General features: G+C 37.8%; 2 protein-coding genes across 4 annotated transcripts; one reads left to right on the top strand and one right to left on the bottom strand.

Annotated features, from left to right (window-relative positions):
• Positions 1-3,715: 3,715 nt before the first annotated feature.
• Positions 3,716-25,136, bottom strand: LOC117402569 (presenilin-2-like). Of its 3 annotated transcripts, none has more exons than XM_034003861.3 (11): positions 25,040-25,136; positions 19,692-19,864; positions 17,794-18,011; positions 17,427-17,568; positions 16,716-16,783; positions 14,666-14,886; positions 14,190-14,288; positions 12,916-12,990; positions 12,370-12,492; positions 6,066-6,184; positions 3,716-5,598 (listed from the first exon to the last, which is right to left on the bottom strand). In XM_034003861.3, the coding sequence occupies exons 2-11, from the start codon at positions 19,821-19,823 to the stop codon at positions 5,443-5,445; spliced, it is 1,353 nt and encodes a 450-aa protein (XP_033859752.1). In that variant the 5' UTR covers positions 19,824-19,864; positions 25,040-25,136; the 3' UTR covers positions 3,716-5,442. The 3 variants fall into 3 exon arrangements, with proteins under 3 accessions (XP_033859752.1, XP_058880391.1, XP_033859751.1); XM_059024408.1 differs by lacking the exon at positions 25,040-25,136 and adding an exon at positions 21,008-21,082 and having other exon boundaries at positions 12,370-12,486; XM_034003860.3 differs by lacking the exon at positions 25,040-25,136 and adding an exon at positions 21,008-21,082.
• A 186-nt stretch (positions 25,137-25,322) lies between these two features.
• On the top strand, positions 25,323-57,158 carry LOC117402265 (protein MEMO1). Its single transcript, XM_034003239.2, has 9 exons — positions 25,323-25,680; positions 37,939-38,020; positions 40,739-40,807; positions 44,923-45,035; positions 45,680-45,791; positions 46,000-46,142; positions 48,426-48,502; positions 49,439-49,543; positions 56,369-57,158. Exons 1-9 carry the CDS (start codon positions 25,620-25,622, stop codon positions 56,498-56,500), a joined length of 894 nt encoding a protein of 297 aa, XP_033859130.1. The 5' UTR covers positions 25,323-25,619; the 3' UTR covers positions 56,501-57,158.
• The last annotated feature ends 5,507 nt before the right edge of the window (positions 57,159-62,665 follow it).

Here is a 62,665-nt window from a genome sequence, read left to right on the forward strand (position 1 = left end):
CAGATGAGGCTTGGTCATGGAAGTTTGTAAATAGGTTTTAACCAAACTTAAAACAGAAAACATATGCTCATTCTCGCAGTGGTTGATGACTTTTAGTAATTTCAGAGTATGCAAGTTGTAATGGTCGCAAAACTTCGTACAAATTTTAAGAAGTCTCCTGTATCATGATCCCGTTCTGAAATTGCTTTCAGAAGAGGCATATTCTCAGAAAAGCGCCTATCAAATTCTGAAAGAAACCTATCTACTATTTCAAAGTATTCTATTTTGGCCTTCAATTCAAAAGAAAGAGATGTGCTGCTAGAACTCTCCACATTATTCTTCCCAATTGTGGTGTCTGTGAGAAACTGCTCCAGTCGTGATGATGCCTTCTGAACTCGTCTAGACCGCCCTTGACCTTTAGTCACATTAATTTCTAAAGCTGTCTCGATATCATAAGACTGCAAAAGACTTGGCTGCATCAAAAAGGCTAGAAAAAAAAGTATCAGATCGCATGCTTTGTAATTCATTCCTGGTTGACTCGATGAGCAAGCATGCTTTTGAAATCAAAACATCACTAGACTGAAGCTGATCTGATAGGCTGTTGGTGGCATGGAGAACTTGCTCTACAATATGGAGAACAACAACAAATCTAAAGGACTCAAGTTTGTCTCGCAATCATAGCTTCAGCTGCTGCATCCCTGTCAGAACCTTCTGACAGTACACCTAAAACTGCAAGCAAACTTCCATAGCGAAGTTTAACTTGAAACTGAACCATACCAGTAAGCCCACCTGGTTACAGCAGTTCTCTCAGGTGCTAGGACTTGAAGATCCTCAGCTTTTTGAGCCTCAATAAAAAGCTGATACCTGGTGTTGCTATTGGTAATGAATGTAAAGTGACTTAAATGTTTAACAATTACCGAAATGAAATTGTTTTGGTACTGGGGAATAATGGCCATACAAATGTTCAGTCTTTTGTTTTGAGAGTGGAATTTGACTCTGCGATAAGATGAAGCACTTCAATGAAATTTCCAGCATTTGAAGCACTATCATCTTCAGAGTGACCATGACATGCTAGACCTTGCCTGCTCAAAAGTGCTGCAACTTTAAGAAGCTTACATGTTCTCTGTTTTCCTCAATTTCTTGCTGTCTCACTGAGGACAAACAAGATGCAACTGACTGATGAGAGCCAGACTGAATATCCTTGAAATGAGACCATGCTCTTAATATCCCGCTCACTAGCTTGATGTTGTTTAAGCAAAGCAGATATAGCTTTCCATTTCCAAGCTCCAACGCTTACCAATCTTTTCACCTTTTCTACTGAAAACTGAATTTCTCAAAATAACCCACATAATTTTAGATTCGTAATCCAGAAAATACAATTTCTCAAAAGAATGGAGTTAACACATCCACAGTAGTAAATTTAATCTGAAAGTCAATAAGACTAGATATACTAACATGATTTAATTGCTAAGAAGTGGTGGATAATGACTTCAATTTCTTTGGTATTGTGAAATTAGAAATGCATTACCGGTGAGTGGGATCAAATATAGCGGCGTTCACATGGATTAGCAATACCTAGTGTTACATTAGGTAAGGCATTACAAGACCAGTACTATAACCAGGGTCTGTAAAAACCAGCCATAATAATTCAAATAAAGATTTGTTTTGTAGCACTTGTAAGTGGTGGAGTATTGTTCTGACCTAGAGCATATATTTCATTTTGCAATTATTCAGTCTGACAAACAAAACACCTTATATTAAGATGTAGTGCTATTTTGCTTGACAGATTTCAAAGATCATCTATGACAAGACACAAAATTACACCAAAAAATATCAAGCTTTGCTAAATAAATAGAATGAATTTCTGTAAAATATATAAACATATATTTTAATGATATTTATTGCACACTATAACAGTACATGATTCTATAAATGCCACTTTACACAATTTTGCAGTTAATGTAACAAGTAAGATAATGTAACAAAGGATATCAAATAAATTCAAATATTACAACTTTTTAACACAGTCTATAAAATATAGGTTCTTCAATATAAACAATAAAACTATAGATCTTTCATTACTGTTATGCAACACTGGTTTAATTTGAACATTCACTGTATAGCCTCAATATTCTGGGATGTCTGGTTAAAAGAAGAGAAGTACACAATTCAAGAAATGCCACTTTATACACAATTTTGCAGTTAATGTAACAGGTAAGCTTATGGGGATATAAAATAAATTAAAATATTACAACTTTTTAACACAGTATAAAATATAGGTTCTTCAATATAAACAAGAATAAAACTATAGATCCTTCATTACTGTTATGCAACACCTGTTTCTTTTGAACATTCATTGCATAGCCTCAATATTCTGGGATGTCTGGTTAAAAGAAGAGCACTAGGCACTTTGTCATCACACATGACATAAACCATTGTCCTTGTATAAAACATGGTGGGTGCGCAACAAAAATATGCAAGTTATATCTGCTCATGTGAAATGGGTAGTGGCTAGTATAAGTGGTTCATCCCTGTCCTCTTCCTAATGTTCTGTTTAGGTCCTATCGATACTGGCTACCTCTCTCTTACTTTTAGGGTACTGCTACCATAGTTTCAGCATGGAATAAGCCTCATCTTTTTCCTGACACACCATTTCTGTAAGATAGATTTAGGGTTTTAGATTTTAAATACAGTTATTAACATAGAGAGAAAACCAGAGACTACCACTACCACTACCACTGCACTGATTCCCATCTGTGCTGAACTGGTCAATTCACTAATTAGACAGAAGAAAAAAGAAAAGCCCCTGCAACACAGAGTCTCCCCCCCCATGTACAAAAAGCACAGACATGTCTAAATATAAACTAATAAACAAACACAGGGGAACAGGGGACATTTCATGGTGCACAAAACTTCCTTTAGTGAATGTAAACAATTCTACTTTTTATAATGTGTCAAGTGTATAGATGTGTGGAATTAAAGTGGTTAACTAGCCAGACACCAAATAATCACATTCTACTGTATAAAACACATTTTAGTGTTTATATAACTAAAGTATCCCCTATGGCACGGTGCAGAGACAGTTTCATACTGAGTTAGCAATTATTTGTAACTAATTCAATGTCTTTTTAAATTGGAGGTGTTGAATGTCCAACAGCAACATGAAGTAGTTTAGGGGTGTGCTGTTAGTCAGATTTTCCATGCAATTCCATTTAGCATACTCCAAGTGAGCAGTTATTAATTACAGTAAAAGATAAAAGAAACCTGTTAAATACCTGATAAAAAAAAGATTGACATTAGATTTACTTGACACTGTAGGAGGTGCATTTGAAAAAAAAAAAGATATTTATGGGAATTTACAGATTACTTTTACATGTACTGTATTACTTCAATTTGGAGCTGCGTTGTTTATTTTAAATTGATCAAAATGACTGCGGCCCTTAAACGAGGGCGGCCTTTATTAATAATACTATGCTTTACAAACACTGCAATATTTTATTAAATGATTTAAGGCATTTTAGAAACAGCGCCATGAGAGGCTCCGATCTGCAGCACTATACTCTTGTGTGTTTTTGGGGCTTGAATACAGTACATTTACTGACAGTTAACGAGAGCCTATTAGGTGGGAGTTGGGAGGTCAGGGGAGTACTGTACCAGCGAATCAGGAGTGTGTATTGGTTGCTATGGGTCGGGACAAGAAGAGGAGAGAGAAAGGTATTTGAGTGTGATGCAGTTGTTTTTCTTAACGAAAAATATTACCTCTGAATATCAGTTTGATTTCTGTTAAAACTAAAATATATCCTACTCGATTTTTTTTTTCTTACTGTAATTTACCTGCTTGTTTGTAATTTCTCTGTAAGAGAAACCGAAACAAAATCTTCTCATAGATAGTAAGCAAGTTTTCTTTTTTATATAATTGTACAAGACTGAGTAAAATTCCAATTGAATAAAAAACAAAACAACTAAACCACCTACAAGAAGATATCTTCAGCCAGCTTTCGGATAGCGCTTAGGGTGACTGGCAAAGCTCCAAGTTACTCTGAGTTTAAGTTTTCACCATCCAAGCTGACGACGCGGTAAACAGACAGCTCTTGTTTTATCCCCTGCTGTGTTGGCACTGAACTCTGCTGGAAAAGAAGGGACGTGAAGGACTGCTGTGCTGCAAGTAGTTAATCTTGGGTTGTCTGACAGGGACTGCACTATAAAATAACATTTGCTTACTAAGGTGGGTGTACATTAGATTGTATTACATGCTGGATTGAGGTTGCAGTCTCTTCGGGGGGGTCGTGTACATAGGCAGAGTTGTGCGTTTCTTTCTTTATTTTTTGAGCAGGGGTAGAAAAAAAATACCTTTCCGTTTCTTTATTGAGAGCGGCGTTTATTCAAGGGCGGCGTCTATTGAAAAGCTGATATCTGAGTGAGGCGTTAATTCGAGGGTGGCGTTAATTCGAAGTAATACGGTATTTGTTTTAACAGGTTAGGTCACAGATTAATTTGTATTACATCTTTTTCAGAAGATGCGGTTTCATTATCATTTATTGGTACTCAATTGTGTAGATATCGTTTTGTGCAATTAATTAAATTTCAAACAAGTTACTTTCCATTTGAATTAATATCTTCCAACTTAAAACCAGTTAAAGGTAATTACTCAGAGAATCGGAATAACTGCTAGAAACATGGGCTCCTCATAAGCCAAAAACACATTTGTTTATTAAATTTAGAGTGCCTCATTATTTTTCCCCTTTTTCCTCCCCAATTTAGAATGTACAGTTATGTTCCCTCACCACAAACCAGGAGAACTGAAGGTCAGTGGGTTTCCTCCGATTCCACCACAAATCCAAATTACTATACACTCAGGAGCTCAAATGCAGATGTCAGCTGTGGTGGACAAAAGCCAGCCGGGGTAAGAACAGCAGCTTGGCACTAAGACGTGCACCTGCACTCCCCTGACTGTGTGGCTCATTATGCCTTTATATGGTGAGCCACTAGAAAACCATATTATTGCGTTATTTTAATTCTGAGTAACTGCATACCCCTGGTAAATATGGCCACCAAGCAGATGATATAAGGTCACTGGTAAATTTCACCTTACAGTTTTGGGGGCTGTAATCTCAAACTGCAGATTTACTAACATATATGGTGGATACCTAACTATACATGGTTGTGGGACACTACAGCTTGAATGCCTGCACTATTGCATTTTTTATTAACCTGTGTCAAAAATAGTCTGGTCCAATTATGATCTGCATTCAATGCCAGGGGTAACAAGCCATTTAGAAAATGACATACATGTTAAATATCTAATTTTATATATATCTAAAAGTAACATACAGTTCAAAATTATAATACATAACTGCAATTATGTATTTCCCCCAAATAAAAAGCTACCTGGCACAATGATGATACCAAATGGGCTGACTCTGGACTGGATTTTGATATCCAGTTTTCAAGCAGCCTTCAAAATTAAATATAAAACTGGTGGGCGGCGAGGTTGTCCATGAATGGCCGGACAAGGTTGTCAGTGGAGAAATAGAAGACAAGCCCAAAGGTGATAGAGATGGGCAGGGCAGGCAATGCCTTCTTGAAGATAGCCAGCAATAGGAGAGTAAGACACAGGCCCTGCAGATACAGAGAAACAACAGGATGTGGTCAGAGGCACATTTCTGCTTCAGGAGCACATATGCAAATTCCATTATATGCCATTCCCAGCTGATTTGGATAATCACATCCATCAAGAGGTGTAAAAATGCTGCATAAAGTGACTTTCAATGTCATCTCAATGATTCCACAAGACAAATGGTGCAAACACAGTAGATGCAATGACAGCTATTATGACCCATGGTTGTCCATTATTTGGTGCACACACTGCCAAGTTTCATTGATATGTGGGGAACTGTTTTACCCCATAACAACAGCACAAGGTTAACCATTCATACATTATTTGTATAATTAAATATTTACACCTCTTGTAGTTAAGTAAAACATATGTGATTATTTGATAATATGTAACACAAAATACAGAAAGCCAAGTATAAAAATGACCAGAATAGAAGACATTAAATATGCTCTCAAAGGCTACAACTCACTATTAGAATAGCCACAAAGCAGGCCAGTGTTGTATTCCAGTCTCCGCTGGCTGTGGCTGAAGCTTTCCCCACCAAGACACTGTAGAAGATAAAGTCCCCCAGTCCAAGCTTGATCCCTCCTGGGGAAATAATAGCGCAGATTTCATTACATCTCATCTGCTAATCTTTTACAGGAGGGTCTTAAGGAAATATGAGAAATGGAATTCCTCTGCCTTCCAGTTTCATTAGGATTTTAAATGCTGTTTGGATACAGTTTGGATAAAAACATTGTAAAGAAACTATATAGAAACAGCAGCATATCCACTAGCTGAATGAGTCATGTGCTGAATTCAAACTGGGAAAGATGCTAAACTGACAAGGAAGCTATAACTAGATTGTGCCTGGAGACAACCTCGACTGCCTCGTCTCCTTTTACGTTTGATGCTCCCTGTAGCTTGTAAAGATCACACTGCAGTTTTATGGTACCACATACATAGATACAGACAGATACATATGAACATACATATTTACATGCACACCCTCCTAATCAGACGTGAATAACACCATATTGGGATGCCTTTTCTTCTTAAGTTTATTTTTAATTGAAGCTTTTAATATCAAATATCAAAAGAAAGATATCCAGAAAGAGTAGCAAGAATTATTGGCGTAGGGAGGAAACTTGTACTCCTATGACCAGCACTCCAGATAAAGTTTTGGGTCATTGAGTAATTTACTCTCCAATTTAGACACTATGGGCCCTATTTTCATATGTGACTAAATTGACTAAAGTTATGTATTTTTTTTACGCAGGTGTAGTCAGGGTTGGTATAGGCCTGACTTTCGTAAATAAATTAGGGGTTTAAGCATTTAAATCACTTATGCTTGTCTAGATGACTAAATTATCTCCTACAGGTAACATTGGATTTAGATGGGTCAAAGAACGTGCTCATTGACTAGGCAGAATATCAATTAGGATGATAATGAGCAGTCAGGGCTCAGAATCACCTACATTTAGTCCATTAGGTGTTTGTAAAGGTCATTTGCGTTTCTGGGAAATAAAAAAAACCAAAAAAAACAGATAAAGCACAAGCTGTGCTTTATAATGCCTGTAAACCCCAATACAACTGTACAGTCTGCCTCTGGTTTTGGAGAAAAAAAACAACTTAAAACCTAACTTTTCGTAGGAGAAAGTAGAAATACTTGTTGATGCAGTTATTCATTTCAGGGTTCTCCCCAGGAATTCTGTACAGCTGGGTGGCAGAGCATTGTAGCTGGGAGCACTTAACGCAAAAATAAAACTGCCTTACCTTAAATATAAGACAATTATTTTATTTTTTTTACGCACTGGCCCCTCTTGCACTTCTTCCAATTCGCTTTCTTTGCAATTCGTTGACTATAAATCAGACTGCTCTTTTTCATTTTCTACATTTTCTTTTTCATCATCCATTTCGGTTTGGTAATGTCCACATTCATTGTCACTATTTTTGCTTAGAAAACAATCGATTATTTTTTTAGCAGTCAATTTAACGTTTCAGCTTCTAGAAGCGCTTAAAATAATAACGTGTTGAATCGCCACAATTGTATACAATTATTTTTTTAGTTTTTTGTGACTACCAGGGCTGGGGTTACCATATAAGCAGAAGAGGCGGCTGCCTAGGGCGGCAGATTGAAGGGGACGGCAAATACGGTACATAATTACATTTTATTTTTTACATTTATTTAGTCGTAAAATGTTCAACATCTTAGATCACTGTTTCTTGTTCTGCAAAATTTATTGCTGATGTTATGGAACCATATCATGAGCAGTGGTGTAGTCCTAAATCTGGAAGTACGGGAACTCTGGGGGAGCGACGTGATCATGCCGGTGCGAAATGGTCTATCCTGGGAACAGGCTCGTGGGTTGTTGAGCCCGTTGATAAGCAAAGGACGGATTGAAGTTACTTGCATATTCAAATGGGAGGGGCATTATTGGATTTCATTTAATTACCCTGACAATGATTCTTATAAAAGGCTGTTGCTCAAAACATTTTAGTTATATGTTTTCCATAAATCTTGAGTAAGACAAAGGAAATGCTTCCTCATCCAATAATCGGTGAACTAAAATAAAGTTTTTTCCACCCAGTTTTTTTAAATAGATAAGATTTATTTTTATATCTTATATTTCTGTTGTTCCAAATGATATACTTATGTGGTGAAAAGTTGTGCACATAGTCTCCAATCTAAGCATACCTGTCGGTGAAAGTTAGATACCATATTTGCTCGAGTATAAGTCGAGAAATTTAAACCCAAAACACAATACTGAAGTTGGGGGGGTCGACTAATGCACGAGCAAACATAAGAACCGATCTGTAATTTATAGTAAAAGCCTAAATTTACAGATTGTGATGACCGGTAGCAGCATGAACACTATAGAGGGACATAATAATATACACACACACACACACACACACACAATTTTAAAAAAGGGTGAGAAGGGAGGGCGGCAAAAATCCTTGTGTTGGCCCTGGTGACAACGGTGTAGTTTTTGGAAAGCATATATATTTATTTACGCGCAGTCACTTCAGTCACTATTTTGGACACTGCAGACTGGCTTATACCCGAGTTGTCTCCGATGGATCTTTAATATGTAGGATATTTTATACCAAAATTAAAAATAAATGAATGAATGAATGAATGAATGAATGAATACATACATAAATAAATAGACATTTATTTATTTCTATATTTATTTATGTATTTATTTTTCATTTGGCATAAAATATCCTCCATACTTTGAAAGCCCCCCACAGAATCTTAGCGCAGTGGTTATCTTCTCTACCACAGGAATGGCAAAGCTGCCCATTGTGGAATTCTCCAAATCCTCTGATAACTCCTCACATAAATCCAATGTTGCTTGTGTATTTAGTCAGAAACGATCTGATCACCTGTTTGGTTCAAAAAACAAATACAGGGTTGGTATACATCTAGCAAAAGTATACCTCCCCTCCTCATTATTCTCCTCTCTACCTGCACCGCAACCACTTCGAATTTTTTTTTGCCATTCTCGCTTTTAAAAGGGTAGCGACTAAAGTTACACCAAGTAGAATCAGGTGTAACTCGGAATGTCTAAAAAGCCTAATAGACTTGCTCCGGAAAGCGCACGTATGGGTATGTCAGCTAATTCAACTAGCCTTGAATAACTTCAAATAGATGGATAACTAAATCCCACAAAGCTATGGAAGGCCATCCAGTTCAAAAACGCAGTATTTAGTATGCGTTTCAAATATTTAGTATGCGTATTTATTTGGACCAATCAGAATACATAAAATAATGTTATAAATTTTACAGTAGTACTCACATAGGGGCTGATCATTTTACAGTAATACTCACATAGGGGCTGATCATTTTACAGTAATACTCACATAGGGGCTGATCATTTTACAGTAATACTCACATAGGGGCTGATCATTTTACAGTAATACTCACATAGGGGCTGATCATTTTACAGCAGTACTCACATAGGGGCTGATCATTTTACAGCAGTACTCACATAAGGGCTGATCATTTTACAGCAGTACTCACATAGGGGCTGATCATTTTACAGTAATACTCACATAGGGGCTGATCATTTTACAGTAATACTCACATAGGGGCTGATCATTTTACAGTAATACTCACATAGGGGCTGATCATTTTACAGTAGTACTCACGTAGGGGCTGATCATTTTACAGTAATACTCACATAGGGGCTGATCATTTTACAGTAATACTCACATAGGGGCTGATCATTTTACAGTAGTACTCACGTAGGGGCTGATCATTTTACAGTAATACTCACATAGGGGCTGATCATTTTACAGTAATACTCACATAGGGGCTGATCATTTTACAGTAGTACTCACGTAGGGGCTGATCATTTTACAGTAATACTCACATAGGGGCTGATCATTTTACAGTAATATTCACATAGGGGCTGATCATTTTACAGTAATACTCACATAGGGGCTGATCATTTTACAGTAGTACTCACGTAGGGGCTGATCATTTTACAGTAATACTCACATAGGGGCTGATCATTTTACAGTAATACTCACATAGGGGCTGATCATTTTACAGTTGTACTCACATAGGGGCTGATCATTTTACAGCAGTACTCACATAAGGGCTGATCATTTTACAGTCATGCAGCATAACTACAAGAGTAGCCAATCACCTTCGGGACAACATCTTTTTAATTTCAGACATGAAATATGCTTAAAAAAATCTAAAATAGGGAAACATTTCAAATCATAGCGAGAGATTTTCTTCTCCGGTGCAAATATAGATTTGCTGAGTGCTGCCAACTTCCTGAGACAGAATGCTGAACGTGACACGGTTCAGTTTGTATTAACAATGTACACAATGTTTTTATTTTTTTTATTTTCTAATTATATTTAAGTTTTACATTAAAATATTGAGTTACCATAGCTAATATTAGATTCAATGTCAAATCTTTCAACACTTGTTTAAAATTGAATTAAAGCCATTTCTAAGGTTGATGCTTGTTTCGGAGGGTCCAGGTCTATCTATCTTTAACTAGACTTTATCCAATGCCAAGTGTATATACCACCATGAACTGGGAGGGAATGGCAGATGTAAAGTGACTTTTAATTGGATAATTTATTAAACATGAAGTCATGAGTACTTTCAATAAATACTTTATATACTTAATGCTAACTTATGTGGTATGCATTAATTATAGCCTTACATTTCAAATGTAATGTTACTTTGAACTACTGTACAAAAACAACAATTATTCTTTGCTTTATTGACCACAAACAATATGGCTGTGAAGCAAATACACAGAAACTTTTTTGTTTGTTTGTTTGTTTGTTTTTTTTTTTTAATTCAAACGTTGCAGATGGAATATACTTAACAAAAGGCCTGCATGCACATACTATATAGTTAAACGAAAACAAATTTTGTTCTCCCTTTCCAATTCGACAGATGCTCTCCCTAAAAATTTAAAAACAAACAAATGTCGAAAATATTATTTTAAAAACTGTACTGATACTGCACTAATGCAACTTAGAAAATGATAATCCTGTATTCCTTATTGATTGCCTAACTATAGCAACATAAAGCAACCAGACTCTCTCCAAACACAAAATATTGTATTTATTGTATAGATGTATCCAAAAATTTGGTTGACTGATATTTAAATTGGTAGGTTAGGTTGAGGGGGACTAAGACAACTGCGAGAAACCATACGCTTATTCACCAGTCATAAACATGCATTGCAAGCTAATGGATTTTTAATTTATTTTTAATTTTCAGGCAGGCTCTCCCAGCATTTCTATGATCCCTTCTCTAGCTACCGCATGCAGTATATTCACAATTGACCAATGAGACGCCTGAAACCAAAAAAATACAAGAAGCTTGATAACATACGAACTCAAGCTGTGCAGCAAAATGGACAGCCAGTACACAGCTTATCTGGGAGCACTGCCTATAACTGAATCTAAACATAGTCTGGTTTCTGATGAAGTACAGTGCAGTAAACAGCCAGCCTAAATAAAAGTTTGGTCAAATTAAACAGGATTGTAATTGTGGCACTCAAAACTTATATAGTCCCACATATCTCACCCAATAGAACACGGTGTTACAAATGCTGTGCTCCTTCGCTATAAGGCTATCGGTTATAACGCGCCTCGGATATAACGCTCCTACATCATGTCCCCCAATTCCCTATACTTGTGATTCAGGCAATATTTCTACAGTAAATACAGTACCGGTGTTGTTCAAACTACAAACAACTTTATTATTATTATTATTATTATTATTTATTTCTTAGCAGATGCCCTTATCCAGGGCGACTTACAATCGTAAGCAAAAACATTTCAAGCGTTACAATACAAGTAATACAATAAGAGCAAGTAATACAACTTCTCAGTGTAACTTCCGTTTCTGTCTCTCCTTTTTGATACAGTATCTGAACTAAAGAAAAGCTGCGCTGGCACTTTATAACACAGACATCTTATTCAGCATTTGTTTTATAACTAAATAAATATTAGGCCTACTACGTGGTTATCTTTCCTACTGTATTTACTTTTTAGCTGCGAGAGGAACCCATTCCCTCTTCCCCTCGCCCGACCTGCTCTCCTTCTTGCACTTGGTTTGCTTGTCTGTCACTTCGAACTGAACTCCCAACTGCCGTTTAGCCAGGCTATTTATAGTTTAAAAACTGCTAATTAAAATGATCCACGAATGGGAATGTTACCTTTTTTTTTTTTGTAAAAAATATAGCGTTGATTACATGGTGCTTTATGCATGGTTAATTCATAAAAACATAAAACTGTGAACTCACTTTCTTCCTCCAGCTCCACTGCTGATGTTGTTCTGCTTTGTGCTCCATGCACCTCAGTCTCTGGCACCACCATGTTCCTGTTGTCTTCTGTGTTGTCATGGTGACTCTGGCCTACTTCTTCATCTTGGTATTTTGAGACACACATTAATACAGTTAAACAAAATGAAAGACTTTCTCAAATTAATTGCGCCCGTCATTCAAGATAAATCCAAGGTCAATGACTGAAATTTACAAGCACTGAACATGTTCAGAATGACAGTGTCAGATTGGTCAGAAAAACTTAAAGTCTCCGATGAAAAATGACTAAGCCAAGGAAGAACAAAGCACTCATCAGGTATCATATTTTAGTGTAAAATTGCACACAGTTTTGGGACACTGCAGCTAATTAAACTTGTAGTGGAATGGCCTTCCAGGACCACAGTTGCTACAAGGCAGCACTCTGTTAAGATAGACATTCTTCATAATTACTTTTATATAGACATTTTAACGTTTCACAAAAGCACAAGTGTTGAAAGCAATGAAAATTAATTGCATATCAAAACTGACCCGAGTTCGTTTCCTGGTGGGAAGGCTGTTGCACAGCTGAATGTTCTGTCATTCCAACCATCCAGATCATTGCCGCTGGAGAGAGGGATACAACAACACTGTTTTAACACACCTCAGTATTTCAAAACCTGTTGGATCTGAAACCTATAAACACCATTAGCCTGTAACTGCTATATTATAGAAAAACGTGGTATCTCACCTAAAAGAACATTCTAAGAGGCAAACAGCAAAATGGGTCTTCTATAGATTTTATGTAAAAAAAATCCCTTTATATATTGTATACAGTTAAAGTTACTGCTTTATCAGTGATTAATGTATCTCGGTCTATTGTTTAACAGAAATAGATATACAGTATTGTTCAAAAGTTACGAAACAACAAATGACTTACAGCATGACTCAGGGTGGGGATTGTATTGCCCATTTTTCCTCACTCAGGCCTCTTACTTGCCCAATATCCTGGTATCTCTGAATAGATAATCATTTCTTGTTTAAAAATGCTAAATATTTTAGATGAGCAATACATCTCTCAAGTAGAATAGTACCCCAAAACGTTCTCCTTTTTCTAGGAAAGCAGTACAACTGCGGATGGGGAGTTAACTTCAGATGACTTCACTCAGACTACTTACTCACTAAATATAGTGCTCCCTCTTTATAACGCTGTAGTCGGGAGCCATAGTTAAGAGACCGTGCTATTTGTGTTCCGCCTTATAACAAGAATACTAGTGTTAGTGTAATGGCATTACGCAGGAAAAATGGGAGCTATGACTGTACCGCCTCATAACCTGATCGGCAGCATAAAGAGCCGCAGCACTGTATCTCTGAATAGAAAATAGTCTCTTCTTTAAAAATATACAGGATATTTTAATGAACAGTCTCTCCCACAAGTGCGGTGGTACACCAAATATAATCCATTTACTATCAATGCGAAATTACATTTTCTCTTCATTTTACACTCAAAAATAGGTTTCTGGCTAAGGACTGCCAAGGACAACACTACATTAAATATTGTACCAGTCACCACTAAGGGGAAAAAATAATAATTTGGGTAAAAAGAGAACATTGTTAGTAAATTAATCATATTTAGAGTACCACTGAATTTGTGAGACGTATTGCTCATTAAAATCAGTATATTTCAGATACCAGGGTACTTTGCAAGTTAAGGGTCAGAGTGAGTAAAAATGGGCAATACAATACACACCCCTAGTCTTGCTGTAAATCATTTGTTGTTTCCAAACTTTTGAACACTACTGGATATAAGCCAGGTTAATACTTACAGGAGTAAATCAAAGCTGGAAAGATTGGCTCGTTTCTCTCCTGAGCGGTTTCAACCAGCATTCTCAGAGGGCCCTTCGGACAGAGCACCGCTATCAAATCTGCAATGAAAAAGCACGTTTAATTAAGTGATTCCTACAGAAACTGTAATTCAGAGTTTTTTTTCTGTAAAAATATATTAAACAATTAAGTAAAACCTGCCATTAACATTTCTAGCTTCTTCTTGAAACAGCTGGATTCTTATTCAAGGAGCTGGTAAGAGCTTAGTTTAGTTTTATACATGTGGTGCTATACTTTTACCATTATCAAACAAGGTATGAAATAAAGGGTATAAATAACACACTAATTATGAAAGGTCTCCATAACCAACATCAAAAGCATATAGAAAAACAACTCAAGAAAACTGAGCTTGACCAAAAGATGCACTTTTGATGGTTTATATAAACTGTAGCTTGCAACACATCCGGCTACATCCTACCGTAAACAGAGATGGCTCCCAGAATGACCCACGCAGACCACTCAGGCAAGTATTTGATGAAGACCAAGGCCATCAGCGCACTGATCATGATGAGATAGGCCTGCTGAAGCTGCAGGGGGCCCTTCCAGTGAATACAGACCATTCCCACTGCCCCGAAATTCCAGATGACAAGAGCCAGGGTTGGGTAATCCATCGCCACATTGTAGGTCTTAAACACTTCTCTGAGAGGAAAGAAAATAAATTCTAAGCTGCAAATCCGAATAGTTCTATTCCGCTCAGAAAAAAGTCCCTCTAACTTTGCACTTGAATTTAAAAATAAGATGCATTTAAGATCTTAACTAGGTCACTGCAACTCCCTGTGTTTGAAATAAGCAAAAAGTATTTTTATTTTATAACACAACATTTGAAAGCTATTTGATTGCAGCTTTTTCACACTTTTCTAGTACTATACTTCCTCTTTGGAACTTTTGCACAACTTGTTCTTCCTGGTGTTGATTGCATCACCATTGTGATTAAGGCTGGGGAGATGCATCAATCCATCGATGCTCTGAATTAATTGATTACCATTGCTAGTCAATCCTGGGCATAGTTTAACTTTTTTATTTTTTGAGCCTCACTTTGTAAGCAACTACACTGCATCAGTTGTGGGTGTAGTCCGAGTTGCGATTTATTTCCTGGTTAGATTCATTGAAATGCATTCCTTTCTGCAGCGATAGTAGCATTTTCCCTGTAACTCTCTTGAATTTCACTGATTTGCAAATATATGCAAGATATTCACAAAATGAGCAGCGTTGTATAAACGTTGCACAAATGTGCAAAATCTTTGAATATGTAGCCCATAGTTCTCAGCCACAGCTGAATTTACCACTGTATTATCCTTTATTACAGATGTTAATTTTGACGAAATGTTTATTGTGTCGATGCATCGGCTGCGTTGAAAAATCATGCATTGATGGTAAAAAGCATCACCCCAGCCCTAATTGTGATATAGCTGCAAAGGGCATCAATGCTTGGCTGCTGTTGCTTCCAAAACTGCATTATATATTAAAATAAAAATACATGTCAACCATGATGTGTGTGACTTAAAACCCAGAATGTGAGACCTACATGGGGAATGGCAGCACAATGAACATAGCATTTAGGGAAATATTTTATTAGCTTTGTGAACTTAAAGTTCCTTTCAGGAGAGCAAGGTGGAGCATTTGGGCACTCTCTGGTCACCTCTTTACCCTGTGAAATGTTTCAGTGACTGCATTGCACAACGATTACATTTATAAATCACATATCATAAATCAACCAATCACAATGAAGTATTTGCCAAACTTCCAGTACATTTTATCCTCTGTAATGATGTCATACCACTCATAGAACATCACTCCTAATACCAATGTTAAAAATACATACCTGGTACTTTCTGTAAAATGGATCACCCTGTTAACTTCACTCTTTCTTTAGATTTTTCTGAACATGACATTAGTTTCTCCAAAGAAAATATTACCGAAATCGCTTGAAACTTTTAAAAACACATATTTCTCCGGCTGCACCTTTATTTTTAATAGTCTCACCACGACACAGCACATGTAGGCCAAGTCTCACTGCCTTCCGCCACCTCCTCAAGACCCACCTGTTTAGACTGCACTTCTAGATCTCTTGCTCGACCCCTCCTACTATACCCTGTATTCACCTGACCTACGCACCACGTTACTGGATCCTCAGCTGATGCACTATCCTTGCACTATTGCACTAATAATATATAATTGTAGATATAACTTGTTGTAATGCAAAATTGTTGTATCCTATTTCATATTGTATTTTAGTAGTATCATTTTCACATACTGTAAACTATACTGTATTTAAATATACATTCATACATTCATGATTGGGGAAAGGGGGGGGGGGTGCACAAGATAACATCTCATACAACAAGAGACGTCCTCACACAGCTAAAGGTGTTTATATGCTATGAGACAGATCGTGGATTATAATTGTGGCTAGCATATATGTCTTTCATTCAAACTGGTATTTTACAAGATAAGAAAAAAGTACACACCCTAGGTACATAAAGCTGAACCAGAAAAGGAGCATTAGGGAGGAGAGGATCAGCCATCCATGGATAAACTGGAACAGAAAAAACACAAATTCATACAAGACTGACAAACAATATTTCCTTATTTGTAGTGCAGTAAAGTACCTGTGTCATATCGACTAAATTCAGTCTGACCCCAACTAGAAAAATTTGGTGACAAATGATATAGAACCAAATTGACACAAATACTGATTTGATACTGTTTGTGATGTTTGAGGATTGACCAAGAAATTTTGAAAGCGCTGACAATCAAGGGAACACAGGGTGCCAGTCTCTGTACTGATCTGCATAATTTACAATTAAAATTGCTGCAACTAACACAATAATAAATCTTACCTGTCGTAAAATTTGCTCTATAGGTCTCATATGTGCAGTTTTGAAAGAAACACACATTATAGCAAACATGTATTTTAGATTTAAAACATTATATATGGTACTACACTAGATTAAAGTTTTCCAAGTGGAATAAAAAGCTATTAATGGCCCTTATTCACAAGGCTTTAATTCAAGTGTTGTCTAAAGAATGTTTTTCAAGTAAATCTAGGCCAAAGATTCTTAAAATCGTAAGAAAATCTGAACAGTCTCCTTTCAGCAAGTTACAAGACTAAAGGAAATTATTTAACTATAAATGATTTTAATGTGATTCACAGATTGAACTGACTCACATACACTCACCTTGTAACAGCGGTACTTGTAAAGCACAACAAGAAATATGGTCATAACAACAATGACACTGATCATTATCAGTGTATTTAAAACTGAATTGAGAAGCCGTTGTCCCACAGACGTTGTGTCCTCTGTAAAAGGAGTATAGATCCTGAAAACAGCAAAAGAGAGAGAATTTAATTGTACATGTTTATGATTACAAACTTAAGGATGGAGGGTCACACCATGCAAAAGCACCATCTCAAACATTCAAAAAATGACTGGCTGTCATCACCTGCTCAATCGGAATAATTGTTTTGTGTATCTCTACAAAAGAGCACAGTTTTTAACAGTTATTTTAAAAGGTACAATAAGCAAATCAAGCGTGGCTACTTACAACTGTCCACCCTTCTCAGTGTAGAAGCTGACTGACTTAATAGTAGCGATGACCACGATCATGCAGAGAGTGACGGGGACAAACAGCATGATGACGTGTTTGGCCCCATATTTGAGGGACATCTCCTCATCCTCACTGTCTGCAGTGGAGTCCCGCTCTACAGATACACCCTCATGGCGTGCTTCCCTGTTATTGCTCTCATTTGTGATTGGACAACGCTACAAGGCAAGCAAAAGCAAGGCCTATCAGTAACACACACATCCCTCGCCAATTACATGAATGGGGAATTACATGGAAAATGACATGGAAAAACTTGCTGTGGTTTTTAAAGCATCACAGTCTAAAGTTTAAGGTAAAAACCCAACAATGGAAATCTGCTTCTTTATGTTCAATGTCAGTTGTGAAAAAGACTAAAGTCTAAAAAAGTAACAGTGCTATTTGCTGTACTGAAGCCCCCTCACCAATGGTGAAAAGAAATGTGTCTTCAAAACTGTTTAAAATCATGCCAAATTTACATTTCATAGTTTTATTATGTTATTCAGAAATATTAAATCTGTTACATCTACACAGGCATGCAAGGATCTTTAATGCTTTGCGTGTCTCTTTCCCGAGGCTGCACGCAGAGAGCAGAGTATTGGTTGAGCTAACCAACTAAGGAAGTAGCAAAGAGATGTGTATAACCAAAGGATCCTGGAGAGTCCACAACAAATCAGAGACTTGCTGCCACTTCCAAGCATCTCTGTTTTTTGTGAGCCTACAAAACACACTAAGCACAGGGACAGGCTGTCCTTCTGCAAAATGATATTTATTGGTAAATGCACAGCGCATCAGGGCTTGAATTTCATTTTTGTGTGCGCAGCTGAGCTTCTAAGCTTTCCAACGATGCCACCCCTTTCTGTCTAGCTGCTATGGAGCAATAGGCTCAAAACTAAACTTAAGCTGTGAACTCTGTCACATGATGAGAGGCTTAACTTCAGGCGATCGTAGTTCCTGCTAGGAGTAACCCATACGCAGTGCCTACAAAGGTACCACGAAATGTTCCTGTCAGGACAACTGAGGAAGTCAGCATCTCCGGTCACTTTTTTTTTTTTTCACTGCCAAACATGAACTACTTTAGATGTGTAATGGCTGCAGTATAGGATACTGATCTTAGGTTTAGGGTTTTGGTGTTGGAAAGAGGATTATTCCTTGTTTTATTAACTATAATATGATAACCAATTAGAATGCAGTGTCCTGACAGGAACATTTGGTGGTACCTTTGTAAGGACAGCACCGCATACACACAATGAATACGTCTTTGGAAAGCCCCGAGTCTGTACTTAAACAAGCCATGAACCAGGTAGGTAGCTTTGCCTGAGTAATATGTGCGTAGCCTTCGGGTTAAAGCGAAAGTCACCGCTTGCAAAACAACACCTAGACTTAATATCGTCTCTTTTTTCTTTCTTTTTTTTTTTTAAACTGTTTACTTACTGCAGTGTACTGAGTTTCTATAATCCTTAAATATAGCGGCCGAGAATCACGTACAAGTAAAATAAAGTCTTGTGGTACTTAAAATATCCAGCACTACTTTTATTTATTTATTTAAACCAGAACTACTCAAAATGCGGCTCAGAGTGCTTTCGACACGGACACCAACTTCCTTATAGATTGTTGTAGTGTTTCAGGTATTCTATATTGGGTGAAAAATACTTTCCCGCACTGAAAAATTGCAGATACGAGGGAGCAACTTGGAAAATGCGCGATTCCTGCAATCCGCGCTGAAATTCAAGCCCTGGAGCATGTTTGTGAATGTACACATTTAGTAATTGTGTTGGTGACATTTTTACAAGTACTGGGGAACCGCTTAATGTAAACACACACCGCAACAAAGAGCACCCCATAACTTAAACAATCCCTACCGCTTTGGTCTGTGTATCCTCCAAGCTTGATATTCCAGTCTCAACATGGTATGAAGATAAAGGGGGACTCTCAGTTGTCATCAATGAAGTCCTTTCGTTGCAAAATTCCTCTTCACTGCCTGAGGTATTCATGAAGGTAATGTTCAGCAGGCTAGATCAACTCTAAAAGAAACCTACAAAGCCACAAGACAGTAAATCACTAATCTTTGGGTTAAGCAGATTTCCATTTCATGAGAGTAGATGTTAAAACTTCAAACTGATTTGAACTCGGCTCTCGCCAAGATAAGCACCAACTAAGACGTATCCTTCTGCCTGGTGTTGATGGCTGAAGTGTAATGCTGGCTCCAGGGATAAGCTTATTTTGCCTCCCTAGCGCATCAGCACACACAACGGCTGTGATGCAGGCTCCGGGGATCAACTACAGTGTGGTCTCCCCAGTAGGGTACATCTCTGGGGTCTTCAAGTGGGCACCTTCAATCCTCTATGTTTTGTCACACTGACTTTGGTGGTTATGTTTTTATGCTAAACCAATTTATACTTCTTGTATGTGCAGAAGTGGCGCACAACTGCTTTTGCACTAGATTAAAAAATATGAACTTCAGTGTTTCAGAAGTTGTAGAAAAGTGCATCTATAAAAACACACTCCATCTGAATCAAAAGGAAACCCTTGCTTTGTGCACATAACAAATTAAAGGGCTTTGTTGGAAACCATATGAGACAGTCAAAACTGTTTCACTTGTATCTCCTCTACAGGTAGGATCATTCAGGATAGTCAAATGTAATTCCTGTAACCAGTACCTAACTCAACTTCGAAGTATTATGGTGGCAGTCTGGATCACAAGTAAAGCAACCTGGGATATGAATCAGAAAGCAAAGTCCTTCATACATTACCATTCAGAAGTGCTTAACTCACAGGATGCACACATATATGAACTGTCAACATGTCCATTTAATATATATTTTTTCTATTAAAAATATATATAGCAAATAACTATAACCGTGTAACACTACAAACAATCTATAAAGAAACCAATGGTGCTTAATATTTACAACTTTCAACAATGGCCTTGAAATTTTGAAAGCGGTCGTAATGTTTCTTACAAAAACATAATTAGACAAACAAAACGAAGCCTTACAAATCGTTTACTTAACTGCTTGTTGACGTATGCCCACGATCTAAACTACAAATACAGCAGTACAACCTATTAACTTTAACACCGCTACTGAAACTAATTAGCTAATTAAAATATACCCACAAGCATGTTACTACTTCGATTTATTGCAGCTTTAGCACCAATACGGTGGTATTTACTTACACAACAAACTGCTTCCATCAGCACCAGAAACAGGAAGTATATGCTTCAAAAATCAGCTGAGGAAGGATTGCAGTCTGACTAGATGTCACATGATTAATATAGATTCAGAAAAGGCGTTTCTGTCTTGGAACATTGGTTTTAAATTCACTTGAACAAATACGATAATTAGCTTCTTAAAAAATATGTATAATTAATATTATTAAATACCTACCTATTAAACAGTAATATACTTACATTTGTGTGATAGTGTGAATAAGCATACTCGTTTTTTTGTTTTTTTTTAAATTTAATGTATGTTGTTAAATACATTATTTTGCATGGGTGAGGGAAAAAGTTACGTTAGGAATGGTGTTATTAACTTTATAGCTTGAATACACTGCCGAGGACGCCAGAATATACATTTTTTCTTATTGCTACCATGTTCCATAAAAGAGAAACGTGCGTATTACGTTTTACTTCAAAAATGTATTCTTGCAGTGGTCTGAATCAATATGGTTCAATGCATTTGGCCAGTGTTGAGTAGGCTGTCAGATACTGACCACTCTTTATTGAGGATTGTTATGCTGGACGCACTTTATTACAATTGCAATGCGTTGTATTTACATTAATAAAGATGAGTCGTTTATGTTTTTAAATGAAAAAGACAACGATTTAAACGCCCACTGTACTTATCTTTTGCATGTAATTGAAGATGATTTTTAATTTAAGGATTTTTTATGAGCGAGGTTTTGGGTAAAATGGGCAACACATGCACTACATTCACTTCATATTATTTGTAATATCCATATGTTAATATAAAGAAAAAAAAAACAAAAAAAACCCCACATAACCAAGTCATCAAAAATGAAATTCATGGTCTTAAAAACTGGTCCCCCTATAGGTGACCCCTTTTACACAGCCTCTGAGTGCGGCCCCCTATATATATATCGTTTGGCATATGTACTTTAAATGGAAAATGTATAACCCTATTTTATACTGTATTTTTAAATAAATGTGCCTTTTGTTGCTGCTTTTAGACTTAAGATTAAAAACATGTAACCCTGGTTCCCTGAACGAGAGGATGACCGCCAAAAACAATACTTTTGGGATATGTCTGCTTGTCAGGTATTTGCTGAGCATTTTATATCAAAGCTGCCGATAGGCCCCTCCGTGGAGTGATGTCCTCGGTCCCACCTCCGAGGTAATAAATAGTCACTTCAGTATCTTTTGCATTGAACTTGCGAATGCGAGTGATGTGACCTCAAAAGGTTGGCGGTCATCTTCAATTTCAGTTCCCTTTCAATTCGAAGATGACTGCCAAAACAATACTTTTGGGAAAGTATACCAAAGCTGTCGTGAGCGCCGAGTCGATGAGTCCTCGACGTACCGAGGGTGTCGAAGCACCGAGATACCAAGGCTATGGCGCACAAGTGACCCGAGGGTCTCAAGGGTACTGGAGAGCAAGGCTTAAAAGACCTTGAGGCACCGAGGGTATTGAAGCACCGAGGTACCGAGGCTATGGGGCATCGATGCGCAGAGGTTACAAGCCTCAAAGGTGTCAAAGTGCCGAGGTGTGTCGTCCTCGAGGCAACGAGAGTGTGGAAGTACCGAGGTACTGAGGCTATGGTGCGTCGGTGCACAGAGGGTACCGCTGCGCAGAACTTATAAGCCTCAAAGGCATCGAAGCGCCAAGGCATTTAGTCCTTAAGGCACCGAGGGTGTCGAGGTACCGAAGCTTTGGGCGCAGGGGCACCAAGGCCACCGAGGATGCCGATACACAGGGCTTAAAAGCCTCAAAGTTGCCGAGGCATGGAGTCCTCGAGGCACCGAGGGTGTCGAAGCACCGAGATATTGAGGCTCTGGGGCAGCGCGGCACCAAAGGTGCCACTGCAAAGGGCTCGAAAGGCCTTCAGGCGTCGAAGCACTGAGGTGTGTAGCTCTCGAGGCACCGAGGCATTGAAGCTATGGAGCACCGAGGCACGAAGCCACTGATGTTGGGAAGCACTTGAACACCAAGGGCGCCAAGGCACCGAGGCGTCGAGGCTTTAATGCACCAAGGGTGCCGAAGCACCGAGGACCAGAGGGTACCGTGGATGTTGAGGCCTAGACACTGGGGCGCTGAAGCACCGAACACCAAGTACCAAGGGCAAAGCACCAAGGTCTGCCCTGTGTCTGTGTCTGGGCTGCTTGCAGTCACACGACCAGGAACAGTGGATAGCTTGCAACGGTGTGGATTGTAGCCGACAGACAGTTGCAGTGCTGTCACAGGATAAATTCCTCACCAAGTATGCGGCTTCTTGGCATGAGCAATTCGTAGACACAACATTAGAGGCTTCTACAGCTGAGAATATTTGGTGTTGAAAAATTCTATCTGAATCATCTTTCTTTGTCGCTTCCTCGTTTGAAGAAATCAATGTTTTTATTTGTATGCTCAGGATGTCTGGTTTCGAGATGACACTGCAGTTTACTTGGTTTCATCGATTCAGCTGACACATTGCTGGTTTTCAATACCACAGTTAATGATGCTGCCTGGTAAAACCGTACTTAATGTATGATTTGAGATACTTTCTCTTTTTAGCGGTAGAGGTGGCCATAATTTTCAGGAGAACCAGTTCCATTGCACAGTCGCTGAAGATGTCGCTTTATTATAAATTACTTTTTCGCGAGCAGAAACACCATCGCTTCCCAGACGATTTCAGCGCGCTTATTGGTATATGATTGGCATATACTCCAGCCAATTGTTTTCAACCCGGCAGCGGTTTGAACTTGAACTCCATGGAAACAACACACTTTGGGGCTTAAAACAAGACCAAGCCTGCGCAATTCAGACAAACCTGAATGAAACTACAAGCCCCAGAGTGCCGCATCAATGGAAGAGTTGTGCAGTCATTATACCATCTACTAAAAAGGCGATTTCTGACTGAAGCAGAGGCACTGGATTTTATTTTGGATGCTTCAGAAAGCTGGTTCGGAAGAAGAATTAGTTTTCCAAGAAGGACTGGATACATTATTGGATTGGTAAGAAATGTACCTGTTTGTACACCACATCCAAGTGTAATGTGAAAAAAATTGGTTCCTAAGAAATTTGAAGGATGCCATCAATGCAATGGTTTTCACATTATCTTGTGAAACCCTCTGATAGGCAAACGGTGCCCATGTTGTGTAGTGGAAAAGAGGTATTGGGGGTAAGTCGCTCATTGTTCCCTAAATCTGCCAAGTTTCTTATTTTCCCCCACTGCAGCATTACAACAAGCCATTAATCCACCATTACCTGCATGTTATGAGACTGTTGCTGAAGTACATAATGGCAGCTCTGTTATGTTTCCCTACTGCTGTAACCATACCTTGAATTTCCTTTTTATTTTGAAAAGCATTTTCAGAATAGTTGATGGTGGCACAAAATAGGCCTATACAGTGTAGTAACACAAGATTAATGCTAACAAAATCTTGAAATAACTCAATGACACAACATTTGCACAGAGTGCCTGTGTGTTGATCCTTGACCTTTCCTAAATTGGCACCCTTGTTATAGATTCTGGGTGAACTAGGGTTACCATGTAGCTCCAGATTAACCGGACGCTGTGAGACAGAACAGGATTTCAAACTTGCCCCTAAATTGAAATAAATGAAGGTGTAAATGAACCATCCTTAGCTACAATTAATAATGGTGCTTAAATACACGCAGGCGTCAAATAATTGTATTATACCAAGAATGAATCATCATCTCGTTGCTCTATCGATAAATTAGCTATTCGTTCATTAAGATCTGATCAGAATCAGCTGATCAGTGTGAATTGTTTGCTGCGCCCAAGCAATTCCACCACAGCAGGATTAATCTCAGCAAAGGTGGAGCTCATTTATACGTGAATTACTTTCAATTTAGGGGATATTTTGAAATTCCGGTCTGTCTCAAAGCGTCCGGTTAATCTGGAGCCATATGGTACCCCTAGGTGAACGGCAACCACTTCAGTACATGAAGCATGTCTGACTTAATTCACAAAAAATGTTTAAATTTGTATATTTCTTGTTTACCCGCTGACGTATATTACTAACCTCTCTGAGCCTCTTGTCTTCCCTTTGACCATAGTGACAGAACAAGCCAATCAAAACTAGAACCACAGTACAGCTGCCATTCAGTGTCAACCACGCCCACACCCACTCTAGCAAACCAAAACATTCACGACTTCTTCAACTAGCCAATCGATTTGGCCTTAAGCAATTCCATTCGCCAATCTTGACAACACCTCTTACCTGCCTAGATACTGTGACAAATCAGAGCACTCAAACAGTTTTCAGAGCCAATGAGAACTCCCTAGCGCTCCCACGGCATGGTAGCCGATTTATACCAAACCAAGAACGGTGAACAGTGTGCTTCCAGCAGCAAGTAGAATAACTGGCTTCCGGGCTTTTGTTTACCGTCTCCGAAAGCCAATCTTTCAGTTAAAGTTTTTGTTTACTTTTTTTTTTATTATTTCAATTTAGTTTCTGGCGTTTGTTTTCTTACGTTTTTATTCCATATTCGTTCATATAACCCCCTGTTTTATTTGTGTTGTTCATTACTATTTTTTTATTTATTTTAAACTTTTTCTGTTCGGGTTTTTAACTGACCAAGATTGGCGGCTCGGGCACTAAGATGTCAAACCGAGTGGTGTGCAGAGAAGCGAGTCACGCTGGCAGCTGGTACACCGCCACAGGTAGAACCGGGGACAGTGGGGTAGTGGTTTGTGTTTGGGCCATGATCCGGGGTCTGGTGATTAGTACTGTTTAGGGGGAGGAAAGACTTGCAATTAATAAGCACCACCAGTTTTAAAGCTAAAACAAACAGGCCTCTGCTGCTAATGGGATGTATTTGATGTGTGAAATAAAAGCACGTGTATCTGAATTAAAAAATAACAAACTTTTATGTCATGGATGCCGTGACATTTTAAAATGTGATTTTTGCTGTTTGCCGACTGTTTTGTTGTTATGTGCAAGGCCCCTCCTTTGTGGTCTCTGAAAACAACAACCTGAAAATTAAATGTCTATGCTATTAGATAATCCCTTTGTTTGGTCTCTTACTCGGCCGATGGTTATTATTTTTATGCAGAAGTAATTTTATTATTTATTTGTAAGTTTTTTACACATGCAGCTAGCTGTATTCTGTTCATAATCGGTTATTTATGTTTAAGGCGTTCAACATAAATACAACTACATTGACATTTCAGCTTGGGGGAGGGGGTATTTAAAAAAATATATATATAGATAGATATTATATAGATATTTTAAAGAGATGAGTTGATCTGGCATCTCGCTTTAATGTCTTGTAGCCCCTTTAGTTTATATGCTTAGCACATTACGTGTTAGTTGATGAAATAAACATAGCTGATTCAGCAATTTTGCTTCGCAGCAGACAATAGGTTTAGGAACATTCAGTATATACCAGAATGCTACTTTTCAAACAATGACAGAGCCTTGACTGGAGAATTAATATCAGAAAGACGAAAGTGCACGTGGATTAATATGTATAAAACAAATAAATAAAAAAATAAAAAATGTTGTGGGCGCACTAAATCAGTATGTTTTTTACAGTTAACTTCGATTTAACAGCAGCAATTAAAATATCTTTGTATTTTGTTTTTACTGTCTCGGATATTTTATTTGGAAAATAATCGAAGTACTGGACCCGTGAAGCTTTAAACCCGTCGTACTGTAATCAGTGCATTTTCATTTAGACAACAAAGAACTGGGTAGGGCAGCTGACTTGACAGTATGGCTCTACTTGCATTGCAAGCCTGTGTTGCCAATTAATCTACATTTCCAAAGTGGGTTTCTAGGTGAAAGCCAACGGTTGAATAAAAGTAGTTTTAACTCTAAATATTTTAGCACTGTTGATGTCTGACAGTATAAATAACACCCTTTTTAATTTTGTAAGTGCTGTTTTTTTTATTATTTTATTTGTGTATATAAAGCCTTTTACTTAGTTACTGTTGATATCTGTCTTGTTTTTCTTCCTAACCCTCCCCCTATTTACAGTTTGGCTGTGATCTTCGATTTATTAAGATGTTGCTGTAGCTAAATATGCATATTTTCCTTATTAATGTTATTGCTGCTATACAAGGTTTTATATTTGTAAAAATGTAACTCAACCAGAACTACTTTGAAGGCTGAATATCTTAATTTTTTTTTTTTAATGTGCATGTTTACAAAAGAAGCCTAGCCCTCTCTTAACAAAGCAGATATTTATCATGCGTTTGTTATACCATTTCTTAACCTATTCCTAAAATCCATGAAGGAGCAGATAATCTTTCTATTTGTGGAGATGCATTCTGAAAGGGTTGGGGACCATCCTTGAGAAACCCCTCCCAAGCTGGAATGTATCTGAGTGTCTAGAAAAACCAGATCGGACGACTTAAAGGGTCTAGATGGAACAAAAGGAATGAAGTACACCAAGACAACAGTGTGTTAGGTTGCAGAGGCTGTCCTTTAATGACGATGAACGGCATGCATGGAGTGGCACTTGTATTTTAATAGTAACAATGCTCATTTCATTATTGTTTTTTGATGTAGTGTCTGAGAAACGTGTGTCTGTGTTATTAATTTTGCCACAAATTTGTTTGATACCACAGCATGCTGAACTGAACCTTCCTTACCTACATATTTATTACCCTCCATATTGCTCCCTTAGAGCCTGAGTGCCTAATTTTACAATAGTAGGATATCTGACCACAAGAAACTTAATTGAATCATTGAAATTCTAGTGAGTTACAGGAAAATAATTTCATCGAGGGTTTCTGTGACGTCATAAATTACGAGGCCAAAGGTCGAGTAATTTATAAGCTGTCACAGAAACCCAGAGATGGAATTGTTTTCCTGTAACTCACTGAAGGGGCCCAGCTATTATTTTTTATAATACATGGATACCCTTGTGATGCAAATATTAAAGACAACGAGGTTCAGCAGTACAGTTCGTGTTTTTTTTTTTAGACGTAGTGTTTCAGTGCTGTACAGATGTTCTATGTCGTTATCCGTTTCTATGAGATACGAATGTACCAACTTTACATATATATATATTTTTTACGTATTCTCATTTTGTTGATCATTAATGAACATTTCTGTACTGTGGGTGTTGTCAAGCGATTGAAAAGAAGACATTTTGTATTTGAATTGAAAGTGATGGTCTAGGAGTCAAATGGGTCAAAGTTCAAGTATATTTTCAAATCTAGCCTTCATCCGTGTGTATACTAAGTGGAATGTACAGATTGCCAGTGTTTTTTAATTAGTTATTTTTGTAATATTTGTGGCACTAATATTTTCTGCTGGCATGGATAGGCTTATGAGATAGGGCTACCCTGTGCTTTCACACATCCAGGCCTTTTAATCATGTTTGTATGGGAAATGGGATATTTTTTTCATTAAAAAAAAACACTTTTATTGGGTATCCTATAATTTAATTTTATGTGGGTCTTGGTTTTAAATGGCACATGGAGATAAGGTCAGCACGAAATTGTTTTAGTATGCCCTTATGTATTCCACTGAAAGGTGGATGTAGGAGCTCTTAAACCAACCTTCTGAGTTCTTTGAAGATTTGTAACATCAATGTATCACTTTCCAAATAGAAAGAAAACATGAACATAGCACTGGGGTAAAATGCTTTGTGAATATGGCCGAAACTGTTGAGGTGTGCAGTCAGTAACCAGTTCTGTCCATATCATTTTCAGTCTTGATGCAGCTGATGCCTGCATTTTCTTGTAAACTACCAAGCTTAGGTAACTGCTAATACAGTGGATTTCATCCGATAGCACTTTCTGTAATTAAGCTGACTCCTTCAGTTTCCCTTAAACTGCTTCTGCTGTGCTCAGGGGGCGCGACAAACGGGTTTTAGCTGAAGTGTATTTATTTACACTGTAAAAAGTTTACATGTGTAAATTAAAATTACATTTCTAAATGGTATATATTTTTTAAACATTGAATGCAAATGTAGTTTTTTTTTTAGGATCTTGCAGCAATTACATTTTCCAGTAATTCATCATGTTAGAACTATAATACAGTGTCGACAAGTTTTCTTCTATGTTAACTTGTGTAGCATAAAGTTCATTTCTTTTTTTATATAAAAGAAAGTAGGGCATGAGTGATTTAAATTTCTTCAGGCAGTGCAGTCCTCTATGAAGGGGAATCCGTGGAAATCCAGGAATGCCTATCCTATTCAGTGCATATCTGGGGCACTGTGTGATGGTGTTAGGATGAAGGCACAGTGGGAATAGTTGTAGGATATATATATATATATATAAATATATATACTGCTGTCTGACAAAATAATTGACTCCAGGTAATGACGTAACAGAAGTACAATAAAAGCCTGTAAACCAGTGTCATAAATAATCCTAGTTAACCCCAGCGGTGTTGCCATATGGAAGAAGAAAAGCCCTATGCTAGGGTGGTCGAAGCAAATTTTAGATTTGAACAAACAAAACCCCAAAATAGCTTACGTTGTGTTTTTAACTAGCTTAAACACATCTGAAATCAAAATGTGTTTTAATCATGTAAAAATGTATTAACGCACCAACTTCAGCTACTTTTTCTACACAGTGGCCATCTTGGATTTGAGTTTCGCCCTCTATTGACTTTGAGCCTTCATAATTAAAAAATAATATGTTTACAAAAAGGTCAAAAAAATATTCTAAGCTAGATGGTGGTTTTTAAATTGAAAGATGAAAAGTTTAAGTGTACAAGCAAGCCTCCCAAAAACACACTATGCCTTCATCCTAATACCGTCACACAGTGCCCCAGATATGCACTGAAGAATGGCATGGATCGGACACAGTCCTTACTGCAGGCACCGACTAGAGGGGAGGCATGCCTTGATTTAGTCTTTTCAAATAATGAAAACAGAATAACTAAAACAGAGGTCAGAGAGCCATTGGCAAACTCAGACCACAACATGGTCTCATTTGAAGTATGTTTTAAAACCCCAAAAGTAATGACTAAAGCTAAGGTTTACAATTTTAGAAAAGCAAACTATGAAGGTATGAAACAGAGACTAACAGAAGTAGATTGGAGTAAAATAGAGAAAACATCCACAGAAAAAGGATGGCTGTTTTTTAAAAATGTTGTACTAGAGGCGCAAAACAATTACATCCCAAAAGTAGACAAATCTAAATCTAAAACAAAATGGTTTAATAGATCAATTAAAAAAAAAAAAAAATCAGCGAAAAAAGGCACTTTACAGAGCGTTTTAAAAGGGACCAAAAACAAAGTACACAGAAAGAGTACTTGGAACTGCAAACACAAGTCAAAAAGGAAGTTAGAAAGGCCAAGAGAGAGAGATAGAAATCAATATTGCTAAGGGGGCTAAAACCAATTCCAAAATGTTTTTCCAATATTAACAGAGCAAACGTAATACCGATCCACAAAAAGGGAGACAAAACCGAACCAGGTAAATAAAGACCAATAAGCCTGACTTCTATTATGTGTAAACTTATGGAAACTATAATAAGATCTAAAATGGAAAATTACCTATATGGTAACAATATCCTGGGAGACAGTCAGCATGGTTTTAGGAAAGGGAGATTGTGTCTAACTAACCTGCTTGACTTTTTTGAGGATGCAACATCGACAATGGATAATTGCAAAGCATACAAAATGGTTTATTTAGATTTCCAGAAAGCTTTTGACAAAGTCCCGCATAAAAGATTAATTCTCAAACTGAATGCAGTAGGGATTCAAGGAAATGCATGCACATGGATTAGGGAGTGGTTAACATGTAGAAAACAGAAAGTACTTATTAGAGGAGAAACCTCAAAATGGAGTGAGGTAACCAGTGGTGTACCACAGGGATCAGTATTAGGTCCTCTGCTATTCCTAATCTACATTAATGATTTAAATTCTGGTATAGTAAGCAAACTTGTTAAATTTGCAGACAGCACAAAAATAGGAGGAGTGGCAAACACTGTTGCAGCAGCAAAGGTCATTCAAAATGATCTAGACAGCATTCAGAACTGGGCAGACACATGGCAAATGAAATTTAATAGAGAAAAGTGTAAAGTATTGCATGCAGGCAATAAAAATGTGCATTATAAATATCATATGGGAGATACTGAAATTGACGAAGGGAACTATGAAAAAGACCTAGGTGTTTATGTTGACTCAGAAATGTCTTCATCTAGACAATGTGGGGAAGCTATAAAAAAGGCCAACAAGATGCTCGGATATATTGTGAGAAGTGTTGAATATAAATCAAGGGAAGTAATCTTAAAACTTTACAATGCATTAGTAAGACCTCACCTAGAATATTGTGTTCAGTTCTGGTCACCTCGTTATAAAAAGGATATTGCTGCTCTAGAAAGAGTGCAAAGATGAGCAACCAGAATTGGGTCTATCTCGGGTTTAAAAGGCATGTCGTATGCAGACAGACTAAAAGAATTGAATCTGTTCAGTCTTGAACAAAGAAGACTACGCGGCGATCTGATTCAAACATTCAAAATCCTAAAAGGTATAGACAATGTCAACCTGAGGGACTTCTTTGACTTGAAAAAAGAAAAAAGGACCAGGGGTCATAAATGGAGATTAGATAAAGGGGCATTAAGAACAGAAAACAGGAGGCACTTTTTTACACAGAGAATTGTGAGGGTCTGGAACTAACTCCCCAGTAATGTTGTTGAAGCTGACACCCTGGGAACCTTCTAGAAGCTGCTTGATGAGATTCTGGGATCAATAAGCTTCTAACAACCAAACGAACAAGATGGGCTGAATGGCCTCCTCTTGTTTGTAAACTTTCTTATGTAGATGTATGTGTCACTTTTAAAGGTATGGGCTTTGTTTACATATATCAAAACACAATTTTTAAAGCCTTGTTTAAAATATGATGTTGTAGTCTATTAAGAAAATACTATTATCCCTGTGCTGCAATGTGTTTTTGAAGTTAAAAGGCCCCTGTGTCATAGAGGAAGCTCGCTTCGCCCTCTGGCTACATCACCATTGTGAAATGACACGGTTGCCAATTTTCCAAGTGCGGATCATATTTCCACCCACATAACTAAAAACCAAAGCATGATTGGCTCTTGGTTTAAATGATGATGCATTATAGACACTTTCAGCAGTAAATAGTGTAAATATTACCTCGGCCCTGATGGGTTTAGGTTTTGAAATCAGGGTAGGAAGGAAGTGCGATTTGTGTCACATTTCTGTATGTCCAAATTACTAGGGCCTAAACTGGCAGAAAGCTTAGATTACTTTTCATTTATTTTACAACCATTAATCTAAGTCGACCAGGACGGCTAGATATGGAGCTTGAATAAGGGTAGCAACTAAAAACGTAGTGCTACGGATCCGCTGATCAATATAGAAGATACTATAAGAAAAAAGAGAAATAATGACATGCGGTATGTCTTCTTCAATTGCTATACTATACTGAAATGTGCATTTTTAACTTGATTAATATTTGTATTACATTTTTATAGTGCTGGGTTCGAAGGTTCATTCACTAGCCAGGGATTTGAAGATTGTTTTAAACCTTCGAAGGTTTTCACGCACTGTGTTTTTTTTTTCTTCCTTTTAACAGAAACTGTTTGACAATGTGTGAATAACATAAATCATACATTAAATGTCACTCGCAGGCAAAATTCGATCTTTTGATTTGTATAATGCATATTATATTACATAAACAAAAGTTGTTAATAAAATCTGCTACCAAATCGTTACACATTATGTACAACTGGAGCAGGGTATAGTATCCAAAGCAGTGGGCTCGTACCTCTAGTGGCTGTATTGCTTCAGTAAAATATACACGGAATACCTAGTGTACAAGACGGTGTAAGAGAAGTGCTATGGTAGAATATGTTTGAAACGCACAAAATATACGCTAATACTAATCATTTTAATTTAAAAAACTGAGCACCGTCCGCCCGTCCCCTCTCCAGCTTGTGTTATCCAGAGGTAAACCTTTACTTTCTTCATTCGCCATCTCGACAGTAAAGCGTTGTATAGAGTAAGCTGTATTTAAAGAAATGTCTCGAAACCCGTCTGCTGTTTAGGATTTTTTTGTATCCCCAGACAACCAAAAAAAAAAAAAAGTGGAATGCAAACTGTGCAAGCGACTCATATCATGGAGGCATAACCAATCTCTGGGGTCACTTGACAATATTAGTATTAATATTTTTAGTAGTAGTGAACGGTGACTGTTAAATAAAGCTTTGTCCGCTGCAGTTGGTGCTGTGTTGCAGTGCAAGCTTACTGAGGCTCAATTACGTGTAAATAAACGTAATTGCATTTTTATTTAAATCATAAAAAACATGATTTACTGTTCTATATAACATATTTTTAAACTACATGTGACTGTTTTATTCCATTTATATGGATTACCTGTAAAATAGGATTTTCAATCAAATATAAACAAGTAGCTATGATGACGTCGCCAATCAATGATGCAAATGAGTATCATCGAAGGTTCGAACCTTCGAAGGTCAAAATGTACCCTTCATTGCAGCCCTACATTTTTACCAGTTTCAAAGTGCTTCAGATAATATTTTCTAAAAATTGTTTTTTTTTTTTACAGGGAAATAAAACTAAAAACAAAGTATGAGTATTGTGATTATTATTTATCTTTACCGGAGTATTTATACTTCTAAAAAATGTAGAAAGATTGTGCTTCACTGATTAGTATTCAATTATGTGACAAGTTGAAAACTGCAAAGTTCATGAGCAGCACAGCAGAACCCTTCACAGGAGCAGAACTCTGACCCCCGGTTTGTCCATCCTAACCCTATACTTTATCTATTTGAATTTGTTTTAAAATCAGCATCCTTTGGTTGGTTATATTGCATATGTCTGTAAAAAAATTAGTGTTAAGAAGTGGAGTGCTCCACATGCCAGTTTCCAATGACCCCCGAACCCCACAAGAGCCTGGGGAATGGAAAACCTCTCGCCAGAGCCATTCACAGCTTTGTGGCGTAAGTAAAACAGGATGTGTTTGTGTCTTTTTTAATTCGTCCCTGTACATTGTGATGTAGTGGTTATTGTAAATGGTTATAAAATGAATCCATTTGAGAGCACTGGATGTTAGGGAAACCTACTGTACTGCAGAATTGAAGGAAAGTCATTTGGAAGGAGACCATAATGTACATATGGTTGATGTTTCGCAATTCAGGTTATTGCCATTTTAATTGGATCCAGATGCTTCTGACACAGTGTTGTTGCTGAAAATGAAATAGACATATCTGGGTAATAATGCATAAAAACTGGGCAAATATGTTAGGATTCAGCATGACTACTGACTGCCAGTACTGACCATGCATAAAAAAGGCATTGGCTTTTTAGGGTAGACTCAGATTTGTAAATGTGTGTGTAATAGACGGATAGATTGATTGATTACAGAGTTAGAAACGGACGCTTGCCCAAGGTGAATTAAATCTGATGAGGACTAGTTGATGTCTGTCTCTCCAGTACTCTTCTGGGCGAGTACTTAAAACAAATGTACAGATATACTCTCACGTTAACATTCTTGCGTTAAATGCAGGAAAATCAATTTTCTAACTGGGTGTAGCAGTGGTGAGGTAAGCCTTCATCTCCCCTGCAGTGCCAACCCCACTTAATATGACGTTTACATTTGTGTTCTCCCTCTGAAGTTTATTGGGCGATTGATTTTACTGAGACACTTTGCATCTTTTGAAGTCAATGTAAAGTAATTTTACAAAAATACCGGGTTGCACCCCCCCCCCCCCCCCCCCCCCCCCCAAAAAAAAAAAAAAAAAGACTGAAGATGTGATTAGCAAAGGCGGCCGGTTGTACTAACAAGATTTAAAAAAAAAAAAAAAAAACAGGCCATGTTTTACTAAACATTTTGCCATAATTAACATTATTGTAATATGTTGCTTAAAACATAACACAATATATTCATAATAAAGTTGAGTTCATTACCTATAAACAACAGTAGCACGTTTAAAGTTTGGGAGTCGCTGTCTGTAGCTTGGTGGTGTTTACATTACTGTCAGTATATTATTGATTGGAAGCTGAAATTTTGTTTTTAAAACACACTTGTATAGGACAGTACCATTTTAATAGCAAAACATTCACTGGCATCTCTGACAAACCAAAAGGCGATCTTTCACCTATTCAAAACCATTGATACAAAGTCCCCCAGCTTTCTTGAGAGAAATCTGCGTTTCCCTTGTTTTTTTGTATTTTTTATGCTCCCATTAGTATCCAACCTAGTAGATTCAGCGTCTGTCAGTTCTGGCAGAGTCTACTGTACTTGCTGAAGCGGTTTTCAACCACTGCTAATTTAAAAAAAAAAAAATTAGCCACCTAGATAACAATTTAATCCCGAGGGCTACAGTGAAACGTACTGTCTTTAAATTGGGACTTTAGTGAAGACCACGTGTGTGTGTGAGACATTCATTATTATAGGCAGTAATTCCTAGTTATTTAATCACTCAGAGGCTGTAACACCGAACTCCACAAACCAGCCAGCATTTTTGTAAATAGCAACATATGTAATGAATAATAAAATAAACATTTTATTTGTTACCGGTGCCAGTTGCAGGCGGAGCTTCTTGGTCGGCAAGGTGACACAGCTGTGAGAATCCTGTCTGGTGCTGTCAGTTTCTCAGCACACAGTACAGTAATCACTCAGTAATAAGGTGCATACAGGTGATCGCTTCGTGGAACATCTAAGAAGTATAAGAATTAACACCTCCACATTTCCGCTTGTTAACACAAATGACCACACTGCAGAAGACATTACAATTTGTGGAATTAATCAGAGCTATGGGACAAATACAGCCAGGAAACGAAAAGAACGCAAATTCATTTTCAAATTGGGCACTTTGGAACCTCTTGGAATGAACATTCTATTCTGGTCGTCATGTCATCATCCTTCGGGACTTTTCTTTTGAAAGACAACTTGTTTTTAACAGCTTTTTCCATCCAGCTGAAGGACTTGTAGTCTAAAACGTCCTTATAGGGTTCGACATTAACTATGGCCCGGCGGCCCGGGGCCAGTAGAGATCGCAGTTTGGCCGGTAGTTATGAAGCACCACAGGCCCGACTGGGCCAGTTACATTTAACTAGTATAATATATATAGTGCACATGGCTTCCATTTCATGAATCCAGGAAAATGGGCCAGTGTGCCAAAAAGCTGAAAATTAATTTACAAACCATTTCTTAAAAACGTAAAATCTACGAACTAAAAACTACGAACTAATCCTAATTTTCCCACCGCACGTCATATTTGTTGTACAGTCAGAATCTGAGACTGCATACGAAAGTGCTGTGTTGGTACTTGTTGCTGTGACATGGCAAATCTTTTACAAATCAGGTTTTCTACAACTAAGCAACCAATAAGCCAAAAGGAAAGCACTGAAATCAATAAATCATAAAGTAACTATGGACTTGCAGATAAAACAGCAGCTTTATTTGTTGTGAATTCACCATTTCGTTTACATCATATCCAGTCTCACAGTAACTTGTCCCGATGGATACCCAGATACACGATCAAATTGTCTTAAATTTTTGATTTGGGATCCGATGTGTTCAGGTCAAAAATGCCATTCACAATCTTTCCAGGACTCGTTGGTATCAATCAGCAAGATTGGCACTGACTTGGGAGAGGCTACACAAGTGACAACGCTCTGAGAAGGATTGTTATTTTGTATTAAGAATATTGTTGTAATAGTGTTTATTATTAAGATTAGGGATGGGAATTTCGAATAGTTTCCTATTTGAATGCACAGGGTGCAGTATTTTTATGTATTTGATTACCTGAACTCTGGTCCCTTACGCTACCAAGAATAAATGGCAAATGCGTGTGTACAAGCAGACAGCATAACAATGTAAGCCAGTAAAGTTTAGCCGGGTTCACAAAGTGTACAAACAATGTCCAAGATGAGATTTCTTCGTTCAATACCCTATTCCTTAGGCACAAGTTTGTGGAGACATCATGGTGAGTTATGCTGACTGTTGCATTGTTCAAGCCAGCTGGTGGGACGGTGGAAGTGTGATGTGGGGAGGAATCTCCTTTAACACAAGAACGCCTTTGGTGCAGAGTGGGGGCAACCTTACTGCCCAGCAATACACTGACTAAGTCCTTCAGGCAACAGTTTTTCCGTTCCTGCAAGCCAATCCGGAAGTGTCAATTTTCCAGCAGGACAATGCAAGGATTACAATTGCACGGCTTCAGGAAAACAATTTCGAGGTCTTGCTTTGGCCAGCTTTTTCTCCTGAGTCCGATAAAACATCTGTGGGACCAAATCGCCAGTGCCATCCACAGGAGACAACGGCCACCAGCCAGCCATCACCAGATGCACAGGAAGAGTGGCGGAACATCCCACAGCAGTCTATCCAGAGACTGATCGGGTCTATACGTCAACGCTGCTAGGATTGTGTTAATGCTCAGGGAGGTCATACCCAATACTAATGTTTGTAAGGTTTTCATTTTGACTGTGTCATGTTTCATACTGAATGTATCATGATTCTTTGATCTGTATTTCTGTTCACATTTTCTGTGATTGTTTGATATCTATGTTTAAAATATTTGATTAAATCCATTAGACCTGAGCATTGTGTTTCTTTTGTGCATCTGTGTATATATGTATGTATGTATTGAGGGTAGCCAATGAGTAAGGGGGAACTTGTATAATGAAAAAACTTGCCATTCTTAGTTTTTTTTTATTAGGGTGGATTTAAACTTGGGACACCATAGGGTAACAGTGTGTTTGTCTTCTTTTCTAGCAGTCTTCTTGCTGTGGTACATCTATATGTATAATAATGGTGGTATTTTAAAGGAAGGCTTCGCTTTCCTTTCTTAGACATCTATGCTTTTGCATTATGGAAAAGCATTTGTCATTTTGTGATGATAAAAGGTCCTGTTTTTTCTGAAGTGTGGCTTTGGCATTGCTTTATAGACAGTGCTAATGTAGTCATTCTCTGCATTAATGTACATTGGAATTCATGTAATCTCTGTTTTTGTGATCTGTTACAGGATCCCAGCTGAATGCACAATTAGAAGGCTGGCTCTCTCAAGCGCAAACCACAAAAAGACCTGCTAGAGCCATTATTGCACCGTAAGCCTTGATTTTATATTCATTCAATACCTGTGATATCACTGTCTATGTTAACAGTTTCAGTGTTTATCATAAAAAACAAGGCCCTTCTGTCAGGAGGCGAGTGGTGTGGGTAAAGAGTGCAATGTCCAGACAAAGGTTGTATTTCCAAAACATCCGTATTTATTTATTACAACAATAAATAGCCACCCCTGTACCAGTGATGGTATCGAGGGTATACAGAGGGTTTTCAGTCCCCAAACAATAACAGTGAATTCACAATGGTAATCCTGTCTGTCTTCTATCTTTCTGAAACCCGTTTCTTGGACACCGGAGGTGCCTTCCTGCCTATAGATAGACAGTGCTGTGAAAAAGTATTTCCCCCCTGTCAGATTTTCTGCATTTTTGCATATTTTTGACACTGAATGTTATCAGATCTTCAACCAAAACCTAATGTTAGATAAGAGACCCTGAGTGAACAAATAACACACAAATTTGATACATATTTCATTTCTTTATTAAAGAAAGTTATGCAACACCCAATGCCCCCGTGTGAAAAAGTAATCGCCCCCTTAGACTCAATAACTGGTTACGCCACCTTTAGCAGCAATAACTGCAACCAAACGCTTCCTGTAGTTATTGATTAGTCTCTCACAGCGCCGTGGAGGAATTTAGGCCCACTCCTCCATACAGAACCGCTTCAACTCAGTGACATTTCTAGGTTTTTCGAGCATGAACTGCTCATTTCAGGTCTTGCCACAACATCTCAATGGAATTTAGGTCTGGCCTTTGACTAGGCCATTCCATAACTTCAAATTTCTTGTTCTTCAGCCATTCTGATGTAGACTAGCTTGTGTGTTTCGGATCATTGTCTTGCTGCGCGTCAGAGCAGAATTCATGGTTCCTTCAATGATGGCAAGGCGTCTAGGTCCTGATGCAGCAAAGCATCCCCAAACCATGACAATACCACCACCATGCTTGACCATTGGTATGAGGTTCTTACTGTGGAATGCAGTGTTTGGTTTTCGCCAGACATAACAGGGCCCACTTTTGACTCCTCTGTTCCAGAACTCTTGAGGATCATCCAGGTGCTTTTTGGCAAAATTGAGACAAGCATTCATGTTCTTCTTAGTGAGCAATGGTTTCCGCCTTGCTACTCTGCCATGAATCCCATTTTTGCCGTATTGTCTTTCTGATGGTAGAGTCATGAACTCTGACTTTAGCCGAGACGAGAGAGGCCTGCAGATCCCTGGATGTTGTTCTAGGGTTCTTTGTGACTTCCTGGATGATTTTACGCCTTGCTCTTGGAGAGATTTTGGCAGGACGGCCACTCCTGGGAAGATTCACTACTGTCCCAAACTTTCTCCATTTGGACAATATGGCTCTGACTGTGTGGAGCCCCAGAGCCTTAGAAATGGCTTTGTAACCCTTTCCAGACTGATAGGCATCAACAACTTTTTTCTGGAGGTCTTCAGGAATTTCTTTTGTTCGTGGCATGATGTGCTTCTAGAACCTGTGTGCTGACAACTTCACTCTGATGGTAAGGGCCAAAGTTAGTCAGATTTATATTGGGCAGGGCTGGCCCAAATCAGGCCTGGTTGTTAACCAAAGTACTCAAGCAGCTGACCCTAATTATCCCTTTAATTGGGTTGAGTAAACTAGGCGGGGGCAATAACTTTTTCACACCTGAAGATTACATGTTTGATTACCTTGCACACCAAACAAATGAAACTTTGGTGTAATTTTATTCTCTCAGACTCCCTCTATATACTACTACAACTCACAAAAAAAATCTGACAAAATACAATGTGAAAAATGTGCAAAAATGCAGAAAATCAGACGGGGCAAATAGTTTTTCACGGCACTAACATATATAATATATATATATACACACACACAAATGTACTTCAATAACATATATATGTGTGTATATATGCATGTATGTATATGTATGTGTATATATATATGAATTATGTTTGTATGTATGTTATTGAAGTACATATGTGCCAGACACCCACAGAGAAATAGAAACACAGTATCTTTTAGACGCCGCCTGTTTTACGCTACAAAACCGGTGTGAAAGCCTCCACAAGATGTGCAGTTATTTTAAACAATGAATGTTAAGCTCGCTTTGACGTGAAGCACTTGCTGTGAAACTACATTTACACCTCATGCAGACAGTTCAGTGCAGCTTACTGCTTCAATGCAGAGCTGTTGTTACCCACAAATGTATCAACTTGGGTAACGGATGAGAATATGTTTTACCAATAATATTCAATGCAATACAATAATCGATGCAAAAACATTATCGAACATATCACGATAATCGGTTATTATTCCAACACTGTTGTGTATTACTGCTTAAATATAATTGTAGCTCTAAAGAAGAACAGCAGTGCTGAAAAGTTTAAAATTTCTTTCATCGGTGTAAACTGGGAGCTTCCACAGCACAGGGGTTGAATACTTATGCAAGCAAGATATTTCAGTTTTTTATTTTTCTTAAATATTTCCCAACATAAAGCCAATGTCACCTTACAATAATTGATTTTGAGTTCCAGTGTTTTAAAATAAAATATCAAACACAACGAAATTTCAATGTACCATTTGTAATTCAGTAATATGACAGAATTGGTCAGGGGTCTGAATACTTTTGTAAGGCACTGTATTTTCTTTTGTTTTTATTAATGTACTATTTTATGTTGTACTTTTATTTTTTTATCCTTTTGCTTCTCTTCACAGCCATGCAGGATATACCTACTGTGGAGCATGTGCCGCGTTTGCTTATAAGCAAATAGACCCTTCTATCACGTGAGTGTTTGACATCACCTTTTATTAGACACACTATGTTTCTTGTAAACTCTACAGCGTGTTCTGTAACCTGTTAATATCATACTATTTAGTTTAATGCATATATACGGTTTGTTTCTGGTTGGTACCATCTGATGTAATGTCAGTGTAAGTCAGTGACAGCACAGAGTCAGCATTTTCTAAGCGCTGTTTACAGCAAGAGCAACTAGAAAAAAAAAAGTTGTCACACCATTACAACAATGTGACTATTATACGTTATAGGTTATATCACTGTATAGCATTACTTTTGATCTAGTTTCAGGCTTGAGGCACAAGAAAGTATAGAGTGGGACCTTATGCTAGGGTTACTGAAAACTAGACTGATTTGTGACTCCATGTTGACAAAGTTAGTTCAGTTTTATAATCATTGCAAGCCATTGTAAATATTTAAATTGCTTAGCATATAACCTTTTTCAGGACCAAGCATTTTTCAGTGGGATGCTCCCCCAGGACCAGGTGTTTTTTTGGCTGTAGTTAATTCTCTAACTATAAAAATTCATTAAAAATCTATTTTTTTTTTTTTACAGTAGCATCTTGGAAATGGTGCCCTTTTTTCAGAAAACTCTGGGGAACATTATAAAGTACTTCAGAAACCATACAAACTTTTATTTATTTATTTTTTAAACAAAATGTCAAAGTATTTTTTTATTATGTATTCTGCTTGGAGATATATGTATAAAAATGCATTATTCTATGACCTGAGGGACCTTAAAATACTTCCTGAAAGTTTGGGCAAATTACACAAGACAGTGGCGTAGGGATGGGAATTTTAAATGTTTAAATGTATAAACTCTAAAGAAGTGGTAAAACGTTTAATATGCTAGATGTATGACCGATCACGTGACAAATGTCACCAAACGCATTTTTTTTTTTATTCATTAATTTTAGTAATTTATCATCAATAGTCTGTCGCGTATAAGACTGCCACAGTAAGGGTTCATATTATAAAAAGGAAGGGGTTTGGCAATTGCCTCCAGTAGCTTTTCTAAGTGGTGCAACAGAAAGATTGACACAGGGCGGGTTTTATTCTTGGTCGATCTGACGCTTCATTGGTGCACTGTGTGTGTATGCCTGTAGTAGGCGTGGTATGGTATTAACAGGGTTAAATAATGTTAATGACAAGCGTTTTTTTCAAGCGAGTAAGTTCTATATTTTAAATGGCATCTCTAAACAAAGGAAGCCAAGTGTTTTTTTTTCTGAGTTTGTTCTATACTCTATTTAAAATGGCATCTCTAAACATAGGAAGCCACGGTTGGAAGTATTTTGAAGAACTGGACGAGAACTGTGGTATGTAAATAATTATGCCAAACAAAATTGCCATACCACAAAAACACAAGTTCAGTGCTTCACAATGTGAAATGAAAACATTCAGAATTATTGTGGATGGAGCTACTGATGGCAATAAAAAGCAAACATCCATAACAGCATTTGCAATAGATTTGGCAGAACATTGGGCGTGATCACGTTATCCCCTATGAGGACAGTGCATATGAATCGTGAATGCAGCAGTTTTTAAATCGATGTAAGATTATACCAATACTGTGCCGACCCATAAAACAATATTAGCGAGGCTGGAAAATCGTGCTGCAGCTCTTCATACAAAACTTTCAAAGGGAGAAAAAGTTGCAATTACCACAGACTCGTGGACCCCATTCCCCAATCTTCCCATATAGGTGGAAGGCTTTTTTCACTTGAAATTGTTCTGTAAGCTTTTGGACCGAACAGCCGTTTATGTTTAGTACAGTTTTTATTTGTATGTTGGAACTACTGCACTAAAGTAAAGGACCCCTGAGACACAGTTAAAACAGGTAGGCCAGGCATCTCTTTTTTACAATAATGTAAAGTTGTGTGGATACGTGAATCTGAATACTTTACATTATTAACTGCACAAGAAGACAAACATTATATTAATTACTTAATATATTACTTGAGTGTGTGTTAATTTTGCATTTAAAGTAGGCCTTGTGGCAATGTTTGGGAGGTTTATGTACACTAGTATAGTATGTAGAGGAGAGTGGCATTTGATTCGAGTGCTCGGAAATTGGAATGCTCAAGTTCTCGTCTCGAACGACAATAGATCTCAAAAATCCCACCGCTACTATCAAAGACCACAGACTTTTTAATATCATAGTGCTCTTTAAAATTCCAAAATATTGTGCTATTTTATCCATGATAATTTACCTTTTCCAGAAGTGAAAGTATTTCCAACTTTTTTTCAACTGTAAGCACAACTCGCTTTTGCTTTGGCGCTGTACAGTGGGTGATCGTCTCTTTATTTATTTTTTAAACCATATAATTTTGGGCAAAGTTACTTATACAAAAAAAATAAAAACCTACAAAAAAAACGTAATAGGTTCCTGTTTTGTTGTTGTTTAAATGAACCTTTAAGAAACACACTATTCTAAAAACAAACTATCGGAAAATGTGTTAAATATGTATTGTAAGATAGCAGGGTGAGGGTCAAAATCCTCCCTGCAGAAAACATGTGCGTATGCACATTTGGGTTAATTGTTTTATTGTTAATTATCCCCTGCACCTGGTAGTAATTATAAATTAGAACCAGGTGCAGGGTATTTAAGAGGTGCAGTCAGTCTGCACAGGGCTGCTGAGTAGGAGACAGAAGGTGTGCTCTGTTTCCGAGCAGTCAATATAAAAGTGCTGTGATAACACGTTGTGTTTGTGAGGCAGGTAAATGGCTTAGCTGTCCTGCAAGCTAGTCAGGAACCTGCCCGTGTAGTCAGTGCTCCAACACGGAGTTAGGATTTTGTTTGTTTTTATTTTGTTTGTTTATTAAATATAGCGCGACAGCGCTTAAACTCCATTTCTGTGTCATGGGTCTGCTTTAAAAGGGGCAAACGAACAATCCTGAGTGGCAGCTCATTTATAGTATATAGTTCTGTCTTCACTAGCAACTTTAATTACAACCATAAATAAACATTTCAATATATACTTTGTATGTGTGGTGTTTTGTTTTTTAATTTTTTTTTAACTTTGTAGTTAAATCTTTGCGATGTTAAAACGTTATTTGCTAATTTAGGATTTATTTGCTTAGAAAATACTAACCAGGGCTGTCAGTATCAGAATGTAATATGAAGTGTGTGTATGTACATATGGATTAAACATTTAAACGCTGATATTGCAAAGAGTTTAAACGTTCATACAATTTACCAAAAACACATCCCTACAATGGCGGCGTTTTCATGCACAAGTCCAAGTCAAGGCAGTTTTCCTCACGACCTGATTGCCCTACTTTTCAGGAAATGCCTTGCTATGCTGTTCTGATTTTAGGAAAATAAATCGTCCATACCAATGCAGATTACTCAATTCATAGTCATTTAGGAGAGGAGATATTTAAATGCCCGTGTCTGCTTACTAAGTAGGAAAAGAACGACTCTGAATATCGTTTGGAGAGCTTCATACGTTGCCATGAAGATAAAAACATTTAACAAGAGAAATGAATTCAAGTTTTGCATATATTAAAACACATGAGATAGAATAAATGTTCTACTATAATTAAGTCAAATACAACAGATTTACAGTGTTTCCTCTATTTTTATTAGCTCTAAACAAGTGATGTTTTGTCTCTGTTTTTGTCCCTGCCAGGCTGCTGTAAACTATCTCCGCCCTTTAGACACCAATGCCCCTCTCAAAAAAAAAAAAAAATCAGGAACTGAATGTCAGTCCGTCTCCTATCCATTGATATGTGTTTCAAGCCTGTTCTGCAAAGTATGCTGGCCCTGTAAGTCATCAAAATGAAGTGCCCTTTTTTTTTTTTTTTTTTTGAAATCACGTTTACACGATCGCGGTCCTAAAAGCCCACTTCAGTATGATCGTGCTAACACAATCCCGGTCATTAAAGGGTTAATTGCATTAAAAATTTGAAGGTTTTTTTTTTTTTTTTTTTTTTTTTTAAAAAAGGAGTCCAATGTATCATGGCAGTTAGTCCTGTAGCAATACAAGTAATCTCAGCATGCAGTATTTCATGGAGGCAGCTGAGAAACGGAATCCTGCAATCTAATTAACTTGATTCACACTCTTGTACCCCATCATTTCAAAAATCTCTCTCTTTCTTGCAGTCGAAGAGTATTTATCCTGGGGCCTTCACATCATGTACCCCTCTCTCGCTGTGCACTTTCCCCTGCCGAAGTCTACAGAACGCCGTTGTATGACCTGAGAATTGATCAAAAGGGTGAGACAGTTAATTAATAAGGAGTTTTTATGACTCTTGGTGACAGCTCATCTGCCTCCTTTGTGGTTAACCTGCAAATAGAGTCCTATTCAAGGAAGATATGTTCTATAGTCTGATTTGTTACAGATCTTTCTGGTGCTCTGCAAATCATTTCTCTCTGCAGGAGAAATTCGGGTGCAAGGTTTCCAATATGTAAACTTTAACAGGTGGACCATATAGGTGTTGGTACCATTGAAAAGTAGATCACTGTGTTGTTGTATAGCTTTTTGTAATACATGTGACATTTTGATTTTGTCTTCATCATACCAATACATTTCCCTGCAACATTTCATCAAATGTGCGCAAGGGGTTCTAAAGATATATTCTCCATTAGTCCTTTACACCTGAATTCCTGTAAAAATAGATTCTGATACTGTCGAGGTGAATCATTCGTCGTCACAGGTGCAGAGTGCATAAGCACTGAGGTATAGCGCAATCTACAGTGCTATGCTATCATTTAAATGTTGATGAGATGTTGGCTTATGGTAAACCTATTTATATATCTACAGAACATCTTTTGAAACCATGGAACAGTATATGCATTTAAACACTCAATTTTATTCAAAAGGGAATACAATTTGATTAGCTTTTCTTTCTTCTTGCAGTTTATGCTGACCTCTGGAAAACAGGGATGTTTGAACGCATGACTCTGCAAACAGATGAAGAAGAGCACAGCATTGAAATGCAATTGCCTTATACTGCTAAAGCCATGGAAAGGTAATGCATTCAATTTAAATGCTAATTTTTGGTGTCATTAAATTTCTATAGGCCTTTTGTGGGTGCTGTTATAAACTTCAAAATGTGCAGGTCTGTAAACTTTAAGTAACCCAAATGTATATGTGATCTGAAATTCCGAAAGTATTTTGGTGTGGCAGGGGTAGGATTGCGCAAATGTGTTTTTTTTTTTTTTTTTTTTTTTTGTTAGCCATAAAGACGACTTTGCGATTGTTCCTATATTGGTGGGAGCTTTGAACGAATCCAAGGAACAGGACTATGGAAAACTCCTCAGTAAATACCTGGCTGATCCTAGTAACCTCTTTGTGATTTCCTCAGATTTCTGTCATTGGGGTAAGATGGATGCCTGTCCTTACCACAGTAGATATCACTGAAGTGAGGAGGGTCTGTTGTAATTATTTGATGCCTTTAGCAGCATTGTTGCACTGATCAGTAAATTAACCACAGATGTCACTGAAGGACAGATTCAAAACTCTCAAGTGATGCAGATCCAAAGAACATATTATTATTGTTATTATTATTATTATTTATTTCTTAGCTGACACCCTTATCCAGGGCGACTTACAATTGTTACAAGATATCACATTATTTTTACATACAATTACCCATTTATACAGTTGGGTTTTTACTGGAGCAATCTAGGTAAAGTACCTTGCTCAAGGGTACAGCAGCAGTGTCCCCACTAGGGATTGAACCCACAACCCTCCGGTCAAGAGCCCAGAGCCCTAACCACTACTCCACACTGCTGCCCTCATATAGAGAGACATACATGAAAATGACTACTAGCAAGATAGTAAGATAAACTTTTGTGTCAGGATTTCATTTTCATGGTTGGCTGCATATACAGACGTGCTCAAATTTGTTGGTACCCCTCCACAAAAAACGAAAAATGCACAATTTCTCTGAAATAACTTGAAACTGACAAAAGTAATTGCATCCACCATTGTTTATTCCATATTTAATAGAAATCAGACTTTGCTTTTGATTTTTTATTCAACATAATATTGTAAATAATAAAACAAATGAAAATGGCATGGACAAAAATGATGAGACCGCTAACCTAATATTTTGTTGCACAACCTTTAGAGGCGATCACTGCAATCAAACGTTTTCTGTAGCTCTCAATGAGACTTCTGCACCTGTTAACAGGTAGTTTGGCCCACTCTTCCTGAGCAAACTGCTCCAGCTGTCTCAGGTTTGATGGGTGCCTTCTCCAGACTGCAAGTTTCAGCTCTTTCCATAGATGTTCGATAGGATTCAGATCAGGACTCATAGAAGGCAACTACAGAATAGTCCAATGTTTTGTTCTTATCCATTCTTGGGTGCTTTTAGCTGTGTGTTTTGGGTCATTATCCTGTTGGAGGACCCATGACCTGCGACTGAGACAGAGCTTTCTGACACTGGGCAGTACGTTTTGCTCCAGAATGCCTTGATAGTCTTGAGATTTCATTGTGCCCTGCACAGATTCAAGGCACCCTGTGCCAGGCGCAGCAAAGCAGCCCCAAAACAAAACCGAGCCTCCTCTATGTTCCACTGTAGGTATGGTGTTCTTTTCTTTGAAAGCTCAATTTTTTCGTCTGTGAACATAGAGCTGATGTGACTTGCCAAAAAGCTCCAGTTTTGACTCATCTGTCCAAAAGACATTCTCCCAGAAGGATTGTGGCTTGTCAATATGCATTTTAGCAAATTCCAGTCTGGCTTTATGTTTTTCTGTCAAAAGTGGAGTCCTCCTGGGTCTTCTTCCATGGAGCCCACTTTCGCTCAAAAAGCGACGGATGGTGCGATCAGAAACTGACGTACCTTCACCTTGGAGTTCAGCTTGTATCTCTTTGGCAGTTATCCTTGGTTCTTTTTCTACCATTCGCACTATCCTTCTGTTCACTCTGGGGTTGATTTTCCTCTTGCGGCCGCGCCCAGGGAGATTGGCTACAGTTCCATGGACCTTCAACTTCTTAATAATATTTGCAACTGTTGTCACAGGAACATCAAGCTGCTTGGAGATGGTCTTGTAGCCTTTACCTTTACCATGCTTGTCTATTATTTTCTTTCTGACCTCCTCAGACAACTCTCTCCTTTGCTTTCTCTGGTCCATGTTCAGTGTGGTGCACACAATGATACCAAACAGCACAGTGACTACTTTTCTCCATTTAAATAGGCTGAATGACTGATTACAATATTGGAGACATGTGTGATACTAATTAAAGAAACCAATTAGTTAGAAATATCACTATAATCCAATTATTTATTATCTTTTCTAAGGGGTACCAATAAATGTGTCCAGGCCATTTTAGAATATCTTTGTAGAATAAGCAATAAGTCCTCTCTTTTCACAACTTCTTTGCTTTATTCTATGACATACCAAAGGCATGCAAGTATACATGATAAAATAGCTTTTAATTTCATCACTTTTCAGGAGGAATGAAGCATTATTTCAATGAGCTGTAAGGGTACCAACAAATTTGAGCACGTCTGTACCTGTATGCTTTTGCTGTATTGAATATGTCTTTTTAAATGTTGATTAGTAATTTTTTTTTCCTCTCAGTGTTTAGAAGTTTTACTAAATGGCAATATTTCAGCTTTGATAGGTAATATTTCATTGTGTGTTTTCTTACAAAGGACAGCGTTTCCGCTATACATATTATGACGAAACCCAAGGGGAGATATACAGATCTATTGAACACCTTGATAAAATGGTAAGAAGACTATTTAAGCTCTGCTTGTTTGTTGTGGCATCAGCAAATAAAACCTTGGTACAACAGAAATGTTAACTTTGGTAGTGCTGACGTGTGTTAGTGTGGGCTGCTTTGGAACAATCTGGGGAGCTGCCTGCAGGAGGGATGGGACGGTATAAAATTTGCATGATATGATAACTGTTAAAACTGTAAAAAAAATATAAATAAAACAGTGGTAACCTTAATATCACGGTTACTCTACATCATGCAAGTTATAAAATAAAGGCTTACAAAAAATGAAGACTAATGTAAATGTAATTCACAAAAATAAAACAAACAAGTCACACTTCCTTTCATGGAATTATTTAAACATTTGTTATTTGGTATTTTACAATGCCAAATAACTTGGTATGTTTTTTTATTTTTTATAAAGACGATCAGAATTTTTAAAAACACCCTAAAGTTGTTATACTACAACACTATTAAGATCTATTATTTGCTCAAAATGATGTGGTGCTGCAGTTTGTTACAATATTTTAACATAAAATTAAATAAATAAGTACTTTGTTCAGCAGATGATAAGTAGAATTAGGAAATGGTCTGTCTTATTGCTTAAAACACAAACATCTACCAATGCAGGTTATTTAAGAGCAGAGATTAGTTGTTTAATTTTTGCCCCGGATAAAAGAAAAATATGTAAAGCAACACCATTTAAAATATATTTTAATACTAAACGTGGTATTTGTTCCCTTTCAATTCAAAGACGACCACCAACGACATTATGTATGGGATATGCCTGCCCATTGGGTAGGTAATTGCCGAGCTCTCTACACCAGAGCTGCCTATAGACCCCTTCCTGGGATGATGCACTCGGTCCCGCCCACCGAGGGATTAAAACTGTCATCCTGTCATCCTGTGTTGTCATATAATAACTTCATGTAACTGTTTATTTTCTAGGGAATGAGTATTATAGAACAGCTAGATCCTATATCCTTTAGTAACTACTTGAAGAAGTACCGCAACACTATTTGTGGGCGTCATCCAATTGGTGTGCTGCTAAATGTAAGTACTGTGCCACCAAATCTGCTAAATTGACTTGCTGTTGGCATGCATTAGCATGTTAAAATAAATCCTGTAACACATTTGTTACAGTAAATTAAGATATATATATATATATTTAGACATGTTGCACTTCTGCATTGGGTAAGAATGTTCAAGGATGCCATCCATGAAATGGGCCTGTACATGTGTCCCTCTAAAAACAAGCATGGCCGTGACATTCATTCCAAGCCATGGCTGTAATCAATTTGCAGCATGATCACTTCGCCAGCATTAAGATCGCGATCTCATGACCAGTACAGTGGTAGCCAAAGCCATCTATGAAAATGTGTCAAAATATGGCGCGGTGCTCTCAGCGGTAAAACTTAAGTCAGTGCGATGATCATAGATCTTCTGTGCAGTCGGTTTGTTAACCACCAGAGGGCATTATCTGACTAGAAACTGGTTTGTTACAGATTACTGTAACAGTGTTTCGCCAAAGGATGTCATACGCTAAAGCTTGTGAATACCAAAAGTGCAAAGCTTACATTGAGAAAGTAGTATTTGTTATACTGCATTGTACGATTTGGTAACAGCTGAAGTTTTGATCCGTGTTCGAAAATTATATTGCCGGACATACCCGGGGCATGTACAAATTTTGGTGGGGCATGTAAAAAAATTGCTTACATGCCCAAGTCGTGCACCTACAATTTTTCAATGCCCTAAAACAAAAGCAAGCAATTACTTTATTACAGATTTAAACTTCCGTATTTGCTCCCAGATCAAATGTTCGTTTTTTTACCTAAAGCACTTCACTTCCAGCCAGCATCTCATGTGTTTTAATATTGCGTCCCTGTGCACCTGCGCGAACAGCAGAAAATGTGATGCCCGAGTGTTTTGAGCTGCTATTGGTTAAGCTATTCTGCTGTCGGAGTGGTAACGGATTGTATTTGCAATGGATTACCGAATCTGGGGGGAAATAACAAAAAGCGTTTAAGCAGAGATTCAGCAAATTGAGCATTCTTTTAAAATTAATGTTATTTTGTGTCATTGAGTACACCATTGTTAAACTATTTTGGCCATTCCCCAGTGATATATATATATATATATATATATATATATATATATATATATATATATATAAAATAAATAAATAAAAAACGCACCCCAGCACGAACATTGGTTTGAGCCACAGTCTGCACTATTATCAGCGATGTGTATGCAACAGAAGGCACTGGTAGATATCGTTTAGTATGGTTTTTATTCAATTCAATTATATTCATTGAAAAAGGCAAGAGAGAACCAGATTGTTGTTGGTTTAATTTTATGTAGCAGGCTAATGTTCCTATTGAAGTAGGCTACAATATATTTTTTTCATTAAAGTTGTCATTGTTCTTTGTTGAAATTAATGTTCAGCTTTCATATTGTTGTGTACTACTCATTTAATCAAACCAAGTAGTGGAAGAAGTTGCTTGTATCGTTCATGACGTTTTTCAAATCAAGTATGCTTATTTGTGTATAAAAAAATGACAATAGAGTTGCAGCCAGTGTCATCTTACTTAAGGCACACAAGCTGAAATCGTAAAGTAATTTAAAGTAGGCTACCAACGTGGCAGCGGACTATCTCTCTTTAGCGCGCACGCAAGAACTTGCAGACTTCATACAACTGTGTTGAGAGAATTTAAAAAGAAAGCATTTTATGAGATTTTTAACTAGAGGTACTAGGAATATGACTCTGCATGCCTAGAGGTTCTGGATGTATGCTTATTTAATGAAAAAAATAGCAACTAAGAGGATGCAGCAGTGGAACATTAGATGTTTGAGATTGTGGGCACTAGACACACTGACACACAGCAGGACATGCAGTCCAGAAGTCCTCTATCGGTGTGGAATCACCAGCAGCAGAAAAATGTTTTTCAGTTTCACACTGGGGCGTGTAAAAGTTTGTGTTGGGCATGTAAAATCTAGAGCTACATGCCTGACTGGTCATGTTAAGATTTGGGGAATTTTATACCCCTGCATTTCATTCTTGGCTTTAACAACCATACATTCTGTCGAACAAGTGTCAATTAGGAAGAAATGTTTTAAGTGGCATAAACAACTCAAAGTGTTGAATCGGTAAAAAAAAAAAAAAAATCCAGAGTTTCTCATGCCTAACGGTGCTCAACGGTGAATTATTTTTACAAATTTGAGTTGCTCTTTAAGACCTGCCTAGTTAGACTATTACGTGTGTAGCAATGGTGGTTTAGTTTGGGCATAGTTGCCACCCCCCGGTTACATTTTGTTAAAGCAAAATAAAATTGTTACTTTTTACAAAACCAGTAACAAAATGAATTGATATCGACTTTTTTTTGGTTTGTGACCAATTTTGTAGCGTCTTGCTGTCTTGGAGTAAGGATCGAGTTTCATCATGACCTTCAGGTTCTTAAGTGGGTTATTCTTAAGCACTCTGCGGTGAATCTTTTTGTTTGGTGCACGCAGGGCCTTCTGAATTTCCTGGCTCTTCAAGATTCTGCTCAGGTCTGTGTCTGTGTTGGTCATCTTATGCATTGGCAGGTTGTAGTCCAGCTTCAGGATTGAAGGCTTGTGCCATGTGCCGTACAGGTCATCCAGCTTGCGGAAAGCGCTCTCCGTCCAGATGCAGAAATGGCACATGTGGCCACCAGGAGCCAACCTCAACAGGTTCAGCTTATTCATGTTCTGGAAGGTGATGCCTGGGATGTTCCTGAAAGCCTTTGTGACACCATTTGTCCTCGTTGAAGATGATGCAGGGTCCTTTGTGCTGGATATGGCGATGGTTTCTCATTTTACCCTTACCAGCACGCATGCTCTGAGAGGCATACACATTCTTGATGTCATTCCATGCCTTCAGTTTCTTCCGCAGCAGCACAGCCTCCTTGGTCTTCTTGTATCCTTTGACTTTATCGTCAACCACAAGAGGAACCTCTACAATCTCCTTAGTAGTAGTTTGTAGTAGCACAAGTTTAGGCTACTTGACATAAGACTCTTATTTATGTTTACCGGATCATTTATACTTCAAAAAACCAGCAACGCTCATAAGCAGCACAGACCGCCCTCCATAGGAACAATCGCCTAATGCCTGGCCTGCTTCACCCACCAATAATATACAACTCAATTGAAATCACGCATTCGTACAGGTGGAAAGTGCAAATGTGATAGATTCTGCAGTGTTTCTTTTGTGGTTCACGTTGAGCTGCTAAACAAAAATTAAATATTTATGTTAACAGTTAAATCCATTTTTCTGAAAGAGCAAATATTAAACAGCACTTTTTAGAGCCAAAGAAATATCCTGGTAGCATCTTCATTTCCACCGCTAAAAACCCAGTACATGCTTGTGCTACAATACTGTACGAACTCAAGAAAAGACAGAAAAACACCTATAATATATATACAGTATTAATAAATACAAAATTATAATAGTTTGGTACAGAGTAGTGAATCATATGTAAAAGTGTGCAAGTACTGTACATGTAGTATAAATACATATTTACATGAAATATTATAACGCTGCATATCATTTAAGATTCTCGCTGGACTGATCATTTCTTGTACACATAATAAAGAGTCAGTGTTCTGTGGGTATTGATACTTGTAAGCACTTTTTATAGAGCCTGCTATATTGATTTTAGTTCAATAACTATAATTCTTCCCATTTTGAACAAGCGTGAACAGTCAATTGTTGTAGAAGGAGAACTCCAATCCAAGTTCCTTTTAGCCATGGCCGGCATTAAGCCTATGCATAGGGCCCTGCGTTGTTTTCCGTCTCGGTTTTGAATTTGAATGCTTGTTTCGTACCGTCCACAACACTGTGTTACACATGCTGGCTCATATTAGTGGACGCTACCACTTTAAAATATATAACAAGTACTCTTCGCCCCCCCCCCCCCCCCCCCCCCCAGAAAAAAAAAAAAAAAGATATGAGGCAGTCCTGCAGCAGACCTATGCTATGGTTGGTTTATACATTTCTGTGTAAATAGGTAAGTAAGCGATACATAATTTGTACAATAAATTAGTTTGAATAGTTTTTAAATGTATTTGTCTCATTATTCCAAGTCGGTGTAATTTGATTATAAATAAACTAATAGGTTTGTAATTTAGCTGCCGTTAATGTCATTCTCTTTCAACGTGTTGTCCTGCACAGTATATTGAGAATTAACTTTTATATTAAATTCTATTGTTAGGGTTCAACTGTTAGGACAGTAGTTAGTATGATCACTTTCTATGGACTTGCAACCCTAACTAATCTACTTTTGGTTTCATTTCGCATACCATCTGTCCAGTTTATTTACTACTCTTTTAATGTGAATTATTGCAAATCACTCAGGCGTAACTTCTGGGATGAAGGCTTGCATTTTTGTTGGGAATTCTGTGTTTTCCTTGTGTTTTGGATTCTGGGATTGTGTGTTTTTTTTTTTTTATTATTATTATTTGCAAGGTGATACCAAGCGCAAACTTTCTTCAGAAGGGACATGCGTTTTTATATTAGTACTTCATTGATGTTTTATTCATTATTTGGCATGTATATGCTTTGTTTCCTACTGCTCTCGGTTTCTCAAGGTATATTCACTAGAAAAATACAAGTGCAAATGGTGCATTAAAACAGAAACTTAGCAAACACTGCCATGCATTAATATAATTAACTTTACCATATTAAATCTGTTCCAAATTAAATTTTATTATTTTTTTTATTTTCAACATTAATATAAATATGATGTTAATATGTGTATGTAATTAAGCCCTACACAATGCACATGTTATGTTGTGTCAAAATTAGCAGTGATTTGAATTTTTTTTTTTTTTTAAGAACCAAATACGACAGCCAATTCATACATTAGTAAACTTTATGCAGTTTAGGATAGTAAACGGTGTGTTTTGCTACTGATGTTTAATTTCCATGTATTTCATTTTAACTGTAGATTGACTGGGAATCACCACAGTAATTATGAGTGCAGCAGGCAGAGGCAGGGACAAGGGGCATAAATACCCCTCTGGAGCTCAGAAGAGAAAAATGAAAGCAGACTGTCATGAAATGCAGAAAAGCCAGGAAAGCGCAATGTTAAAGCTTCCAAATGGAGAGTTTGTAGACAGGAGATGGCTAGTATATTCAAAGACTAAAGACTCTTTTCTTCACTTTTTGTGACTGGCTGAACTGCTTGGAAGGTTTGGCCCTGTGATGCAGGAATATATAAAGAGAATTAATGCACAGAAGATCTATGATCATTATCTTGGCAGGACAGTACAAAATAAACAAATACATTTAATTGGTGAAGATTAGGGAGGAAATTGTTGATCAGGTCAAGAAAGCCAAGTACTACTCGGTGATTCCTGATTGTACATCAGATTTGAGCCATCAGGAGCAAACGACATAGTGGATTTTTCAGGCAGTACAGCTGAGATTCTGGAGCACTTTCTGGACTTCTTAGTTGTTAGATTGTTCTGATGAAGGTTTGACAAACTCATTCCTAGCGCGATTGGGAAAACATGGACTGTCATTACAAATTTGCAGAGGTCAGGGGCATGATAACGAGGGGAGAGCACAAGGGGGTTCAGGCTAGAATCTTGCAGCTGAATCCATGTGCATTTTATGTGCCATTTGGGTGTCACGGTTTGAATTTTTAGTGGTCGGTGATGCAGCCAGTTCATCAGTAGGCAGTCACATTCTTTGGAGTACTACAGCGATTGTATACAATATTTTCCTCTTGTTCAGTGATGGGAAATTCTTCAGGCTTTTGTGCATAATTCAACAGTAAAGAAACTGTCGGACTGGATTTGAGCAAGGGATGGTGTCAGCCAAGGCTCTAATGGAGAAACAAAGTGATTCCTGTGAAGGCACAGTCAAAGACGGGACTACTGAGTCATGAAGAACCAACAAGAGTAGAGATGACATTTCCAGATAAGCGTAGCCAGAGAAACAAACAGGCCATTGACCCTCAAGAACAGTTCAAAACTCAATATTTCAATGTGCTGCTTGATATGGTATATCCTGTATGATATCTGTCTTGCGAAATATGGAACATCCAACACTTCTGGATTACTGCAAAAATCTAAAGCAGATTCTGACAAATGGTTAATCTGCAGATATTGATGATAATGTGCTGTCTGAGCAGCTCAGAGTTTTGCCAGGAATGCTTCCGTCCAGTTTCACAGCCATGGAAACAATAAACTTTCTCCAGTGTTCCCACAATCATTAATTTCATTTATTTTTCTCTGTTTGGCTATTCGTCACATGGCTGAAAGAGGGCCCCCATTTTCCTACTGCATAGGGCCCACAGGTAAGACCGGCCCTGCTTTTTAGCAACGCTCTGAAAATACACACGATTGGCCTCAGCGCTTCCTCTTGGTTTGTTTAGTGCATTTTCTGCCCCAATGTTCCACCTGGTGGCAGGACTAATTAAGTGCAGCTGATTTAGTTTAGTCACAAAAAACAGGATTGAAAAGCTGCAACATTTGTGAGTTGTCGCACCGCGACAGTATCGCGACATTTAAATAGCTGGATCTGGCTACCACTGTATGTGAATTGTCTTGTTGTTGTTTTTTTTAATTTAATTCATATGCGTCATCAGGTCCTGCTACATTTTAACCTTTGGATTTAACAGGTATATTAACAGAAGCATGAAGTTACTGGATATATTGCTCAAGTGTTTTCTCTACAGTACTTTTATGGAATATGCTGTGAAGTATATGGGATATGAAATTGGATTATTGTAATTATTGAAATTTGATTATTGAATAGTGAATAAGTGTTGTTGCTTAACTTAAGTAAAAGAGAGCCAAAATTAACTGAATCCTTAAATGTAATCCTGACTGCTGTATCTGCTTCTGTTTCAGGCTGTTGAGGAGCTAAAGAAGAATGGAATAGATATGAATTGTTCTTTCCTGAACTATGCCCAGTCTAGCCAATGCAGAAACTGGCAGGATAGCTCTGTGAGTTATGCAGCTGGAGCACTGATAGTCCATTGAGACATCTTTAACTCAGGAAGCCAACCTTTGCCCACTGGCTCTCTCTATCTGTCTCCTCTCTCCCTCCCCTAACCAGCCCTAGCTTTTCCCTTTACAAAAATTCAGAGTTCAAAGTTTTTGGGCATCGTATAATGTGATTATATAATATAATCTCCCCCACATCTTTATTTTTTTTTTCTTTCTGTCTCTTAGTGTAGTTTCCCCCTTGTGTTGGGGGGTTAAAGGAGTAAGGCGGGTGTAAAACTTGAACGATAGGCATTTCTGATTTGGGAGCAGCGAACAGCAGATGCATTGGCTTGCTGTCTCCAAATTACCTGTTTCCTGAACAAAATGTAAACCATTTATTTATCTTACATTTGCACTCTGCAGACCCGTGCACAAGTTACTCTGCTTTAAATATTAGTTTTGCAGAATGTAAAATAACAAACATGGAAGCGTTTAAACAAAAACAAACATTTATAAATTATCCTGTATCAATTAGGACATGTGAGAAGCAGTATAGGTAGTTACTGCAAACGTTGTGCAACAGGAAGCTTCCATTGTAGTTGCTAATAAAGGGCTACACAACACAAACTTCACTATGCTGTTGTACAATCTATACCAAAAAAAGCAGCTGTTTTTGTTTTTAGCCAACAATTAAAAGTGTGATTTTTCCCTCTTTGCTATTTTTGTTTCCCTTTCTGTTTAAGAAACCTGCACCTCACCTATTTGTTATAATAAGGCTTTAAAATGTAATCTTCTCCACATAGCAACATTATCTTGTTTTTTGTTATGTTTTACTGTAAAAAATACTAGGAATTATGTAAGTAATTTCTAGCAGAATTCTGGTGATTTTAGAAATGTTAATCCATTCCTGGTATCTTATCACCTTATACTTAATGTACTCTTCATTTCCATTGATCTGGCCTTGGTCCCACCTACATTCTGGCATAGATGACTTTTGTGACCACTCAAATTAGGATGGCTGGGTTTACAGAAAAAAAGCCATCTTCGGAATTTAAGATGCCTCAAAGCCACATTAAAAATGGCAAGTGTAAACAGGCTACCTAGCTCTTAAGAGGTAAGACTATTGAGCTGGAGCCTTGGTGACCTTTCCTTTTAAAGGTTCTAGCAAAACTATGTCACAATACTTGTCAAGAGTAAGAGAGAAGAGGTTTTGCAATTAAGGTTTTGTGTCATTGTTAGCTAGGTTCACTGTTGTCTCTGTAAATATACCAATATTTAAAAATGTGGGTTAAAGGGATTTTAAGTAGGAAAAATTGAATGCAGAACAAAATATTTTTTGAGGTTATTTATTATATTGTTTGGGATTGTAGTTAGAATGAGATTGAATGGTTTATTAAAAAGCAGGTACAAGTACAGTTAAAATCCTCCACAAAATATAAAAGCTGACACGACCAAATATACTGTAGTATGGTGTTTTTTATTTACCTCCCTTTTAAATAAATAAATAAATAAAATGCAGTTCTGCGTTTTGGCCTGAGGAGGTCAGACATAGCATATGTTTTGGATTATTACTGTATATCGGTCTCAACAGCAATTGTCACATTTCTGTTTGAAAGCAATTCATCTAAAATACAAATTTCCAGTCTCCTAAAAGTACTAAACAGGACATATTTGAATACAAATATGTATGTTTGGGTATCCTTCTTTTAATTTAATGATTTGCAGTATTGGTGCAATAGTTGAATAATAAGGGGCAATAGTACTACAATGGCTATCACAATGGTAGGAACCAATGCAGAACTGTGTTGGTGTCAGTGTGCTATCTGCCCAGTGCGCTATTTCATCGTATTTCCTGCACAGCACTGATTTAATGGAATGAATGTAAATGTTTAGGGTGTACCAGTTCAAGAAAGTTATTTCATTGCTTATAACAAACAACATAATTACATCTGTTGTCCACTTCCGATCACTATATAATGTAATTTTAAAAGAAACGTTATATCAAACATGTATTTTCATTTTAGTAATATTTGGTACTGGAGCGGTTTCTTTAACCTTGTATAGCACCATATTTTTTTATTTTTTTTTAAATGAAAGGATATTTATTGCACAAAATCTCCATACAAAGCTGCCCATTTAAGAATTACACAAGGACTAGAAGTGCAGGACTGGGGAAAGTTATACAATTGTTTTCAAGTACTACCAACAAAAAAAGGAACAAAAGATTCAGCATTTTTGTGGGCGTGGAATTCTTGGCTCAATAACATTGTAGGTTATTTACAAAAAAAGCCTACATCGATGAGAGATTTTGCCAATCATTGCCCTAGTCATACTTTTATTGAAATTTATAAAGGTTTTTAAAAAAATCTAATTCAAATTTTTGGAGTAAAACGTTTTATATAATGGTATCCTGAAAATAACATCCAAACATTTTCTACCGAAGGTCATTTGGTTGCTATATTGTTGAACTTTCTGAGACTAATGTACATTCTTCTATAATAATTCAGAGACCTAGAGGCAGTGGTTGCTGTTTTTTCTAAACTGCATGTGCTCCCTATGTGCACCTGTGATGACAACACATGTCTGCAGATGAAAAATGTGCTGACTGGATTAACTGGGAATCTATTTCCTTCAAGCTATGAGCAAGAAACGAGATTCAGCATGTTCTAGGGTAAACTCGATTGAACAACCACATGGGGGGTGATTAATGCCGTACTGCTATGAAAGCACCTGGATTTTCTGATTTAAAATGACCGAGTATCTCTGGGTCCAACCAAACGTTTCAGCTCCCACTAACGAGAGCTGTTATTTCAAGCCCTCTGTGTACATTTGAGCAGAGCTACATCGTGCCTACCACAGACACTAATTTGTTCACAGTCTCAACCCTCACAGAAGCATTTGAAATATACTCCTGTGTTACCCTGAAGAAAAGTGCCATCAGCAGACTACAGCATTACCAGCAATGACAACACAAAGAATTGCACACTGAATAATACATAGTAGTCTCCTACACTAGCAATTTAAGAGATGACTGGGTCACACAAATTCTATATCTTAATTATTATTTTTAATGTATTTACTGGTATTTTAAAATCAGTTAACTGGGGCCATTGACCACATGCATATATTTTGGCCCTTCTGTAATGACCCATATTTTTTCCTACATGTAGTGTTTCCTCTTGACATTCATTTTCCTAGCTGTTTCTCATTCTGAGAAATATTACAAAATATTACAAAAATAGCTCACTGCATCACTGACATTATCTTTTAAATGTGGTAATGGAAGGGACTTTCTTCCCAATCATTTTTTTACAGGGCTGGCCTTAATAAATATTTCGCCAGTGTTGTTCACCGGGCTGTTCCTGCAATCTGATACGGAAAATTGTACCTTTACGATAGTCCTCTATAAACCAGATCCTACTCTAGTTCAAGGTCTAGGACACACTAATAAATCAATGGCAGGACATGTGTTTTGTAACAGTTCAAATCCCACCTCTGTCACTGACTGCGGATGAGATGTTAAATCAATGTCCTATTGTAAATACTGCATATAATGCACAGTTCACAGCCTACCTCTGGAAAACGCTTTGTGATGGTGGTCCACTATGAAAGGTGCTATATAAAAATAAAGATATTATTATTCAAGGGAAAAGAACAGGGTCAGCCTCCTGACCTCAAAATACAGAGTCTGAGGTGCAAATGTTATCTTTAAAGGAGATAACATTTGCTCTCAGCCTGATTTCATTGCCATTGTTGAGGCCTGCATGGAGAGCCACCGTCAGTACTTCGAATCACAATTTTCTCGTTTGGAGGAAATGGGTAGAGGATGTGATGCCAAACTGTCCTCCATACAGATGGAGTTCGTTAATTTATCTCGCAACACGAAGGCCCTGAAAGTGGATCTCTCCGGTCTCTGTGATAGGGTCGATAAGAACACGAAATCGGCCTATCTTTGCAGCACCAGAATCGATCAGTCGGAGGCCAAAATGGCAGATTTAGAACACAGGAACAGATGCCCCAATCTCCGTATGGTGGCCTTGGAGGAGAATCATGAGGGCTCGGATGCGGTGGCTTTTCTTATGAAATCCCTCCCTCAGTGGTTCCAGTCTTTGGCTGACAAAAAAAATTGAGGTCATGTGTGCACACCGCATTTACAACGGTCAGCCCAAGACAAACGATAGGCCCAGGAACCTCATCTTCAATCTGCTCCAATACTCTGACCGCCAATCCATCCTGCAAGCAGCCAGGAAGAACCCTCTCTCTCAGGTAAAGAAATAAAATTCTTCCCTGACTATAGCAATTACATGGCACAACGCCGCAAGGGCTTCTCCCAGCTGATCGTCCGGGCTTGCTCACAAGGACTGCAAACTTTCCTGCTGTACCCGGCCACCCTTAAACTTATCCACAACTCTGAAGAACATCTGTTTAAAACAGCAGCAAACGCTGAGGATTTCCTGGATTTGCTGGGGTCTTCTGGTTCGATACGGCCCCAACGTCCTTCTTCTTCCTCCCGAAAGGATGGAATACAATGGAAGAAGACCCCTCATCCAGTACCTCAGACTTGAGTAGTTCCTGATCAGACGGTTGGCCCCTTGTGTTTGGATCGGTGCTGGAATCAACATTGCGGAGGTGGGACTTGCCAGGACTTGATAGATATTGAAGTTCTCATTGTCTTAGGTTTTTCTGTTTTTGACTTTATGGTATTTTCTTACCGGTATATTACCTTATTGTTATCGGGGACATATATTAATCCTGAGTAATTGCAGTTATTACTGCAGGTATGTGTATCAGTAGTTATGTATGTGTACGTATGTGTGTAGATGTATGTATTGCGACGTTTACCTGGGGTGGGTTCTTTGTAAGGCGGGGATTACACACAAAACAACAGAACACAGGTACAAGTAAAGTTTAAAACCTGTTTATTTTTAACAGGCTTTGGCAGAGGATGAGGAGCTTTGGGAGTGTTCTTTATAAACGTAAACAAAACAAACAAAATAATCAATCGGCCAACAGGTGGAGGTCTTTCAGTCTTTTTGTCGATTCAGGCTGGGTTTGTTACTGAGGGTAGTTTTCATACAGAGGTATTATCCAAGTGCTGTTCGGGTTCTCCAGTCCAGTCCTAGTTCGTCATTGGGTGTTCAATCCTTGGTGTAATTTCTTTTTCTTTCTCCAAACCTCCTCTCCACAGGGTGCTCTCCAATGCCCTCCTATTCCGTCACCTGCCAGGATCAAAAAGACAAACAAAGAAAACCCAGGGCGCAGTTAAATAGAGCAAACTGATTGGTATCACCTGTCTGCAGATTTGCCTTGATTTAACCTGGAGACAGGTGTGGCTGTTATGCTGCAGTCTGGAAGTTTCCACTGAGCTGTCTGTGATCCTGACATGTGTATGTATATATATGTATGTAGGTGTGTGTATGTGTGTGTATATATATATATAATATATATATATATATATATATATATATATATATATATATATATAATATATATATATATATATATATAATAAGGTTACCTGCGATATATGTTAGACCTGATTTAACCTTGTTTACATGTTATAGGGAAATTTTTCTATTCAAACTATATGTGTGGAAGGGGGGATGGGGGGATGTGAAGAGAAGGCTCTTTCTGCCAGAAACTACCAGGATCACGGATAATAGATTTGTTTGGAGGGGAGGGGGGGCGCCGTATATTTTATTGTTTGGCACCATTTTCAGAATGTTCTGGGGTGGGACTATGGGACTATGGTTTGTTATTTTCATTCTTGCTGGGATGGGTGTTGGGGGGAGGAGGGGAGGGAGAGTATCTTGTGGGATCATATACTGCTTTAGCTCCCTTTGTTATTGATTTTTTTCACTTAGATTACTCATAGGATCTTTTGATTGCTGGTTACTGATCTGTAAGTTTATTTTCGATACCCATGACTAGTTTGTTAAACTTTCTATTTGATGTGTTACATAAGCCCCTGTGGCAAAGTGGCTGAGGGGAAACAGGTGCAGGAGTGATGCAGTGCGGTAATTAAACAGACAGAGCCTTGTAATCCGGTTTGGAAAAGTAATTATTTTATTTATATTCCAGGTCTGGCGACCAAACCAATAATCCCCCGGCAATACACACCAATGTGTACTGCACGGGGTAAATAACAGGGGAAATGCAGTCCCAAATAATAAACAATATCCGCCCCACAATAATACAAGCACGGTCACCAGTCCTGGG

Source organism: Acipenser ruthenus, chromosome 5 (genome assembly GCF_902713425.1).
Source record: "Acipenser ruthenus chromosome 5, fAciRut3.2 maternal haplotype, whole genome shotgun sequence".
In the NCBI taxonomy this organism is placed as follows: Eukaryota; Metazoa; Chordata; class Actinopteri; order Acipenseriformes; family Acipenseridae; genus Acipenser; species Acipenser ruthenus.

Coding starts and splice junctions, on each gene's coding strand:
- LOC117402265 (XM_034003239.2), top strand. CDS start 25,620: ATGTCAAACCGAGTGGTGTGCAGAGAAGCGAGTCACGCTGGCAGCTGG. Junction 25,681..37,938: donor CAGCTGGTACACCGCCACAG/GTAGAACCGGGG, acceptor GATCTGTTACAG/GATCCCAGCTGAATGCACAA. Junction 45,036..45,679: donor CCTGAGAATTGATCAAAAGG/GTGAGACAGTTA, acceptor TTCTTCTTGCAG/TTTATGCTGACCTCTGGAAA.
- LOC117402569 (XM_034003861.3), bottom strand. CDS start 19,823: ATGAATACCTCAGGCAGTGAAGAGGAATTTTGCAACGAAAGGACTTCA. Junction 18,012..19,691: donor AGGATACACAGACCAAAGCG/GTAGGGATTGTT, acceptor CTTGCCTTGTAG/CGTTGTCCAATCACAAATGA. Junction 12,493..12,915: donor CCACCAGGAAACGAACTCGG/GTCAGTTTTGAT, acceptor CAAAATACCAAG/ATGAAGAAGTAGGCCAGAGT.